The 71,690-nt window shown below is 42.4% G+C and overlaps 3 protein-coding genes and 1 long non-coding RNA gene across 6 annotated transcripts; 2 read left to right on the top strand and 2 right to left on the bottom strand.

The window, feature by feature from the left end:
- Window positions 1–14,441: 14,441 nt before the first annotated feature.
- Window positions 14,442–18,836, top strand: LOC136753955 (E3 ubiquitin-protein ligase RBBP6-like). Its single transcript, XM_066710334.1, has 8 exons — window positions 14,442–14,537; window positions 15,775–15,819; window positions 16,382–16,470; window positions 16,585–16,675; window positions 16,945–17,084; window positions 17,379–17,551; window positions 17,781–17,899; window positions 18,318–18,836. The coding sequence occupies exons 1-8, from the start codon at window positions 14,442–14,444 to the stop codon at window positions 18,834–18,836; spliced, it is 1,272 nt and encodes a 423-aa protein (XP_066566431.1).
- A 2,894-nt stretch (window positions 18,837–21,730) lies between these two features.
- Window positions 21,731–63,768, bottom strand: wwtr1 (WW domain containing transcription regulator 1). Of its 3 annotated transcripts, none has more exons than XM_066709563.1 (6): window positions 62,836–63,768; window positions 37,652–37,782; window positions 28,249–28,502; window positions 25,455–25,645; window positions 25,072–25,184; window positions 21,731–24,752 (listed from the first exon to the last, which is right to left on the bottom strand). In XM_066709563.1, the coding sequence occupies exons 1-6, from the start codon at window positions 63,240–63,242 to the stop codon at window positions 24,571–24,573; spliced, it is 1,278 nt and encodes a 425-aa protein (XP_066565660.1). In that variant the 5' UTR covers window positions 63,243–63,768; the 3' UTR covers window positions 21,731–24,570. The 3 variants fall into 3 exon arrangements, with proteins under 3 accessions (XP_066565660.1, XP_066565662.1, XP_066565661.1); XM_066709565.1 differs by having other exon boundaries at window positions 25,509–25,645; XM_066709564.1 differs by having other exon boundaries at window positions 25,455–25,642.
- Window positions 63,769–63,995: 227 nt separating this feature from the next.
- Window positions 63,996–66,738, top strand: LOC136753449 (uncharacterized). Its single transcript, XR_010817430.1, has 3 exons — window positions 63,996–65,458; window positions 65,543–65,717; window positions 65,954–66,738. It is a non-coding gene; the product is annotated as an uncharacterized LOC136753449 (long non-coding RNA).
- Window positions 66,739–67,309: 571 nt separating this feature from the next.
- commd2 (COMM domain containing 2) lies at window positions 67,310–71,392 on the bottom strand. Its single transcript, XM_066709562.1, has 5 exons — window positions 71,213–71,392; window positions 70,685–70,762; window positions 70,495–70,577; window positions 70,056–70,229; window positions 67,310–68,580 (listed from the first exon to the last, which is right to left on the bottom strand). The coding sequence occupies exons 1-5, from the start codon at window positions 71,277–71,279 to the stop codon at window positions 68,383–68,385; spliced, it is 600 nt and encodes a 199-aa protein (XP_066565659.1). The 5' UTR covers window positions 71,280–71,392; the 3' UTR covers window positions 67,310–68,382.
- Between the last annotated feature and the right edge of the window lie 298 nt (window positions 71,393–71,690).

Here is a 71,690-nt window from a genome sequence, read left to right as displayed (position 1 = left end):
TGTCTTGCACAGATAATAGCCCTTGCTAAAATCCCCAGAGCCACGGGCATAATTTACATGGGAGACGGTGGGGTCGAGTTCAGTCCACCCCCCCAATAATCTGTGTGACGGTAACTTTTAATTAAGGGGCAGTTTTTGCAGAACTGAGGAAATCTGTGGTACAAGAGTGCAACCTTCTGATAAGCAAGGTCCAGAGGCACATTTTAAATTGTTGAGATCCAACTCTCACTTACAGAGTAAATATATACTGTATGTGTGAATTTGACCGTGTAAAAATCATATAGTGGTCTGGTGGCCTTTCACTTCCTGCTTAACTTGTTCTGAGCGCTGTGACCTCTTCCAGTACAGAGCAATCTCACCATGTTCTTCTCTTCACACATTTTGCCTTCGTAAATGTAGTGCAACATTATCCTTACAAACATTTCACACAGAGCATTGTTATTAAACCTTGCTTTACGCACAGGTCTTACAAGTCCTGTTTTAGGGTGGTTTAAGACACCTTGTGGATAACACATGAAACTGCACACACGTGTGTTTTCTGCTTTTGTTTTGTTTTTGTGCGTCTGTTGACAATTTGAACAGGCCAGAAATGTATTTTCTTTGCTTCATTCTTCTCATATTTTGTATGTGTCATTACATTTTTTTAGTCCCAGATTCTCTGTTGTTTGTGCTCATTAATAAAGGAATGCACTCTTTTGAATTGTGCTATAGACTGTGTAACAACAGATAGGTCCTGGAAGATGGATTTCTTCTTCTGTTAACAAACCTCTCAGTACAGCTCTCCCACAGAGACATCTCTTCCAGGCCCGGTGCTGAGTGCAATACAACTCAGATGGCTGTGAGTCCTGTTGGAGTGACAGCTGGGACCTCTGTGAAGTTGGCACCCCATGTGTTCAGAATATAAATAAAAATATATTCATTCGTTTGTGCTGCATTTGTGCTTGTTTGTTAGGGTATGTGTGCTCAACATCAGAACTCAGATGAGGTTCATGATGTATTGATGTGTTACTCCTGTGCTATTCATATGTTAATTCATGAGGAATCACACCACCTTATCACCTTATCACAGCACCATTTACATGTTGCCACAGACAGAGACAGGAGAGTACAGGTGAGAGGCAGACCGTAGTACAGGAAAGTGAACAGAACTGCTGTGTTACAGTAGGTCGTAACCGCAGAAAAGGGCGCGCACAACCCCTAGAGACACCCCAAGAGCTAGAAATGCCCAACAGGTTAAAACTGCTGGACACCGAGTTGGACAGTGACAGCTCATAGGGTGATGGGATGGCAGTTGAGCACCAGAGCACCATGGTGCTCACTCCCCCCAGAACAGGGAGGTAGTTATAGTAAGAGACTCGATTCTTAGAGGCGAAGATCACACTGTGTTCTAGTGATACGGAGACCCGCATGGTATCTTGCCTGCCTGGTGCTCAGGTTGCAGATCTCCCTAAACTAGTAGACAGGCTACTGGCCAAAGCTAGTACAAATGATCAAGATGTGGCAAATGTTCTAAATGAGTATTTCACAGAGGTTTTTACAAAAGAAAAAAGGGATAACATGCCACAGGTTAACAATCAGTCCAGTCAAACCCTAAGAGAGATCAGGATAAATGAGGAGGAGGTACTGAAGGGACTAGCAGAATAAAAACATACAAATCACCTGGGGCAGATGGTATATTGCCAACAGTACTTAAAGAAATGAGGGAAATTATTTATAGGCCACTAACTCAAATATTCCAAAAGACACTTAGAACAGGGGATGTGCCAACTGACTGGAAGACAGCAAATGTCATACCAATCCACAAGAAAGGGGACAAAACTGAGGCAGGAAATTACAGACCAATCAGTCACACCTGCATCACCTGTAAAATGTTGAAAAAAATGATTAGACAGAAAATAGAGGAGCATCTTAATGAAACCCATATTCTTGGAGATAGTCAACATGGGTTTAGACGAGGCAGATCATGTCTTACTAATTTATTAGAATTTTTTGAACATGCAACGGAAGCTGTAGATCATGTGAAAGCATATGATATGATATACGTAGATTTTCAAAAAGCTTTTGATAAGGTTCCACACCAAAGACTGATCCTCAAATTGGAAGCTGTAGGCATTCAGGGTAATGTAAGTAGATGGATTATGAACTGGTTGATGTAAAGGAAACAGAGGTGTCGATTAGAGGAGTCGCTTCTAACTGGAGTGAGGTTGTTAGTGGAGGTCCACAGGGATCAGTACTACGGCCTGTGCTGTTTCTAATCTATATTAATGATCTGGACTCCGGGATAGTTAGCAAACTTGTCAAATTTGCACATGGTACTAAATTAGGTGGCTCAGCAGATACAGTCTCTGCAGCACAGGCTATTCAAAGGGACTTGGATAATATTCAGTTGTGGGCCGACACCTGGCAGATGAAATTCAATGTGGACAAGTGCAAGGTATTACATGCAGGTAACAACAATGTCCACTATAATTGCACTATGGGAGGAATAGAACTAGATGAATTAATGCATGAGAAAGACCTAGGAGTCTACGTGGACTCCTCACTTTCTCCATCCAAACAATGTGGGGAAGCAATAAAAAAGGCAAACAAAATGTTAGGGTATATTGTCAAAAGTGTAGAATTGAGAACAAGGGCAGTGATGTTCAGACTGTACAATGCACTAGTTAGAGCTCATCTGGATACTGTGGACAGTTCTGGGCTCCACACTTCAAGAAAGATATCGCTGCTCTAGAGGCAGTTCAGAAGAGAGCAACCAGACTTATTCCAGGTCTGAAGGGAATGTCCTACTGAGAGACTGAGGAACTGAACCTTTTCACCCTGGAACGGAGGAGACAACGTGCAGGGGCGTGTTTGTCCATTTTGGGGCCCCAATCAAAGCTCAGTTTAGGGGCCCCTCCACCTCTACCTGTCATGACACAAGCTTTTAATCACAAACAATAAGGTTACAGACAAAAGATTGTCATCAACAAGTAAATACTTAAGCTATGTTAAAATCAAATAGCGCTATAATAAATCATAAATAACAGATGAAGTACGTATTAGCTACATAAATAAAACCTGATCACTTACCGTCAAGTTTGATATAGATCGAATGCTTCTAAATGTCCTACAATTCCAAAACAGCCTTTAATTAAATCCTACAGTTATAGCCACGGCAGTTGTAGTCTTTTCAACTGTTTAATCTCACCCCTTTTTATCGATAACTCTGGCTACATAGTGGTACCTAATCAGGATTCCTATAGAAACTACAGAACTACAGGCATCACTCTGTTGGCTTGTTTCCATGGAGTGTGTTCACGTTGTGCAGACTTTAGTAATTCTGCAAGGAATCAGACCATTTCGTCAATGCTCAGACTGTCGTCTGATTCGTGTGACTTCAGAGCTATGAGTACACACACACCTATTAGCATAACAATACTAAATACTGAAACAAAAATTGCCCGCAATGATAAAAAATGAATGAAAAAATGCCCTAATATATTTTCTGGTATAATAGGCTATGAGGATTCTAAATTAAAATGAAACTTCATTCTCACAGCCCTACTCAATGATTGGCAACAGGGAGATTTGAACGCGGGTCTCCTGCACCACAGTGCCAAGACCTCACCACAGCACCAAGCAGAGAACCATCTATACTGCTACATTAAAAATAAAAGGTGGTATTAAAAATACACAATTTGTATCTGAAAAAATAAGTAATTTCTTGCAAGTTATACTTCAGTTTGTGATATAACTCTGGTACAAGGCATCAGGGGGCCCCCTAGCCCCTTGGGACCCCACGCAATTGCGTGGTTTGCGTGTTGGGAAACCAAGCCACTGACTATGTGGGGACTTGATCTAGGTCTTCAAAATCATGAAAGGCATCGACCACATCAATTCAGAGGATCCAGATCAGCAGGGACGCACGCACCTTGGCGACACAAATGGAAATTGAGCTTCAAGGCATTCAAGACAGAAATGGATCACTTGAATCACTCAGTTATTAATGGACACCACGCGAGCATGATGGGTCGAATGGCCTCCTCTCGTTTGTAAACTTTCTTATGTTCTTATGTTCTTATTATAAAGTGTGATTGAATTGTCTTAATTTAACTGTTAGACTAGTGTAATGCAAGTTATTTGTATATATAAATAAGACTGAAGTCTATTATTGACAAATTATGAAGTGTTACCAACAATTCTGATGGTTTAGAATAGTTTAATATTGTTTTATTCAACTGGCACACGGACAGAACTGTGGGGGGTGCAGCAAAGTTTCTAAGGGCAGTGAGTGGCCTGTTGAGCAGTATGGTAAATGTAATCCTGATTTTACACATTTTTAAAGATTGCTTGTTATTTTCTTAAATTATTGAATATTACCAGCTATAGTAATATGATTACACCCACTAGAAAATATTCATATTTATATATTTTGAGTTTTTTAGACTAATGCCTCGGTTCCACTTAAGCGCCTGTGCTGTGCCGTGCCATGCCGTGCCGGACGCGTCCAGGGTTGGCAGATGCTACTCATTTCCACCCAACTCCAAACATTTCCTCCAATTTTCATAATACCCTTATTAGAGAGGAATTGCATACACAGTATTGCCGTACTAGTGTATATGGTCTTAAATATTAACTTGATAGAATACTGCAAATTTTAACTAATGTAACTGCAATAAAAGTCTGTCTTACTGATTAATGGTTCTGTCCCAGGAAGTGTAACAGTCTTGGCTGCTGACCAGGTGCATTTAATAGTCTATTATGCCATCTTGAGGAGGTGTGCATTTCAGTATCAATTTAAATTGACATGCAACGTGAAAGGTCGAGAAGTCATGATGCTTAAAGCCAAGGGTGGATTGCACATACATTGTATTTTAAAGTATGTGCATTTATCCTGTTTTAATTATATTTTGAAATTAGAAGACTGATTCAACAGGTGTTTATTTCCTTTTCATAATGCAGCCACTTGCTGAGAAAAATGTGAACCAGTAACATTTATGAAGAAAAGCAAACCTTGAATATAACTAGTTCACTTGTTTAAACATTTGAAAAACTATAGTGAGGGGGAAGAAAACACACTCATATTAAAATCCCACATAGATCTTGTGGAATGATTGGAGGGATGCTATGGATACAAAAAACGGTGAAATAGTGATTATTATTTGGGTGTGTTTTCACTGAACTGAGGAATTAACATGGACATGCAGGCTGATATTGTGATGATTTGTGTCAGCCTATACACTCCTTTAATAGTAGAGTGAATACATATACAGTGAGGGAAAAAAGTATTTGATCCCCTGCTGATTTTGTACGTTTGCCCACTGACAAAGAAATGATCAGTCTATAATTTTAATGGTAGGTGTATTTTAACAGTGAGAGACAGAATATCAGCAAAAAAATCCAGAAAAACGCATTTCAAAAAGTTATTAATTGATTTGCATGTTAATGAGGGAAATAAGTATTTGATCCCCTATCAATCAGCAAGATTTCTGGCTCCCAGGTGTCTTTTATACAGGTAACGAGCTGAGATTAGGAGCACTCTCTTAAAGGGAGTGCTCCTAATCTCGGCTCGTTACCTGTATAAAAGACACCTTCAATCAGATTCCAAACTCCCCACCATGGCCAAGACCAAAGAGCTGTCCAAGGATGTCAGTGACAAGATTGTAGACCTACACAAGGCTGGAATGGGCTACAAGGTCCCCCTGCTCAAGAAAGCACATGTCCAGGCCCGTCTGAAGTTTGCCAACATCTGAATGATTCAGAGGAGAACTGGGTGAAAGTGTTGTGGTCAGATGAGACCAAAATCAAGCTCTTTGGCATCATCTGAACTCGCTCTGTTTGGAGGAGGAGGAATGACCCCAAGAACACCATCCCCACCGTCAAACAGGGAGGTGGAAACATTATGCTTTGGGGGTGTTTTTCTGCTAAGGGGACAGGACAACTGCACCGCATCAAAGGGACAATGGACGGGGCCATGTACAATCAAATCTTGGGTGAGAACCGCCTTCCCTCAGCCAGGGCATTGAAAATGGGTCGTGGGTGGGTATTCCAGCATGACAATGACCCAAAACACACAGCCAAGGCAACAAAGGAGTGGCTCAAGAAGAAGCACATTAAGGTCCTGGAGTGGCCTAGCCAGTCTCCAGACCTTAATCCCATAGAAAATCTGTGGAAGGAGCTGAAGGTTCGAGTTGCCAAACGTCAGCCTCGAAACCTTAATGACTTGGAGAGGATCTGCAAAGAGGAGTGGGACAAAATCCCTCCTGAGATGTGTGCAAACCTGGTGGCCAACTACAAGAAACGTCTGACCTCTTTGATTGCCAGCAAGGGTTTTGCCATCAAGTACTAAGTCGAAGGGGTCAAATACTTATTTCCCTCATTAACATACAAATCAATTTATAACTTCTTTTAAATGCATATTTCTGGATTTTTTTGTTGTTTGTTTTGTCTCTCACTGTTAAAATATACCTAGCATTTAAATTATAGACTGATCATTTCTTTGTCAGTGGCCAAACGTACAAAATCAGCAGGGCATCGAATACTTTTTTCCCCCACTGTACATATATATATAAATTAAATGTGTATTCGCCCCAAAATGTATAATTTTTAATTAATGGTGATTACTATTAATATAGATATAGTGTCAGAATTATTTGGTGAAGCAAGAGACACATTCTGCAAGTAGCACCTACTGTAGTGATACAGTAAAGTTGTGTTTATTTGTGGATGTTGGCAAATACTATTTGTTATGGTTAATATCTGACTTATACTGTGTTTTATAATGCAAACTCTGGAATTGTTTTATTTTGCTGTTTAGTGTAAATACAACAAAGCGTAACTGTCGAAATACACACAAATGCGATGCAGCAACTTGCGCACACACAACTGAAGAGAGCGCAGCCACTGTTGCCAGGTCCTCTCCCTGATTTCCCCCAAACTGCTCCTAAAAATCCCCTAAATCAGATCATTTCCCACACGTTTCGGGTGGGGGTGGGGGTGGGGGTGCTGATGAAGTGAGGGTCGGGGAGGGGACTGGGTTGGGGGTACTGGTGGAGTGAACTCTTAATGAGAGCACGGAGGGCAATTTACAATGAGGAACATAATCCTCCGTTTCTTACTCTTGCCCCCTGTTTCATATCCTTCTCCCACCATGCGGATTGTCCTGCACACCATTCACAAAACCCCACCCTGAAACACCGGCCAGCTGTCATACAATATTAACACCATCGGCTGCTACGATCCCATTATTATCCTTCAGTTTATTTGAACTAGTCAGGCGCTGCACCGGTCCTGTGCTCATATACTCGGATATGAACTGTAAGCCGTCATTGTCTCTGTAGGTGATTTGAGTCCATGCTGCTAATAACCCTGTAATTTCTTGGCACTGGAGATGCAATCTTGCGACGCAGTGTCTGTGCTGTGCTGTGTCTGTAGTGCGGCGCATGTCGCTGCTGAAAGCGCACTGTTTGCTCAGCGGCTGGCGGCGCTCACGCACGTCTGGCAGCAGACAGTTAACCGGCACAAAACGGTGGAAACGGGGCATAAGTGCGTTTGCATGAGGAGGAAAAATAAGATAGCATGCTAATATTGATTGATTGATCTGACTGAAGCCTTCTTTCAATAATCACATTTAAAATAAATGACGATTAGTAAAACTAAATTGTCAGATTTGTATTTCATGAGATACATTCAGTTTGTGTATTTTAGGATGCGCACAACCGACACTGATTGCTTGCCTGAACATTTTATTTTTAGAGCCTGGAAGTCTAGTTTAATATTGAGAACATCTTGGGGCAACAGTCATCATATGGATTGTGCTGCTTTATAGAATATATATATATATATATATATATATATATAATATATATCAGGATGCAACGATACAGATAGCAGTATCGGGTATCGGGCGATACTGTGCTCATGTACTGGTACTCGTACTCATAGAAATGTTCCGATACCACTCACTGATACCACTTCACGGCCGGAGCGCGTCTTTTCCTCACGCACTTCTTCAGCAATATGCAGATTCAGTTACACATTACACACCGTCTGTCTCTTTTAATTAGATTGAATATTCCTTGATGTCTAAATGATCTCGTTGCAAAGCCACGTCTCTGGATCAATGCCTTGATCAGTCAGCTGTTTGATCATGATGCTAACTTTTGTATTAGTGTAGGCACTGTTGAGCTGAAAAGCGCGTTTTCTGCATTGATACGCAGCTGTAAGACGGAGCATTTCAAAGCGCTTTCGTTTTATGCTATTTTTAGAACTGGTTATTTAAGTTTAAATTGTGGTTATATTGTACAAGTCTGCTTAGATATGTGCATACTGATTTATACACCAGTTTACACAGTTAATTTGATTTGATTTGATTTTGTTCTTGTTTATAGCCTTTATCGCAGGTGAGGTAGCTCGTCTCTGTCCTCTGATGGGACAGATGTGTGTCGCTGCAGGACAGACAGGCTGGCTGGTGTGGCGTTTAGACGGCTGTGTCTTCAGCATCGATACAGGACTGAGGAGCCCCTCTCTTCAGCCAGCTGCCCGGGCACACGGAGTAAAGACACTGCCGGACTAATGAACGCACAGCCCTGTGAACAGCGTTTCTGCATTGATGTACGCAGCTGCAAGAGACAGGCGGATCCATTTCACAGCACTTCACGTTGTATAAAGTAAACAGTAAAATAGGTATTTCATATTTCGATGTAATAAAATATGTATAAACGGTTTTATGTTGTAATATATAACTCGTCAATAATTGTGCTATAGCCCTATTTTAACCCCCCCTGCTCCCCGTCTCTCTCTCTCTCGAATAGTTAATATAATAATTATAATAATAATAATAATAATAATAATAATAATAATAATAATAATATTACTCCCTCCTCCCAGTCTCTCTCCCGACTAATTGTTATTATCGTTATTATTTCATAATAAATATTTACAAAATACCATTAACTAAGAAGTAAAAATAAATGCAGCATGTACAACAACCAAAACAACAATCAAAACTTTAATTGAGTGACCACAAACTACAAATATTGCCCTGGTGTCCTGCACATGATGTGTTCATGCTGGTTCATATGTGAGCTCACAGCGGATCATACTGAGATGACTGTATTGATCAACAGAACCCGCCTCTCACCTTTCCAAAAAGGCCCAGTCCTTAGAGACGCACTAATGTATGATGAGTATTTCAGTCGCTCTGTTACAGTAGGCTTTGTGCTGTACTGCTATTCAGCGAGTTACATATTTCATTGAAATGTGGAGACAGTGCCAGTGTGGAGGCTGTGTTCGTTTACACAGAAAGTATTATGTTCATTTTTGGATGTCAGAAATAGCCTGCTAGAAAACATTTTATTTAATACTCAGATAGTACTAATATTGTATGTTGTTTAAACCAGAGTGCATCTCACAAATAAAAAGTTTCTTCAAATGCATTGCACTTTGATGGTAATTGTATTTTTTCATGGGATAAATACTGCCTTATTAAGTACTTGCTATCGGTATTCGGTATCGACAATACCCAAATGTAAGTACTCGTACTCGGTATGAAAAAAGTGGTATCGGTGCATCCCTTATATATATATATATACCGATCAGCCATAACATTATGAGCACTGACAGGTGAAGTGAATAACACTGATCATCTCGTTATCATGGCACCTGTCAGTGGGTGGAATATATTAGGCAGCAAGTGAACATTTTGTCCTCAAAGTTGATGAGTTAGAAGCAGGAAAACTGGGCGTAAGGATCTGAGCGACTTTGACAAGGGCCACATTGTGCTGGCTAGACGACTAGGTCAGAGCATCTCCAAAACTGCAGCTCTTGTGGGGTGTTCCCGGACTGCAGTGGTCAGTACCTATCAAAAGTGGTCCAAGGAAGGAAAAGCGGTGAACCGGCCACAGGGTCAGGGGCGGCCAAGGCTCACTGATGCATGTGGGGAGTGAAGGCTGGCCCGTGTGGTCCGATCCAACAGACGAGCTACTGTAGCTCAAATTGCTGAAAAAGCGAATGCTGGTTCCAGGGGATAAAATGTACTTCTCTGGCCACTAGCCACTGTGTCTGGTAGAAGGAAAAACTTACCAGCCACTTGGTATTTTTACCAGCCAAAGGCAAACATCACCAAAAATGCAGGAGCGTGCGTAAATGTGGTGAACATGTTAAAACGTGGCATTTATTCAGGTAATTAATCACCATAACAAAAGCTAATCGCACACCCGTATACACTAGATAGGTGTGTATGAGGGGAAAGGATCTGGACAGAGAAAACATGCTCCCACACAGTTTATACTTGCAAGTGTTATAAGGTATTTGGTGGGTCCCCTCTCCACCTGCTGTCCTGCTCAGTCGCCCATGGCTCTCTGCCGAATGACCATTTCCCTGGGCTTAAATCCTAAATAGAGAAGTGGGGGGCAGGAAAAAGCGACCAATGAGAAAGCGTGCAGGTTAGTCCACGTGAGAATGTGCTAAGGCAGCTTGCGCTTGGCAACAAAAGCAATTAATTAATTAAACCAGTAATCACCCAAATACCAAATTAAACAAAAATAAAAACAATAAGGAAGTAAAAAAAGAACATACTTCAATAATAAACACAGTGCGCAAACAATCATTAAGTGAAAAAAATGATAATAAGTAAATCAATAATAAGTGATCAATTAATGCTAATGGCCAGTCACGCCCCACCCGTGACACTAATACTTTTAGCCTAGAGAGCTTAACCCGTGTCGGCTACATGTACATCATTGCTCTTCATACTCCTCTTCCTCTTCAGTGCTACTCCCTTCTCTGCATGTCATTACATGGATTTCATTGGATTGGCTAGATATTCATAGAGTCGCGCTCTGTGTGTGTGGTTGGGTAAAAATATATAATTTCTAGGAATGAAGACAGACAGAAACGTCCTTTCCATTGGTCAATACCGCACGCCAGCAAAGACGCATGTTTTCCGGTCACAAGAGGGAAATACAAAATGTATAAGACCTATCTATCTAGCTCATTTATACAGTCTATGGACTAAAAGATTGACTTTTCCTGTCCAAACCACCCTCACACTGCGCTCTGCGCTCGGAAACACTACTGTGCGCTCCAGTTCAGCCAATACAGAATAAAGAGCAATAGCGGCTGTGTGTGTGTTCAAGTGTTTGTTGCTCCTCTTTCCTTCTCTGTCATATAATAATTCTGGAACACTTTGATCCAGGTAATTCAAAAGACAGTAATTATGAGGATGAAAAGTAATTAAGTCATTATTTCTCCACATCCTTAAGCACCTTACTTCTGCTTCATTGCTCTCCATGAAATATGTCCTCCTGGACCGAAGACTGTCCAGATGCCATATATTTTCAAGAAACATGACATTTGCCAAATCAACTAACATACCAACACTACAACGTCAACAAATTAATTCGTATTTTGAAACATACCGACAAATACTCTCTCAGAAACTAGAAGTTGAGCTCCACTACACTTGTTGGTAAAACTGACAGATTTACCCGCCACTGGCTAAATCTACCCGCATTTTATTGACTGGCTGGTTCTGATAGAAAGGTGTCAGAACACACAGTGCATCGCAGTTTGTTGCGTATGGGGCTGCGCAGCCGCAGACCAGTCAGGGTGCCCATGCTGACCCCTGTCCACTGCCGAAAGCGCCTACAATGGGCATGTGAGCATCACAACTGGACCACGGAGCAATGGAAGAAGGTGGCCTGGTCTGATGAATCACGAGATCAAGGTGTTGACTTGACCTCCAAATTCCCCAGATCTCAATCCAATCGAGCATCTGTGGGATGTGCTGGACAAACAAGTCCGATCCATGGAGGCCCCACCTCGCAACTTACAGGACTTAAAGGATCTGCTGCTAACGTCTTGGTGCCAGATACCACAGCACACCTTCAGAGGTCTAGTGGAGTCCATGCCTCGACGGGTCAGGGCTGTTTTGGCGGTAAAAGGGGGACCTACACAATATTTAGCAGGTGGTCAAAATGTTACGGCTGATCGGTATATGTTAAAATGTTAAAAACCTACCCAAACACACACACACACACACACACACACACACACACTGACATTTTCTTTAATTTCATATGTTTAATAAAGCTCTTCTAATGCACATTGTATGGTGTGGTCTCAATTTTTGCTTTTCCCTCTTATTGTTACAACTTACCGCAGCATGTGTTAAATGACCCCAGTAGTGGGGAAGGTTGTAACAAGACATCAATTCATGAAGTCTGTCATATTATTGCAGAAGTTTGAATCACTGCTATTTGAAGTAGACAGATGTGGGTACTTTGTGTCAAAATTTGAGAGATCTAACACAAAATCTCAGCAAGTTATTGGTGCTGAGACAAAATGTGTTACAATCATCCCCAGTCTCCCCTCCTATGTAATCTATGCTGTACAAATTGATTGCTCTGAGAGGGTGGGTCAAATTTAGATTGAATCTGACTAAGTCTAGTCCTCAGGTGCCAAATATGACATAACCCCGATTATCTGTTCATTTTTGTTAGTTGCAAAATAAGCAGATTCACAGAACTGGCTTCTCTAATACAGCCTAATAAACGTATATAGTGAGCAGAAGTTACAGATCTGGAGTAGTTGCAATACAATGGAGCAAAACGGTTAACAATAAAAACAACTAGATCAAATGTAATATAACTAAGCGTTCAATTATACTTAGTTCTACTAAAGTCTTGATAATTTCCCAGTTTGCATAGACTTGTGTTAGTTTAAACAACATACGGCCTGCGCTGAGGGGTCATTTGCGAAAAACAAAATCAAAGTTAGGAAAGTTAGAAAACTACAGTAATGGAGACGCGCGTGTAGTCCCGGTGCTGTCCACTAGGCGGCACAATAGTGTTGCTGCTGCAGCAGCCCGGCCGCGTCTCGATCAATAAGCGCATCCCGCCAGGCCGGAGCTGCAGCTGCGATTGCGCCGCCATTGCGCGCCGGCATCAACTTGAAGATTTCCTCAAAGAGCCTGTGCAGCAGCAGCGTTGTGCACAATGAAGCTCAACTTCAGTCAAGAGACTGCGCTCTCGGACAGGACACACACATCTGAACATGAACATCGATTTTATATGTGATCAGTCGTTTCAATGATATTGGAAAACCCTAATCACCGGTGACTCTGTGTAACACGGTGATGCCAGTTTTGTGCCCTGAGGTTTCCAGCTGCTGTGAACCCAACGCCAATGTGACAAATGAGACAGAAGTGTTGTTGGAGAAACTGCGATGAATACAGCCGCCTGGTGCATTGCCAGCGCTGCCAGGACAAGGTAAAGCAATCCCGGGCTAAAACACTAACTACAAATGGATGCCGCCGCACACCATGTTATAGATGTGTGATTCATGTATTTAGCTCCACTTATTTTACTTGATTACGTTTGTGTGCAGGTTATGCAGGAAAAACACTGCATTTGTTTTGTCAGTTAGAATCGGTGAGCTACAGATAGACTGCGACTGTACATTTCACTGGCACTTTAATACTGCAATAAAAACCAGCAATGCAAATCCCATTTCTTATTTTATTAAAGCTTAAGTGCCTCAGCATATATTTTCTGGAACAGCTCGACACGTAAGAGTTAATAAAATAAGTATATAGGGAGTGGGTTTCTCTTTTCTCTGGGCTGGGGTCTTGTAATAAAAAATAAAATGATAGTTTGTGTGATTAATATGAACGTTATCGACATGGTATTAATTGAGAGAAAAGCAAGCCAAAGTGGTCACTGCTGTCATTTTATTAGGATTCAAAATGTTCTGGCCGCCTGAAGTGTATTTGGTCCAATGCGGCCGAGACCTCAGTGAGTTTGACAGCCCTGGTTTAAAGGATGCGAAGTGCGGCTGCAGTGAAGGACTGTGGAGGATCCGGCTGCGTGTGGTAAGAATACTATGCTTTTGATACATGTTTGTATCTAAAATGAAATACAACCATCTTCATCTGAAAATGATTTCTAACAGAAATGTGTTCATTTATTTGTTAATAAGCCTGACCCGGACAACGTGGGTGGTCAATAGTTCCAATAGTTCCAGAATTCTGTTCTGTTGTGACGTCAGTGATTAGAACCGGCGCATAGAATGCAGCGACACGCTGCCATTTTGTGGGTTTGAGAGTTTGGAGACGGTTGGTGATTTGGAGAGAGAGAGACTTATTTGTGCGAGTGATCTATATACATATATAGGCGTTCGTTTGTCTTTATTGACTTTCGGAGGGTGAAGGAGAGTTTTACTGCCACACAGAGTCGCTACTCTTGAAGGCGTCTGTGTTTGGCAGAGAGGAGGGAGGCCGTTAGGCCTCAGTGGCCCGGGGAGGCCGAGCAGAGCCCAAGCCCGGACACCGGCCTGTAGCAAATACATCTGCTTGATTGTACATTTGCTTGGTTCTGTTTCATTATTGGACACGCATAGTGCACCCTGATTTCAAGATGCACTGTGTTCATTACAAATTCTCTTCCAAACTGACCTATGACATGGTCAAGTTTGAAGGCCTGCACATCACGCTGAGCGATTTAAAGCGCCAGATCATGGTTCGCGAAAAGCTCAAGACAAAGCGTTGTGGCCTGCAGGTCAGCAATGCTCAGACTGAAGAAGGTGAGGCTTTATCATCGTGTACTGGATTGTCTGTCTGCTGTTTCCTGGCTCCTGCTTACACTAAGAATGATCATTTCACACTTGATTCAGTTACCGACCACCCTGGTCCTTTTCAGCTCGTCTGTCCTGGGCATCCATATTGTTTGTCCAGTCTCGTCCAAAAAGCGATATTCCTCTCAATACATAATGTTTCCTAAAGGAACCACTCAGGACTTGACAGTCATCTAGGTTTAAACACCGGTTAGTGTTTGAGTGAAATTGAACAGTTGCAACTAAACTATTTGTGATTCGATAAACCACTCTCAAATGAAGATATTGTAATTATCACACGTGATGTTTCTTTGTGAATCTATGCTGTAGAACGGCATATCTGCACATTAACAAATACTAAGCGTCTCCTTTCATTTCTGTTCTCAGAGTACACTGATGATGGGGCCCTTATTCCCAGAAACTCATCAGTCATTGTCAGGCGAGTTCCCGTTTGGGGAGTCAAGGCCACTAGGAACACCTGTGTCCTGTAAGTGTGATTCTCTTTCCAAGGCTGTATGATCTTCTCCATTTGCATTGATGTCAGGCATTTCTCTTATTCAATCTTACCAAGTTTCCTGATTATTATTTATTTCTTAGCAGACACCTTTACCCAGGACAACTCTGATTTGTCAAAGTGCTTTACAAACAGTCCTGTCCTGCTCTCGCCCCAGGGTTTAAATCAGTCTGGAAAACAGCATTCATAAGATCCTCACAATGCACTTTTAGTACATTTTTAGACCCTGGTGTGATTTAGCTGTAGCTGGCTCTGGTAAGAAGTTAATGTTTTTTTCTTTTTAATTTGCTTCCCAGTGATCACTCCAAACCTTCAAGTGGACCATCAAGACCAGTACGTAAAAAACACTCACCGTTTGGAATGAACTATAGTTTAGTAACTATAAGTATGCACGTATGATGCACTTTATACAGTGTCTGTGTGTGTATATATAGACAGATGGATAGATTAGCCTCTGAAAGTGGAGGAAATATAGTCAATCTGTTACTGAGGTGGGAGGCATATTGGAAATTGGCTTTATAGATGATTTTTGTCCATTAATATGAAAATGCATACATAATAATACATTTGAGTTAATTGCCAATTCATTTAAGGATTATTATTACACAGGGTTTTTAAATGTTTCTTATCAAAGCATTTAACCTGAATGTCTTTTTAATTTTCCACAGTCTGATGATTCTCAAACCTCTGTCACTCTGGCCCAGCTTTGCAAGGTAGGCCTATATGATCTTTTTAGTGTGTTTATTTTGTTTGTTATTCTTGATTTATGTAGACTCGTTTATTATGGTGTTACTAAAGATCAATTTTCAAATACAAAAAGAGTTCCTGGTAATTTGTCATTTCAAAGACTTGTCAGTCATTAATTTGATCAGACTTGTCCAGCGGAGGTTCTCAAGAGCTGGTTTTACTTAAAAATAGATTGAATCACAATTGGATGTAGTCTCCCAGGACAGACCGCATTGTGAGGAATTCCAGCGCTCTCATAAACTCGGTTCCTGTTTGAACTATTATATACAGCTCTGCATGACCAGGGTTGGGCAGCTCTGATTAGTAGTTATGAATTATACAATATTCCGACCAACATGGTGGCTTGACCTGTATTCTGTCGTGTAATGAGCTCAAATTGACACTTCCATGACAAGCTTTTCTTTTGACATAGGGACATTTTACCACCTATCATATAGCAGGCTCTCAAATACCTTCTACCTGTACACAAATGTATTAAAATAATTAGAGTCTCATCCTAACTGAAAACAATTATTGCCCATTGTACAGACTGTCGATCTGACTGAAGCAAACGCGTCAGAGGAAGACAAGATCAGTGCCATGATGTTTCAGTCTACGCACCAGTACGATCCTATCTAGTAAGTGTTTCTCCGCATCTTGAAGCAGTTTTGTTTTCGTTTTTTCAATTATCAAAGCATTTTAATTGTGTCTCGAAGTAGTGAACTCATTGTAAACCTTGTGTGTTTGACTAGTTACGTGAAGGAGGGAACACCCCCCCCCAACTACACGTGCTTCCGCTGTGGAGTAAAGGGACACTACATCAAAAACTGCCCGACCATCGAGGTAGGTAGAAATAGTGGACTGCATTTGTGAATCTGTTGCTAAAAAATGGGTCTCCGTATGGATAGGATAGGCTTGTCCAGTGAATACAATCAGCTCCTCGATCACAGTGTCCAGGGAGTGTCGGATTTCTCTCTCGCTCTGTAGCGCAGTACGCTATGGCAGATGTTCTCAAAAACACACCTTGCAGATGCGTGGGGCACTGCTGTGTCTCTCTGGTTGTTTTCCAGTCGACACTTTGTCAGGGGTGTTTATTTTTGGTGCATTTCCAGGACCCAGACTTCAAGCCTCTCCCCAGGATAAGGAAGTGCGCTGGCATTCCCCGCAGCTTCCTGGTGGAGGTGGCGGACTCCAGCGTGAAGGGAGCCATGCTCACCAGCACGGGCTCGTACGCCATTCCCTCCATTGCCATGTAAGTGCAGTTCAAGAGCCCCAAGTCTCCTTCAGCTGCCTGAGCACATTTTGTTACATATTTTAAGAGATATGTTGGTCTTGAGGAAACCAAGCTTTTATAAGAACTTACTGTTTAATCCACAAACTTGTCTTTTGTCATGGAAGATGAAACAGTTAGGATTCCCCATCTTGTGGCTTTCCAGCATTATAATTGGTTAATTAATTAGTTAAACGGAATCAGTTCAAGCTGTGTTAATTGAATCCACAATCAGACTGAAGCATCTTGGTTTTCCTTGTCTGCTGGTCTTCTCAGGGAGGCGTATGCCAATGGAAAGAAGGAGAAGCACCCCTTCCTTGTGCAGGAGCAGTCGTCGCCGCCCACGGAGGGGGACCCGGTGCCGGCAGAGCTGCTGTGCCTGCTCTGTGAAGAGCTGCTGGTGGACGCCGTGGTCATCCCCTGCTGTGGGACCAATTACTGCGACGAGTGTAAGTGCAGCTGGGGGAGCAACGCCAGGGCAGCAGAGTCATCCACACAGTGCTCGGTGTCTTTGAGGATTTCTGTCTCCTGTGATTCCCAAGAACCGAAGAAAACGAAATGTTTGCAGATGTATTTGAAGCTGATAATACTCAGCAGCAGGAGTGCCATAGCTGATTGACAGTGATCGTACTGTGTATCGTTTCTGTTTGTAATACTGGAAACTCGTCTCCTGTACAGGCATCAGGACATGTCTACTAGACTCGGACGAGCACGAGTGTCCGACCTGCCACAAGCTCGGAGTTTCACCCGATTCCCTGGAAGCGAACCAGTTCCTTCGCAAGGTAGGACTCTTCTTGGTATCCTGTACTGCGTGGGCAATTATAGTTGGGTTGTTATTCACTCCTGTTTTCGACAAGAAACTGTGTGTTATCCCTCCTTAAATCCAGCACCTCCAACCTACTGGAGAAACATTGAAAAGGCAGCATGTTTCAGGGCTGAATATTGCCAAACATTCCCAGAGAATGGCAGAATTATGGCTTTTCAAATAGTTTACACACTCGAGGTGTATAAACTGTCCTTCAACAGGAACAAGCCATTTTCATTGTTACTAGTTTTTTCTTTATAAAAGTTTATGTTGTTGTTCGATCAAGTATATCAAAGTCTCATGTGAGGCTCAGGTTTAGGAATGGAAAATCACTGTGGTTTGGTTACTGGGTGCCTCTCACCCATGTTTTCATCGCTGAATTAGGAATTGAACGCCTGCTGTCCTTTCAGATTGTCACTAACGGGCCTGCGGTGATGCCGACGCAGCCAGGGCCGGAGGTGCAGCGCCCGGCCAGCCCGCCTGCCTCCGGGCAGCAGGACCCCCAGGTGGCCGATGTCGCCCGGGGACGCAACCGCAGCGCCCGCTCCAGATCGCGCTCCCGTGGCGAGCGCCGGTCCCGCTCCAGGTCCCCTCGGGGTCACAGGGGCCACGACAGCAGCAGAACACCAGCTCCGCCCCCACAGTCTGAAGGAGGCCGGAAATACATGGGTCGATACACAGAGCCCCTCGCCTGGGATGCCAAGGCGTTTAACGGCCGTCCTGTGGAGCAGAGAGACCCTATCGAGAGGGATCGGTACAGGCGGGAGAGGGAGCGGTTCGACAAAGACTTTAGGAACCACAACACCCCTCGAGGCAACAGAGAGCCCTTCACCGCAAAACGGTTCGCACCAACCAGGCCTTGGGACAGCTCACCGTACGGCCGTGGGTGGAGAGAGGGATACCGCCCATCTTTTATTCCCCCCAATTAATAAATTCCTTCAGAGTTGGAAACATCTACTGCATTGTTGTGGATTCTTACAAGACGAAACTTGTACAAGTGGTAAAGATGTCTGACGGTGTACCTAGTTACTGACGAGTCACAGATGCACAAAAGATCAGCATGTTTTGCACATCGTGTTTGTTCTCCAAGGACAGTTTAATTCCTCCGAACTGAAAGTAACATTAGCCAATGAGGTTATTCTTCTTCTTCTTATTCTTATTATTTTTATTTCTTGGCAGATGCCCTTATCCAGGGTGACTTACAACATAAGTGCAATAGAAAGTGCAAGAATACAGTTTAGTACAAGGCATCAAACATTACATATTCAAATTTACATTATGCAAAGCAATTCAAAGTGAAAAACATTGAACAATTTCCAATTTACACAGGTAAGTACAGAAAGTGAGGTCATACATCCTGGAAAGTAAAAGCTAAGTGCTGTCAAGATGTTAGGTCACAGTCAAGGGCTACGGGAAAGGGAGCAAGGGGGAAATCAATCAATAATACAAGTATTAGTAACGCAAGAAGCATGATAAAATGCTGTGAAGTGCTATCTAACAGGGATTAAAAGGACTAATATTACAAGTACTGTTGGAAAAGATGTGTCTTGAGTAAGCGCCGGAAGGAGGTCAAGGACTCTGCAGTTTTGACTTCAATGGGAAGGTCGTTCCACCATTTAGCGGCCAGGGATGAGAAGGAGTGGCTCTGGAGGAAGGGGAGTGGAGAGGAGGCAGAGATAGTCTTCTAGCTAATCCACACTCTGTGAATTACGCATCACTGGAACAGGGCATTGTGAAATGTACAAACGCGCTAATAATGTACCTAGGTATCCTGTCAAATTCAATACATTTGTCTTGCACAGATAATAGCCCTTGCTAAAATCCCCAGAGCCACGGGCATAATTTACATGGGAGACGGTGGGGTCGAGTTCAGTCCACCCCCCCAATAATCTGTGTGACGGTAACTTTTAATTAAGGGGCAGTTTTTGCAGAACTGAGGAAATCTGTGGTACAAGAGTGCAACCTTCTGATAAGCAAGGTCCAGAGGCACATTTTAAATTGTTGAGATCCAACTCTCACTTACAGAGTAAATATATACTGTATGTGTGAATTTGACCGTGTAAAAATCATATAGTGGTCTGGTGGCCTTTCCCTTCCTGCTTAACTTGTTCTGAGCGCTGTGACCTCTTCCAGTACAGAGCAATCTCACCATGTTCTTCTCTTCACACATTTTGCCTCCAACATAGTTCTGTTTTTTCTTAGGTGGGGGGAGTTCAGAACAACAACCAAAAAAAGGCTTTTGCCATCCGTGGTCAGCCTGCTTTCATCTTAGACAGCCTGGCTTCAATGGAAGACTCCCCTTCACTGTGACAGCTCCAGTTCTGTAGAGACCTGCTAAAGACCTGTACCCCCCAGAGACCAAAAAAAACATCCATCTTACTGCTCAGATCTCAGTGCTCAGAGACAGGGGGCGGGTAGAACAGTTCACAGCAGTTGCTGTTTTTCACTCAACCCTGATCACCAGGAAAACAGACTAGGACAGAATCAGGCCTGTCACCGGGGTAAACTCGGGAGGAATGAGTGACAGAACTGCACGGGCTGAAGTCACTTCCCTTTTCCTAAGGTTCTCCCCGGCATTCATGACCAAGCAGCCTCTGTTGTTCTAAGTCATTTGCGATTGTTTTATCCCCTCAAAAGGAGGAGAAAAAGAAACACAACAGAATGGCGGTTTGTTCCAAATTGATGAAAACAACAACAGCAGCAGCACCATTATTCAGCTTTTTGTACAGTGGAAAAAAACAGGCAGAAAGAATGATTAATGATGGAGTCAGCAAGGGCCTGTGAATGATCCAAACAGCTGCATTTCATTCCGGATTAGGGTTTTCCAAGCAGTTCATCTACACTGCCTGAGTGTGTTAGAGAACTGCCCTGAACCTTTTGCAATAATAAAGTCGTCTTATTTACGAGGTGTGGGGAAGGACTGCAGCTGCCAATGCTCTATGCTTTGCGTTTAATAAGATGCCATTTTAATGCATCTTCTAATGTAACTCAGAGGACGGACTGCAGAAACCCGTCACAGCCAACACTTCCCCACCCCGGTCTGGAGATCTGTAAAGCGTCAGGTTTTTGGCGCACCACATCACCTATCTGTTAAAGCAATGTTAGATGTTTTTTTCCAATTGAAAAAAAACACACAAACATTTTGATCACACACACGCTGATGTGTGGGGGCTGCGGCACTTGGCTGGCATTAAAAGGCGACGCAGTGACCTACAGTATTCTTGCGTTTGCACGGATCACGAAAACAAACTTTTAGTTTCTCATCCAGCTCCATGAAAGCGAGCAAAAACATCTGCTGTATCTGGCTCCCGAAGCAGACATTTTAGTTTTTCACAACAGTGCAACTGTGTATAAAGGGCCGATTCCTCCCCCACCCAACCAACATAAATAAATAGAAAGTGGACCACTGAATCTGCTTACTGTCGATGGCAAGTGTAGAACAAGATGAACTTTCTTCAAGAGTTACACTGTGCATTAAGATGGTCCGTTTTACAGCGGCTGGACTCCGTGGCACAGTTGAATTTAGATTTTGATGGCTTGGATGTGGTTTTTCTTACAATTACAAAAAAAATAAAAAAATAGGTTGATGGGTATATTTATGCCCATAGCTCTCCAGTCTATGCGAGAACAAGAGGTTGTGTGTTAATAAAATGTGGGTCGATGTCATGTAACTGCCCTCCGATTCACAGTAATAAAATGAAAATGATCCACTTTCTCCCTTGAAGTTGTGAAGACTTGAAGTCCCATGAGAACCGGCAGAGCAGTCAATTGGTAGAAGAGGAAGAGAAAGAATCATAGGAAAAAGGCAACTACTGTACAAGGATGCTGAAAAGTTTTTTATTAGATTGTTTTTCTTTAAAACAAAGTTACAAGAGCATTATTTTATTCATTTGTATTTTCAGATTTTTTTCATTTTCATTTTCTTGGAGTCTACATTCTTATAAGTGGACTCCATCCTGCCAAGAGATCCAACACAAGCCTTTTAGTGATTTTGCAGAATTCACCAGCATGCCGACACCATTCACATAACCCGAACCCGGACCCGGCCACTGCCAGGCACACACGGAGGACTTCCCATTGAACTGCACTTCTGAATTCCTGTCTGCTATCCTATAACCTACACATTTGTGTTCTGGGGCACAGCATTTTTACATCAGCCTCTCTATAATACACATAGGTAGCTGGCCATAAGCGTCCCACCCATTATAAAGAGACTTTGGAGATTTTATTTTAAAATCAACAACAAAAAATAATTGGTGAACACCATACTTTCCACGGTCATGTGTTCTGCTTCTATTCTTTTCTTTCACTTAATGGAATAAAAGTGGAAAGCAACAAGTACAACCACAACGACAACGAAACCACCACCAAGAACAGCAACTTCAACTACAGACTTCATCTACTGATTCAACGTTTTTACTGGTGAAAATGCAAACTTGTTTTCTCTACAGGCTTTTTTAAAATCTTTTTTTAATAATAATTTGGATCACTGTCACCTCAGAGCCCCCCCCGCCTGCTTTCCTGCACCTGAACTGATCCGAGTCCAAGCAGTTCTGATACCCGACTGGAAGCTGGAGACACTGCCATTGTTTAGACTGTCTCCTCTCACACATGGAAAGCTGGCAGACTGATCCCTCTATCATATAAAACAGTTCACAGGAAGGAAGTCTATTCTTCAGTATAACAAAGCCTCCCCCCCCTCCCCCCGCAAGTAAAATAAAAACTTTTGAACATTGGCTTTAGGACGTCATGAGCAGTTTTCAGAGTTTTTATTTTTGTTCATTTTCCTAGTTTGCTTGCTTTTCTAAAATCCCTTAATCTTGTTGCCTTCTCAGTCCTAAATATCTACGGAATAACAGAACACAGTATAGTCATGATAAATAGTAGGATTATAAACCACCTAAACTAGGAATATCAAGTGAGTAAATTTACATGCAATAATAATTACAAATAAAATAAAAAATAAAAACTATGGAAAAAACATATTGCAAATGGACATGCAGAACAAAAATATGAACTTCTCGACCCATGTTCTTCCACTTGAATATCTTGATAATGTTCTGTACATTTTAGGCAGAAAACCCAAGTGATACAAAAGTCTATTGTTTATTCCCTGCAGTACAAATATTCTGGAAGCGTTGCCCTTTGGATTTTAAATGTTTACCCCACTTTGCAAGTATATAAGGATTAGAAGATCGGTTAAAAAAACAAAAAAAAAACAATTGATTATAATACAAGAGGAAATGATTAGCTTAACAGTTAATATTTACAAAGTGGGAGCTTTTTGTGTCACTAAAAGTTATCCTCTGAAACACATTAATTTCATATCGGGAAACCTTTAATTCCATAGTCAACTTGTAGTGCTTCAAGGTATCAAATTCATAAAAAAAACAAAAAACAAAAAAAAAAAACATAGCTCTTGATAAATATTAAAATGCAAACTATTAAAACTCTAAAATGGCACCAGATTTTATAAGAACTGATCTGGACTATTTTACAGTATATAAAAAAAGAATACTGTAGTGTTATATAAAAAAGGGACATATTACAACACAGAAATGTGCTAGTAATTAGTTTTCTAAAAGCTACCTAGGAAAGGATGCATGTGTACAAACATACATCAGTTCAAATAAATGCTAGAATACAATTTGTTCAAATGCCAACAAAACATCATAAAAAAAAAAAACCTGTATACACACAGTTTAAATGGTAATAATACAAAAACACATTTTAAAGCTTTAATCATGATGCACATCATACAAAAAAATGTATTTGGTATTTGGAGATTTTTGTAAAAATGTAATTGCTGCGAGGGCTCATGCGGTTTCTTGGGTGAAGACACAGTCGAGGGAGAATTTTCCATCCTGGAGTTTTCCCAGACACATCCAGGGAATCCTCTGGTCGCCTGGCATCGGCACACCTGCCAGAACTGTACGTTACCAGCGGGCACCGTATATGTCCACTGGATGGCACTAAAGCCTCCCCTTTTTAGCATTGTGGAAATTGCATCACACAAAGCAAAGAAAAAAACAGGCAGCACACTGAGGGATGCACATGGTTCAAAGGCCCCTATGAGTCTCTCTCTCTCTCTCTCTCTCTCCCTCACTCTCTCTTCACAACAGCAAAATGCTCTCTCTCACATCACTACAGCGACTCTGCGGCTCTCACTCTCAGGCAGTTTAAAATCGGCATAAAGCTTGTAGAAAGACAGCAGGAGTTAAAAAACTTAAAAACAATGTCACTAATTTAATTTAAATTTGCGATTTGTTGGGCAAGTGCTAAGTGCATACTTTGCTCCTGTTTTTTTCTTCAGTTTTTTGTAGCAATTCATCCAACCAGGCTTTAACTTTGGTTAAGGCGTCATGCGTTGCAGAGGGCGGGAGGGGTACAATAATAAAATAAACGGATTAAATAGTGACACGTATTCAACCTTGGGCAGGTTAATGGAAGGAAAGATCCTTAGGGAATCGTGTTTGAGGGGCGGCAGACAAATAGTCACTGAAAGGGAAGATGATGGAAAGAAGAAAGCACACGTCTGCTTGTGAGGACAGCGGCTGGGTAGCGGTGGCATGACCCTGTCCATGGCAGCCCAGAAGAAGTGGGCGCAGTCTCTCTCTTTCTCTCTCTCTCTCTCTCTCTCCACCTCTCTCTTCCTGCATCCCCCTAGAGCCAGGTGAGGAAGGGCTCGCTCTTGTTGAGCACGGACTCCACGTCGTTGAGGATGGGAATGAGGTCGGCACCCTCCAGTGTGCCCAAGTCCACGCTGGTGCCTGGCAGGGAGTCCAGGAAGTCAGGGAAGCGACTCTGTGGGTTGATGGCCATCGAGTTCTGGGCCATGGCTTCTCCTGCAAGCAAGAGGCTGTTAGCGGCCATTGCATATGGGGAACACACTAATCTGCTTATGAGTATTCAAACATGGCCATATGGCCAACAAGAAATAAAGAACTTATTTATCAATAGTATGTCATGTTGATATGAAGGTAAAAATCAAGTACTTATGCTTTAGATTTTATTTAAGGTGAAAATATTGCGGTAAATCCAGGGGACATGGGGGGGCATAACTGACATTGTTAAATCTGCAATGTGCACATCCAGTGCGGGGCACCCTGCAGTGTTTGGGGGTTATTATGGGAATGCTGCAGACACGAGAAGCGACCCCTTTACCTGTGTCCATCTCGTCGACGTTGCTGAGGAAGTCCTCGGGGGTTGTGGGCATGCTGCAGCAGCCCAGCCCCAGGCCGCTGTCAGTGCTCTGCTCTCTGGAGTGGTAGGGCCCACTAGAGGAAGCAGGGGGAAAAAGTCAATACCATAGCAACTGACACTCACAACACAGCCTCACTACATCAAAGCTAGGGGTCTGCACGTGCTTTCCAACACAGGAATCAAGCTACAACCACAACGTCAAACACCCGATCTTAAAAGTGTCTGAGCTTTACCACCACATGATCTGAAGTGAGGGAGGGTTCTAGTTTGGGCCTTGTTCTGGGCAGAGGCTGCTTGTCTAAATTTTATGGATCTAGTTTGTGAAAATAAAGGCGCTGTCTTGCCTTGCCATGGGTTGAGAAGAGTGTCCACAGTTACTGAGAATAGAAGGTGCTTGCCTGTTGAGGAAGGGGTCGGAGGTACTGGCTGGCAGGGTCCTCATGTCCTGATTCATGTTTGGCGCGGGGTTGGTGGCCATCGGCACTGGAGCCATGCTGTCCGACTCCATGGGAAGCTGTCTGCATAGAGCCACCTCCTGAAGCAGAGCAAGCAGCGTTATCATTGGCAAACGAACAGCAACTGCTGCCACAGCAACAAGATCATTAGATCATCAGATCAAACAAACAAAGAAACTGAAAAGCTGAAAGGTGGATTATTGAGGAGGAATACAGATTGTTGCATGTATGCTTTTTGGTTTTTTTGTCTAATGTTAAAAAGACAATATCACGTGTTCTCCCAAATATTATAATCAGATTTGATGTGACGAATTTTAATTTCTGAACTTGAATTCAAGCTCTGCAGAGGTCACTGCACTTCAGTAATGTTTTCCCATCTGTACTCTAGTGACCAGTCTGACATCATATAGTTCAGATAAATATGAACTCTGAATCCACGACTTTAGAGAGGCTCCACAAATACAGGCTCTTTTCCTGCCAGTTATGATTTATTTCTATGTTATTAAATGTTCAGTTCAGAGCTCCTCAATGCAATACTGTACATCCTGATCTATAATCACACACAAGAAACACTCAAATCTGTGTGGTTGGATTTTTGTGGCAGGAAAACAGAAGCAGCAGGGGAGAAAATACTTTTTGATACATAAAGATGAGGACACTATTCATGTCAGGCCTCCCCCCCAACACAAGATCATGAACTCATTTTTAAAGTGCAACTATTAGTTATGCTCAAAAAAATTTCTTTCCATGAGCGTTATTGGTAAAGGAATCCAGAGACTGTGGAGACTAACAGAGCGAGGAATGTGCCAAACAGGGGAGCTATTATTCCCACGTAACACTAACACAGGTTCTCCTGACAAGGGAGGAGTGATCGATAACATCACGTAAACAGCCCTGTTTTAAATGGAACATTATTGCTCTCAGTGGTACGGATTAGAACCAATCTTCACTTTCAAAAATATATACTGAGAAAGAAAGGGTCATCTAAATGGGTCCTGGTTATAGTTTTAAACCACAGGAACACAGGTTAGGCTATATTTCTCTGCTTCACATGGCCAATATCAGTCACTATGGATGGTGATTTTGTACTGAATTAACCAAACGGAACAGAAGTTTTTCATTTTGCTCTGCAGATAGAACCAACAACGACAACAAACATACATTCTGTTAAGGTGAACAAACTTCATCTGATCGTGTTTTTCACGCATTTCAGATGAAGAAAAGAGGGAGAAAAAAAAAAAAGGGGGGTGGTGTTGAATTTCTAAACCTGTTCTTTTCATGTGACAAAGGAGTGGGTTTTGAGGGGGAAAAAAGCTGCTTGATATTCCTGTCTTTCAGCGCAGGGTGTGGCAGTGTAGCGCAGCAGCTGCTGAGCAGGGAGGCGGTTGGGCCAGAAACTGCTGAGGATCTGAGTTGACGTTCTTGTCAGACACCCAGCCCCACTCCACCAAGACTCTCCCGCTCCACAAGAGCAATGGCAGAAGAGAAACTTCCCTTTACTTGCCTAAATAGCAAACAAACATAGGATAGGTGTAGAATTGAACCCATTAAGTACCGACAGCTTTCAAAGTCTAAGACCAAGAGCTCTTTTGGGATTTTTCCACAGTTTGTGGGGGAGAACTGGGCAGTGGGCCCAAACTGTGGGATGTGGGACTCGACGTCTCGAACGGAGTATTCCAGCCGAGATAAATACGTCCCCGATTAGGTAACGGCACTGCACTGCAGCCTGCTTGGTAAACATTGTGGTCTCAGTTTGTTTTTTTAACAAGCCTCTGTTTGACCCTACTGAAGATCTGGACGAGAGTCTCCAGTGATGTAAACAGCAGTGTGATGAAAGGACCCTCAGTAGAAGAAAAACAGTTTGACTGGGGGGCGGCTCCACTGACTGCACTTGCATGTATCGCGTTTTCTTCGCCCTGACTATCCTTTCAAGAGGATGCAAGACTAACGGCATCAGACCTCATTGGTAAAGACATCCCCCCCCCTCAAGAATAAAGAAGGCTACCAGCAGATGGCATCCCCCTTCCAGTTCGAAAACTTAAAAGTAACAAAATAACACTTCAAACGCGTTCCAAGGCAACCCGATTAAAGGAGGGTGCTGTTGAAGACCTCGAGGCCTTATTCACCATCGTATAGAAATCAGTGTGAGGGAGAATCAGCTTTCCAGTAAATAGGCAGTAAAAGAAAATCCTTTGAAGAGCTTCCTTTTGTGCAGCTCCTTGGACGGCACCTGGGTTCACTTGAATACAGAAGGGGCTGACTGCATTTTTGGAATGGAAAGAGTTTATCTTTTTCGTGGAGTAGAGTCCTTCTCACATTTACTGCTTTAGAAAGTTCAGCCGTACGAAAACCAAACCAAATTAAAAAAAAAAGACTCAAGCAAGGAAGACTGGAAACAGGGAAGGAAGCAGGGCACGGAGTAGCATTTTTTTGGGGCTTGTTTTGAAAGTTTTCCCCCTAAATGTGGTGCCACCTCACAGCACCAACTGTGCAAAACTACAAACTGATAGGGGCTGCAGATTCAGTATTATACTCCTTAATGTACTAAAAGAGATGATCTGTAATATTTATACTGTAATACTTATTAACTGCTACCTGTCAGAATTAAGTGTCCAAAAGTGTGTTCTTATTTTCTTTTAAGGTTTTTGTTTATTTATATTTTGCATCTGACTGAGATAGCTACCTGTCTCATAAGCTCCTCCTGTCTCATCCGGATGCGTTCCCTCTCCAGCTGGATCCTCTGCAGCCTCATCTTCTGCTGTTGCTGCTGCTGGGTGGTCAGGGGGTTGGGCAGGTTCATCAGCCCAGGCTGGGTACTCTGCTGCTGGAGGCTCTGCTGGGAAACTGGGGGGTTGGAGATCATCTGTGGGGCTTGGGCTTGCTGCTGTTGTGGATGCTGGGGGTGCTGTGGGTGCTGCTGGTGGTGGTGTGCCATCACTGGGGAGAGAGAGAGTGACAGGAAAATGGGTTGAGATCAGTAGATCACTTATGGAAAAACCCAGAGGCGAATTCCACTTCAAGTGTAGGCTGAGAGTTTGATTGCACTGCCTTACATAAGAGGCTCAGACTAGGCCCAAATCCAGGTCAAAGTTTGAGACACATAGCACAAAACTGGAGGCAAACTCTTCTCACAAGGTGTTCATATGTACACCAACTTCACAAAAGTTCAACCAACAGTTTTTCTTCTCAGGGAAAACAACTCATTTCATACCTTAAAAGCTACAAGAAAGCATAGATGCATAAAATGGTCATTGTAGATCTTGGGCAAAGGGTAAAGATATTAATCAACCTGCAGTCCAGACAGCCCAGTGGATCTGTTTAGTGTCAGATGATGCAAGAGTCTCTGCAGACAGCCCTATTATTGCCCAACACAGATTTGCTCTCTCACTCCAAGACACAGACAGCACAGAGTCCAGCCAGCAGTCCGTCTACTGCCAGCTCTTAAAAAGCCTGCTTGGAAAATTATCAGTTGTGTGACTGGTCTCTGCTGCTGCACCATAACACTTATTCAGAGATGAGCATGTTCTTACAGGTGAACTGTCATCAAAAGGTTATGTTGAAAGAGCAAAATGCAAAGAGGAACAACAACAACAACAACAACAACAACAACAACAAAGGCCCTGTCTTGAAAGACAAAACAGTTGGTCTGGTTGCACTTATTGCTGTTCAAACAGAAAGGCCTCAGGCTTCAGGCTTGCTTTAAAAATCCACCAGCCTCAATAGGGAAACAAAGTTTGGTAACCATTGCCATTTTACAGTGGGGGGGATGCTTTGAAGGAAATAAAAGTACAGTAAAGTACTACAGATCAGACAGGTTCTTTTGAGATGCTGCAACAGAGATTGCTCTTTGCCAAGAGTATAATTAATATTGTGCAAGTGGTGAAGAGGGGGAAAAAAAAAGAAAACGATAGATACCAAAACAAAAAGCTTTTAAACATTGGTGTCTAAGTTTCAGTAGAGGATTGTAAGATTTACTGTGGATGAGTAGGTTTGTGTCAACACTGTAACAGGGAAACAGCAATCAACATAAACCAAACATATGACGCATTCTCTTTCCACTGGCTTACAGGAAATGTTTTGACCAAGAATAGTGGGCAGTCCTGACTGATAACACGCCTGCCGTGGCCTCTGGATATTCAGACACCACTAAGGATGGGTAGACCGCACTGCTCAGACTGTTCAAGCTGTAATGTTAAAAAGTATTTAAATTTCCTGTTTTTCACCTCCCTGTAACTTAAAGAGTATTCCTTCTCCCTTCACTGTCTTCTACCAGCACAAAACATCCAGTGTGCTAGAATGACAGCAGTTCTCGAGAATCATTTTAAAAGAGCCGAGTAGTCCGGGTCTTCATCCCTGGATAACTTCCATGGGACCCAAGGTAGACTAAGGCCTGGAGTTTGTGTAAGTGTGAGGGAAATTAATCACACGGGGAAAAAAAAAAAAAAAGTATTCCAGTCAAGCTATATATAAAAGAACAAAGGGAGTCTGTGTCTGTGGACATGTTGTGTAGCTACAGCGGGGGTGGGGGTGGGGGGGGGCTGCATATGTAAACTTCAGCCTTAATATTCTGGCACCGATTTGCATGATTTAAATTTTATTTTAAAGGTTTTAGGAAAAGTATTTAAGAATGGTTGGGTTTTGCTTTTTAAAGCACACTTTTGGATGTTTCTAACAATGAAAGAGAGACGAATGTCAAATGGCACGCATGTTGCAGATTTACTTTGTTTATGATTTAATTTCCCCCTCAACTTGACATTTCTACACTGTGTGAAACTTTCTATATTAATTTTTGTAATGCTGTTCTCACACTAAGGACTTTGTTCACAATGTGTCCCTACAGCTCCCTTTTGTCAAGAGGGAAAAAGTTAACCTCGACATAGAAAAAATAAATAAAAAAAAATGTAAATGCTGAAAAAGAAAAACCTCAAGATATAAAGAATGTGCTAGTAAACTGAGGCAACTGATTTTGTTCTCATGTCAATGTTACACTGGCTGCCACATCAGAAAACAGGGATGTGCCAAAGACCAGCAGTGATTGACTGCACTGAGGGGAAGCATCAGATTTCTTGACTTGAGGTGAAGTTACCATCCCCATATTAACCACAAGGAGGCGTTAGGTCTTGTGTCAACTATGGCAGCACTACCTGAATGAGCTCCCAGGAGCAGGAGATCGTGCATCAGAAAACACTCCTCATTCGGCTCCCTGAGGCCCCAGGGTTAACATATTCTGTACATTAAAAAGGAAAAGTGTTTAATAGCAGTCTTGGTTATAAGCTGCATGGGGGTCGGGGGGATTGGGAAGTGCCACTACCTGAGAAACATAGGGAAATATCCAGCATCTCGTTTTCCTAATTGTCGCAAATATAATTGAAAATTGTTTACTATAAATGAATTAGGTAGACAAATATTTATAAGAAATGTTCATGTGAAAAATTGGTGTAAAAGTATGTGGAAGACAACCTTATTAGTTTTCACACTTGTGCAGATGAGTCCATAATAAAATCTTAAAAGAAAAAAAATAAAAATAAACTCCAACAGGAAAAGCCCAGTTTGTCTTGACGTTCTGCGCGTCGGTTTGAGGGCAAGGAGAGAATGGCCTTCCTATTTAAACATGCAGTCAAGACATTTCTCAAGCGTTTCAGACTCATCGAAGACAGAGTCTAAGGTGTAAAGCAAACTGTGACGGTGGCTGGCAGAGCTCGGGGAGCACAGGTGTAAATTGTTCCTGACAGATGTACAGCCCCACTTGTTCCAAGTTATTATTTCAGGGAAGGAAAAGAGAAGAAAAAAAGTGCAAGAGAAACCAGCTGTGGAAGACTTTAGTTTCAACTTTTTGCTGGGGCAGCTTGAAGCTCAATTCATCTCCCCTGGCTAGCACAGGGTGTCACAGAGCCCGTCCTGATGGAAAACACATGTTTCACAGAGCAAAGGAAAAAAAAACAAAAAAAAGGAAAAGGAGCCTGCCATTATTGCTTTTCTGACTCAGTCACGACATCTCGTACAGAAAGGACCCGGCTCTAGCCCTGCCAACAAAGAGCTTCTTGTTTCGTTTATTTCCCAGAAACAGCGTCAGCTATCCAAGAGGGTCAGCAAAAAAAAAAAAAAAGCACGAGAGAGAGAGAGAGAGATGACTTGTGTTTGAGCTAAGAGAAAGTTTTTCCAGGGCAGAAATCTGTAATGCATTAAGCCTGCAGTATCCCCTTCCAAACAGTACTTTTTCACACGGATCGGCCAAAATCAGCCTTGCAGTGCTCTCTCTGAGCGCTCTCTGATTTAAGGGCAGGCTCTGACACACTAATTATTTACATGCATGGGCCCTTTCAAAGGAGCCGCCGTTGCCTGCCGCTGTCTGAACTTTCTGCGGAATATGGAAAAAGTTTATCTTGGCGACAGTTCACGGACTGCTGGAGCTATTTCAGCAGGGGAGAAAAAGTGGGGGGCTTTTATTTACTAATCAGCAAGTCATAAACTGTAAAAGTTTATTATAAAATTAAGGGATTTAACAAAAATAATTTGTGCCACAAGAAAAAAAAACAGACGACAAAAACACAGGTTGTTATTGCTCTGTTCTGCACAGCTGCTTTTGTTTTGACCTTTTTGAGGAACGTAGCGCTGCCGTGGGCTGTGATAACCTTGGTGTGGGTCTGTCATCCATTAACATGGAGAGGAGGACAGTGCTTCCCAAACAAACTCTGGTTAACATCTCCAAGCTGCATCCCTGTACTTTTTATCACCACGTGACCCTGTCAGGGCTCAGGACTCAAAGGTGGAGAAAGGAGTGCCGTGGAGCTGGGTCAGAGCCTGGCGATTCACTGCACTGTTTATTAGTGCAAAGTGTCGAGATGTCAAATTTCATGTTTTTGCTAGCATGCCACTGTTTTTCCTTTCTTTGTATACACTTAGGGGGAAAGGATCTGCTGGGTGTGTAGTTTATACCACAGAATACTCATCTGTCAGGGGTGGAGGAACACCACACACTTTACTCAGAGCATTGGATGCCTATACAAGGGGTGCCACCAGTGGCATGATAGGACGCGATACTTATTTCCCCTGCTTCGTCGATAGAGAGGGGGGCAGGACTTGACTACTTGGACACATTAGCGAACTAGAAAATCATTTTTTTTTTTTTTTTTTTACTACCAGTGCAAATAAAAGAACATTTGATCATATAATTGAATGAAAAATGTACAAACTGACATCTTTCATCACTGTAACCATTATGAATGTCTAGTGTAAGTAGTGAAAGCCCAATCCTTGCTGACTCAGCCAAGCGTTGAGTAGATCGTTATTAAAGGCCTGCCCCCAGGGGCAGATCTCCTCCCAGGATCAGGGAGGTGTGATTACAACAGGAACACAAACTACAGTCCCTGAGGGCCAGGGGGTGGGGGATATGCTGGGTTTTATTATTATTTATTTATTGGCAGACGCCTTTATCCAGGGTGACTTATAGGTTCCAACTTACAGGAAAGTGCTTCATTTCGTAAATCCCTGCTACTATACATCTTTTCAATTTGCTGCGCATTAGAAGATGTTATCTTTCTTTCTGTTATTTAACATCTTTACTGCTGCATTTTAAACCTCTGCTTCATCCTCCTCCATAGCTCAATCCATGTGGTGATTTTTCTCAACCCTGAGCATTTTTCACTATTATTTTGAAGTTTTTCCCCAAGACGTGTTGCATTTGGTCATTTGAGAGACCTTGCTTGACTGAAAGCACAATATCCATGAAACAATTCACTGGGCTGATAGGAAGCGTTTTGATGTATCATGTAAATAAATGGGGAAAACAATCAGGTGGCAATTAAGAAACCAAGAACTTGGTCGAGTTGGAACAAAATACAGGCGCCGCAGCCCTCTGTGAACAGAGCTTGGGAGTTTCGGTGTTAAGACAGGGGTGGCAGGCTGCACTGCAGTTGGATCCGGGTCTGGTTTTGCCCACCGCAGGCTCCTGTGTGAGTTACACATACAGAGCAGGAAAGACAAAACTCTGAGAGCTACTTGAATACCTCGTGCCTGTCTGTGCAAACAGAGGTAACAAGCATTAAATTATCATCAGCACTTGGAGTTACTTGGAGTTACTTGGAGTAGCGGGGTCTGTAGCTCGCAAACCTGAATTGGCTGCAGAGTCTCGCTGTAGTGCTGCTGACAGGGGTTAGTATCAGAGTGGGGGGGTGGGGTGGAGAGGAGGTGGAGGCGTGGGGTTGCGGGGGGGTCTGCTGCATCACTGTGTTGGGCAGCACCAGCCAGGAGATCCAGAGGTACTTACTGAGATGCATGTTCACTCGTGGGTCGAGCCAGGACGTGCTCTGGGTTTTGTGGTCAATGAAGTAAGTTTCTCCCTGAGAGGTCACTGCTTGTTCCCAGCCTTCAGGCAAGTGTCCTGTTCAAGCAGGAATATCAGAAGACCTGTCAGCAACAGCCAGGAGCTCTTTTTGGGGGTATAATTAAGAAACCAAAAGGAGAGCAAAAGCCCTCTCTCCCTCTCTCTCCACTTCATTCCTCGTCATTTTCCAGGTTTGACACTGGAGCCCACTGAACTGGCTTGCGTCCGAGCACACACCGGTCTGAGAGTGTGGATACATCACAAAACAACCCTTTCAAGGGTCTTGTTCGTGTGGGGTTTTCGTAACATCTATTTTAGATTAAAAAAAGGGACCGGGGCTCTGGCTGGCCTCAAAACTCTTTAGAAACTTTAGTTAGCCCTTCACACCCAGAGAGAGTGGGTTAGCCAACAAAACCACATTGCATGCGAGATGAGCAGAAAGACGCATGGCAGGGCTGGGGCTCAAACTCAATCCCGAGTGCTCCAGCCGATAACATGATTTAGAGAAGACTTGTCTAAGGAAATGCAAAAAGCTGTCAAGTCCCCACTGGGGCAGTGTGACACTATAGCTGAGCGTCTGGCACCCATACTGCAGTTTTAAGTCTCCCAGGACAGCCTAGCAGGGCACAGAAACCTCAGTACTAGCATTCACATGCAAGCTATTCCACAGGGAGAAACGAGCATTCATCACTGGGAATCTACAATGGAGCAGTCAGTTAAGATCTTGAAAGTGCACAAACTACGTAGGCATTTTACCCGAAAACTTCAGATACAACAACAAGGTGTTTACACAATCATCATGTTTATACGAGAAAGCTTGAAGGAAATTCCTATAATTAAATGAAAAACTACAGCCACAGCAAAATCGAATAAAAGTATTACCTCCATCTGTAAAAAAACATGCAACAATTGTTGGCAACTGATCAGTGCAAAATCAGCTTTACCTGAACTCCAGACATTTCGGATACTACAAGCACAGGGATTCACCACAGCACAGGCTGCAAAAGGATGCCTGGCAGCCAGGTGGCACCCGACTCTTCACAGAGCAATGCTGTTTTGCCTGGCATGTCAAATCAGACCTAGTGACTTGAGAAATGTAATTAAGAAATAAATAAAATAGGAATGAGAAGAGCCATCACAGCAGCAGAGGGGAGGACTGGCCGAATTCCCCACCGGACAGCTCTGGGATTCGTTCCAGCATTGTTCCTCTGTGCTGGGAGGGGGAGGGGAGGGGTGAGGGGTGGCGCTGCAGTGTTGACACTGTGGTCCTGATAGAGAGCTATATTAGAGGTCCTGTGAAGACGAATTGCACAGGCTCAGTGTGTGGCTGCTGCGCCCTGTGGTGCTCAGCCAATTAAAAAATTCCCCCTCGACAGCCCATGCCTCCTGTATTGTTGCCGTGTGGGGAGGGGGTGAGGGGTAGATTGGAGCAGACTTGAGTTACAAAATATTGTTTTTTCTTGCTTCCACGCCTTCTTTTTTAGAACTATATAACCTCTTCGGGTCTGATGTCTCCATGTGTGCGTGTGTGATGCTTTAACTCTAAAGTGGAAACATCTGTCCTTCATCTAGCAGTGAATCGACAAAGGTTGAGAATGATGGTGATATACAGGGATGGTTAGAAATATTAATATACTTAGTCTAGAGTTCACCATTAGCATTTTATTTCTGTTTTCATCCTTCAGGCTCAAACTACTGTACTGCAGGTAAAAGCAGGGAAACACTAAGCATAAGCGGTTAAACTAATCATATTCAGTGTGACAGTAAAGTAAAGGAATACAGAAAGTTCACTTCATATATTTAAACAGCACTGACAAACCCAGTTATTCTTTATCCTTGTACACGTATTAATAAAAAAAATCTCTACTTGACAGCTAAAAATAAAAAACATTTTGGGCATTCCCATTCAAGGTTGCAGAGAGGAAAACCAAAACAATAAAATAAAAACTTTAAAATTAGATGTTAAAGTTTACCTTTGGGAGATATCTAGTGAAGGGGTCCCAGGATGTTAATGAAGGCAGGACTGTGGGGTAAACACAACCCCCCAGCCAAGCATTTGCACACTTCTAGTAGGGTGGTTTACATGCCTTTTATTTCAGGATGACCGCTTCCATTCAGAGAACCTGTACCAGTAAATGAAGCTGTAGCACACATCCAGGAATCCCCATGCACTCTGCTAATAAACTACTATTTCTGTGCCAGCGGGCCGCCACAGTGTTGTGACGGCCTGTTACTCATCCACCGCCTCACAAAATAAAGCCAAGAACACTCCAGAGGAAAAACAGTATCGTTCTGAATCAGCAGCACTGTCAAAGCCCAGATTTTGTAACTTTTGCCCTTATTTTTTTCCCCCCGTTTCCAGGCATCTGTCTGGTCTTGGTTGTTTTTGTAGGTGCTCCTGGAAAGCTGTATTTGCCCCGTAGCAACAAAACCAAGCTACAAAAAGCTTCTTAAGATTTCTTGGCAAATTGCACCAGACACCTTTTTCCATTTCATCACAAAATGAACACACATTTGGTACTAATTTACTGTACTGACTAACAAAGACGAGAAAGTTTTAACATATGCCACAAGGCTGTTTCTTTAAGCTTGCCTTCAGTGGTGAAGCAATAAAACTGGGTGACTTGCCGCCAGTCAGTGCAGCAGGTCAGAACTTGTGAAAGTGGTTTTGTTGTTGTTGTTCTTGCTACTGAAAATAAAATGTGATCCCTCAATCCAACTCATAGGATTCTGTCATCTTTACTAAGTTAAGTGCTTTTAACAGAGGCTCTATTTTGAATTAGAAATCTAGTTCATCAAATGCAGAATGTAGACATCCCAACAATGTTTTTTTTTTTTTTTTTTTTTTTTTTTTTTTTTTTTTTTTACAGGAGGGTAAAGCTGCACCACAGTGCAAAAGCCAAGCTAGGAAACTTAGCAAGCCCAGCCTAATTGAAAGCATACATTTTGGTTAAATTCAAGTCAGTTTGTGAGATTCCCATTGTAGTGACAATACAACATTAATGATACTCGGTTGGCTGGTCTCACAGACCACGATTAGCACTAGCCTAGGATTACTCTACCTAAAATAACATTAAATAGTCCAGGACTAGTACTAATTTGAATTTAGGAAACCAGCTTTGAGTTTATCATGTCAAACCACATTTAAAAACACAAAACAAGCCAAAACAGAGATACCCAAACTCAAGGCTATGAGAAGGGATCTTGCATTTGTTTTAAAACAATGTAAGTACATAGGATAAAATGACTTCAATATGAACCCACAACTGATGAATGCAGTCTGAGGAGACTAGTAGATGAGTTTGTACTGCCAGATTCATTCCCAGACTAACACTGACTTGCCTATGTGTAGAGCAATCATGGGTACCAAACTCTGCCCAGTCAAGCTGCTTCCCAGATGGAAAAGCACAAGTGACTGTTGCACTGTTGTGCTCACACTGACGTGCAGTGCTGTCTGTCACCATGGGCTGCTTTTGAAGAATTCACATGCATTTTAAATTAAAAGCATGTCTGGGACGAATAAAAAACAAAAACAATCTATACTTTGCATATTGGTGGAGCAAAACACAATACACACATGCAAACAAACACCGCACGCACAGACACATAGACCCGCACATACAATCACATCAACACACGCACATGCAAACAGACCCAGACAGGCACAAACAAACACACAACCACAGACACAAAAAAACACAACCACAGACACGCACACAGGGTTGGGGGGGTAGCAAGTCTGCTCATCCCCTACAGTGCTCACCAAGGTTGGGCTGAGACAAGGCCACTGAGCGCACTGGGGTGGAGGTGGTCGGGGTGTGGAGGCTCATCTGATTCATTGCCGTCGTCATGGTCTTCCTGGGGTCCTGCCACGTGGTTACCTTCTCCACATGACTGCAAACACAGGGGACAGAGGCAGAGGATCACATCAACAACAGAGCTGGGCTTAGGGTTAGGGCTGATAAAAGGAAACAAACTATGATTGCAGGGTCAATTTTCCACCAAGACAATATAATTAAATGAATACATTCTACAAAAAAGGCAAAATTCTTTCATTTGTCTTTGTCTTAAAACCGCTGAGCTGGTTTTAAAATGCTGTGCCCTAGAAACAGGACAGGCAAGTATGAAAACCAGTCACAGCAACTAGGAGGCACAGAAATGTTTGCCACAAGTCAGATTTTACCGTTCGGTTGGCACCCTAATTAGCTACAGGGCGGACCGTCTGTCAGATGATACTGAAATCTCAGTGGATAGCAACCTGGAGCGCTCTATACAGTTGCAAGACTTATCCGCCTTTTCCTTCACGGAGTGAAAACCTAATACAATTCCGTCCTTATATTCTGATTTGGATCTATGGTTTCAATCTCACAGTTTAAGGCTTCACTGTACCGTCTCCTCTGTCGAACAACACTAGCAAGAACAATCCAGATTTCAGTAAATTGAACTTGAGTTAAGACAAGGTGTTATGAAAACCATTGGTCTGTAGGAATTGGCAGCATCAAAATGTACACCACCACTATATTAAGAAAGTTCAGCCAACAAGAGTCTTGACAGTAGTATGTAGGCTGAATTGCTGTTTAACAAACTCTAAAAATATATATCATTGATAGTTACTTTCAGTACATCAGCATATTGGAGAAAAAACTAAAACACAAAAACCTATTTTTACAGCTCATCATAGTCCATGTTGAGAATACAAAATGTAAGTTACTATCCCAGAGATTAGTGCAAAATGTACCGTACTCCAAATTAAAACTTATTTTATTATGTTGCCATTCACCCTTCAGCACAATGCATTGTCTACACTGCTGGTTGGAATTTGATTTGTCTATCCTTGCACCCCTTTTGATTGTTCATAATTTCACAACCTTGTAGAATGCTTTCTTCCTTATTTATGTTGTATTCTCTTTGAAAGGCAGGCCATAATTTATGTGGGGGGGATGGAAGGAAAAAAGAGAAGAGCAAGCCAAAATATATTTTTGAACACATGTTCAAAGTGCTCTGTGTGTGTGTGTGTGTGTGTGTGTGAGTGTGTGTGTGTAAAATAGTGAGAAAATGTCCAGTATTGCTTGCTGGGTTATACCTAACACGCCCTACAGAAAAAACAATGGTTCTGACACCAGTCTCAAATGAAGTGCAAGAATGCTATTGACTGCAACTGTCCACCATGCTTTACTGCTGCTATGCAATGAACCACTACTGGGATTCAAATTAGTAATCTAAGTCAATTGAGACAAAATAAAACAAATTACAAAAAACACAATCCTTTAACTAAAAACCAGCTGTTCTACCCTCTCCCTGCATTTCCCCTGTCGTGTCTGTCTTCAAATACTCCCGGTCTGTCTTGCTCCCATCACACCCCCCCACACCTCTCTGAGCTCTCTCTTCATTCCTCCTGCCATCAGCTGTCTCGACGCTACACGAAATTCTGGCTGCTCTGCTTTTTTATCTCTGACCTGCACCATCCAGCGCATGTCGTCTTTTGTTAGCTCATACAGCCAGCATTTGGAAGAACAGGAAGGCCTCATTTTTCAAGTGTCAGAAATGACTAAGCTAATTTTGTAAGCCATATCTTTATTTTGATTGGTCTAAGTTGGCACCATTATTTACAATTATGATCATCTCCTTATGGGAGATAAGGTGTACATAATGTTCCAACAAATGTCCTTAAGTGAACTGTGCAACAGTTTTCCTTTTACGATTATCTAGGTTTCACAAGTTTAACATTCAGCTTCCTGCTAACCATCATAAAACTTGACACAGCTTGAATGAATGGCCTCATTAGAGAGCACACCCTTTTCAAGTAAGGATAGAGACAGAGAAAAGCCAGTGATAGAGATCTTTAAATGCATACATATTTTATAAAGTGTCATTTTATTATTTCCTGTACAATAGGTTCATGCGATAGATTTTATTTCAAATCTGACAAATGCCTCCTAGACCCCTGATAAAAATCCGTAAGCCAAATTTTGACACTTACACGATGTCGTAGAGCGCATCAGTAGTGTACGGTGTTACCACGTATTCGCGACAGCTGTCACATCCGCCACGCCATGCTCACGTGGGTGACCCGTTCTTTCCCCATCAACCCTGATTACGAAAATCTTTCTGCATGCAGGGTCTCCGGCCTAACAGACCCTGTCTGGTCTCCAAACTGTAAGCCTATGCAAGGCATTTTGTTTTTTGTCCCTGTCACACTGGTTCTAGCAGGGACAGGTTACCCAGACTGCACAGCGTTTGTGTTTTTTCAGGGTGTGATACTGACTGTATGAGAGGACCCCATGCTCTTTCAGACCCACACACTGGCTCAGATCTCTCTAAATCATTCACAGCCACTTGGGTTCACAGTGCAGCCTGATTAAATGCCACAGTCGGGGGGAGAGGAAACCTTTCATTTTGCAGCATTAAGTTTTTCTAGAGGAAGAATTTTAATACTAATCCTTTTAAACCACGTCCCAAAGAGACAGAGAAAGGTATTATGTTACATTGTGTTCACAAGCCACAAGCCATAAATCTCAGAAGTTACCAGTATACATAAACCCCACTGTTTTAGGTTCTCTTCTGCTTAACACCATAAGTTTAAAAATATACTTGCTAGTACTAGATTAGGTCAATCTAACTGCCCAGGACCAATCTATACTGTCAATCTATACCTTATGAAATCACAAACATAAATGATTATTATTTATTTCTTAGCAGACACCCTTGTCCAGGATTACTTATATATGGTGGCGTTACTTATGAATGATGATGTTTGAGTTCAGATGGCAGGGCTTGCTGGTGTTTATCCTCCACTCTTTACAAGGACACTACATCTGCACACCATCGCCTTTTCAAACATGATAGAGGAATGCTTCCCCCCACCACCCTCAAGTGCTTATCCATTGTTAAACCTCATCGTCTAGTGATGCCAACTGCCCTGCACCTCCCCTGATTCCCATGGGAGGTAAATTACCTGAGGGGGCACCTGACCTGCTGTTTCCACCAAATCTAGCGCCCCCTTAATAAAACAGGAAGAGTTCGATTTCCTGGTGGGGCAGGAAGGAATGCCAGAGTGTGTGAGAGCGAGTGAGACTAGAATCAACAACAGTAAGGGATTGTTTGTCGACATTGCTTACGATATTGGATTATTTAATTGATACCTGAAGTGTTAGTCTTTATTACTAGTAATTGTGTACCGAGGGAACTGGTGTGTGCGTTTAGTTTAGGCACAAATGGAGGTTTTGATTCGTTAATTGTTTCCTTCACCTGTGCACTGTGCATATCATCTGCTGAACCTTTTTCCCCATCACTCAGGCTTCCCTGTGCTCAGTAGCTGACTCTGAGCCCCTGTGCACGAACATCGGCCGGGTGCTGCCGGGCTGTATGGGCCCGTTTATATACAAATGCACTTGAAAGGAAAAAGCAGTGCAATGCAAGCAACAAAGCAGTGACTCACCCTCCACAAAGCCCTGCCCACACAGCGTGACTCACTCAGGCCTATTCACAAAGAACTGAGAAGATTAGCCACTTCCTGCTGCACTGTACACTGCCAGTTCAATGCCAGGAAACCTGTTTGTTTCTTATTTATTGTTAATAAAGCTCTACTATCACACGACGACAATTTTGTCCCAGTCAAAGTGAGAGCTGAAAAAAGGCCTTAATTCGCGAAAAACAAGTCTCCAGATTATTTCAGAAGTTGTTCACTTAAAAGAATGTATGTAGATTTGTTAAGTGCCAGCAATTGCTGCTTATTTATTTATTTTGGCACACCATGGCATTGAAAACAAAAACCAAGTTATTTTCAAAAGGAGCAAAAGCCGTAAGTGGGTTTCAAAGTGCCTTACAGTCTTAAGCAGTCCTAAACATTTAACCTGTACTGTAACATTAACAAAAATAGCAGGGAGGGAACATTTTTGCTACAGGGGAACATTTTAACGCTGGACATTAATTCAGTAGACCGCGAGGCAAAAGCCCACTAACACAACAGATTTACATCCTCAACCACCCGATCGTCTAGCATGACCTTGCTCTCACTCCGAGGTTTCTAAGATTGGCGTGTCCTGCAGTGCCCGTCAGGCCGTGCTGAGGGTCAGAGTCAGGCCACTTTGCCTGGGGCTATGCGGGATTCAGGGACCTGTGGACAGAAGCTGTCCTGAGGCCTCAGTCTGCTCTCATGACCTCCAACAGGGCGTGTATTTTAGGGGTAGGAAGCTGACTAACCTTGCTTATTGAAAGTGTCTGTTAAATGAGTAAATAAATAAGATGGACTATTTAACTGTAATACATAACCACTTAATGGTATATTATACGAATAATATTTGTAAATAGACCAATGTACATCTATACACATATACACAAGCACCCCATTTATTAAACTATTTTATTGATTTGTTTTTTGTTTTAAGTGCGCCGAAGTTCACACCTGAAAAGGCCAGCTCTACAGCAACCTTGTAAATTATTAGCTTGGACGTCAGGACTTTAGCACTGCTGTTCCAAAACCAGCAGAGAACGTGGGCTGGCTCCCACCCCCAGGCAAAATCGGATGCCCGCCAGCCATTCTCCATGAAATTGAGTGTGGAAATCAAACCTTTGTTCAACAGACCAAATAAATAAATAAATAAAATAAAATAATAATGGTAGAAAGAAAACCAACAAAATCAACTTCATACCACAAAAGCAAATGAGCACGTGCACAGCACCCTCCCTTGTCCATTAGCACATGGGATTGGCTTTGCGTGGCTCTGTTTTGGCCCATTTCGCCACATTGTTTACAGAGGAAACGGGCAGGAACATTGTATGGGAGCCAGGAGGCTGGAACAACACTCCCCCCTCACGGGGCCCTTTCATATCCCTGCCAGATGCATGCTGCCTCAGCTGAGCACTTCCTGTTGGAACATGGCAAAGGAAAACAACACTCAAACCTCCAGTGGGCTGTCTCACCGTGCAGCTGGTGTCCCCTGGAAACTGGAAACTTTCAAGGGGATCTGCTGTCTGTTTAGTGAACTACAAACTACTGCAAAGAACACTAACAAGCTACACAATACTATGAAGAACACTAATTACCTACACTACTAAATACACTATTAAACTACACTACATCATCAAACACTAGAAAATACACTAACAAACACTAGAAGTACCCGACCGCCACCCCCCTTTCACCTGCTCCCCCTATTTCTCAACCCTTCCTCAATGGGGGAATTTCAGTTAAGATAATGTATTCTGTCGTTTTCTTACAAAATGTGAACGGTGCTTCGAAACAACTTATTGAATTCGTTCACGTCCTGTAATGGAAATATGTTTAAAGTGTGCCATTTTCTGTGATTATATAATCTACACCAACAACACCAACAACGTTGAACGGTCTGCATTTTAAAGTTGGAAGGTTATATAGTTTAAGCTTGCATAAAATAATATTGGTGGTTCTTGGGTTTCTGTGAGGAGCTCAGTGTCGTCTGTTGTCATTCCAAGAGGGAAGACTTATTCAAAGCATGTGGAATAGAATGCTAAAAATAACGTGCCAAGTGAAGATGCTGAGACTGGGAATAATCAGCAGCTGTCACAGATTTTTAGCAGCTTCCACTTTGCCCGGGTCGCTCTGTCAGCTTGCCCACGGCACAGGACTTGCTTGGGCAGTACTGTCAGGGTCACGGACCCGCCTCTCCCCAGTAAAAAACTAAACTAAAAACATGCTGGTCTCACTTCACTTACTAACCTACTTTAACATGGATCCTGCTTTTAGATGGATATATATATAGGTTGCAAAAACTTTGCTAAAACTCCTAGGATTAAAAAAAAACATTAAAGTAGTCCATATGGATTTGGAGGTGGAATGACCATTATAATCAGTCCAAAACTCAAAGTAAAGGAATTGATCTTATCACAGCACAGTATGCTTATACTAAAACAAATAGCCTACACGTGCAATGTAGAAATGCACAATGTAAATTCAGCAAGGAACGAAAAAAAAATGCTAGCACCTAGATGCTTAAATCATGAAAGAACAACCTTTTATTGCAAAAAGTAATTAGTGCCAGTGCTGTCTAGAATAGAACCTTAAAAAAAAAAAAAAAAAAAAAAAAATTAAATGAAAAGCCAACCTATTAAAATCCATTAAAAAAAGCAACATAATTAAAGGGATCTTTGTGATTAAAACTTACATACTGTTTTCCGGGGGATTTATAAACTGCTCTAAAATGTCTACAAGGAGTTAAAGGACTTTACCGCTTAGAGTGGAACCATACTGACGCCTCGCCACATAGTCTCACGGCGTTCACAAGGTTTTTTATGTTTGTTTTTTAAATTATATGATAAGATCCTAGAGACACCTTCAAGGTAAAAGAAAAAAAATTCTGAAAAAATTGGGTGGAGCTGTTGGGCTCATCAAGTCATCTGTCATCGTGGCAAAATCACAAAGACAAATAGTTAAGTTGTCTCCCTTTAAAACGACAACAACCACCTCTTCCAAACAGACACTCTGAGGCGAACGCATAGCCCGAGTTTAACCACAACTGTGTGGTAATAAAAAAAACGTGTATATATTCTAGTAAGCAAACACTTCTCTTGGTGTCGATGAATTGACTTTGCAATGTTTGTCAAGGGTATACCTACAGTCTGATCCCAGACTTGTTCTGAAGTGACCCAGTAAAGCAATTTCAATGAAACCCAGGTTAATCTGAATGAGGAAAAAAAAAACACTTCTACTTAGTTCAGGGAGTACGCAGTGCATACACACAATGAAACGCACTTGCCAACCTGCTTAAATAAAAAAAATATATAAAATAAAAAAAATGAAAAAATCAAGACAATAGATTAAAATATGAATTTATTCTGATTTCACTTAACCCAGCAGAAACATGTTCTAGAGCAGACCAATCCTGCTGTTCTGGTCACAGTGAGCGTGTTTGTATCTGTTGAGAATAAACTGTTTCTTTGTGTTGCTTTCTAAAACTCCTGAAGAATGAGCAGTTTACTCTGTGTCCCCCTACAGGCAAACTTGATCTCCTTGGCATACAGCAATGCAACAGAATTGTCTGTGTACAATGTATTAGGCGTTTTAGATTTTTAATTATCGATTTAAAAAAAGGCTGAATAAAGCATGACGATCTCCAACTGGAATCTATTGCCATGACCAGAAAAGCCACCTTCTGATTCTCAAGTAAAGCAGAAGCCATCTTCAAACGAAGTAAAAACTAGGAATAGAAATGGGGGGACGAAAGCATTTTCTCCAGGGGATATGTCTACATGTAGAGCACCAAAAAAAGAGTAGTCTTAAAACTCATCCCATAAGCAAGGCATTTCCTGTCAGGATTTAGGGGTTTGCTGGTTCAAAAACAAGTACATTTGTAAACTAACCAGATTAAGAAATTTACACCACAAAGTTGGCTTGGTTACATTTCAGACCAGCACATGTACTTGTTAATTAAAAACAGGCGTGAGAGGATATACGTTTCCACTTCCTTTAAAATTCTGGTTTCAGGAGGATTTGCCATTTCATTTTTCTGTATATGGGCATCTGTCCACACATCACCAAGGGGAAAATTCCCCCACAGACAGGTAAGTTCAGAAATGACAAGGAAATACTAACACCCAACCCAAACACCCAACCCAAAGAGAGAGAGCTCAGATTTAGCATTCAGATTGTTGTGAGGTACACACTTGGAAACACCAGCTGGAGATTTTGGAAGCAGATGCATTAAATTGAATTACAAAATGGAAGGGAGGGGCGCGCAGGAAAAGGAATGTGGTCTATTAATAGTGTGTTTCATTAACCATCGCTGCACTGTGAACGAGCATAGGACAATGCCAGGAACCAGGTCCCTGAGGGAGATGACTGGCCCCCAGTTTGACTCCAGGGATGGCTTTGAATCTGTTCTAGTCCTGCCTTTAACTGTACCCGCCTAAATCTCTGCAAAAGTGAAGGCTCAACAATAAAAAGGTCCACACGACTACAACAGGAGCCACTCTGCCAGAGACCAGCCAATAGTGTGCTTCATATTTATATAACCATCTGGACGTGATTTCTGGTCTCACACACCTTGAATTAATTCAGACTAAAGCTCCCCAATAAACTCATTATAAAAGAGGCCACGATCACCACAGCCCGTATTAAGGCATTTATTCTTAGCATGGTACAATCCTGAAATGCCTGCGAGGCTGTGAGGATGAACCAGTTTCCCTCAGGCCCACTTTTACAGCTGTTGCAAAGCACTATGGGTGGCTCCTCTTGTTACTGTTGAAACAACTGGTGGGAACAGTTCACCCAACCCTGAGCACCAGCTGTCCAGGGAGCATGCTAACTATAGCCACGGGCCTGAGCTGCTGGTATCAGTAATTCAGGGAGGGCTTAGGAGCGCTGCCTCACAGCATGGCGATGGGCAAATGGACAAAGCCTCTTCCATGACGGAGAGGAGTATCAGATTGTGGTGAGCCTCTCTCTGCCACCTCAGTGTAGACATCCAGACCTACACAGTTGTCCAGATCAGGTCACAGTTTCACACTACAATGCATGATCTTGGAATAGTATTTTTAAATTATTTTATTTAAAAACTGACATTTTCACAGAATCACCCATAAGAAAGTATTTCTTAGGCTGACAGATTTGTTATCGATCTTCAAAACACAGTGTACCAAATGCAAGTTCCAAGAGTGACGGGCAAGAAAACTAAAACTTAAACCAACAAGCCAACACAGAAAGACACCCTTGTACTTGACACAGATATAAAGCACACTTATTAAATGCTTCCCCCCAAACAAGAAAATACAAATACTAATAAATGACAGTTAGAGTGATGGTTTTGATCCCAAAACCATACTCTCAAAACCAAAGCAGAACATTTTTTCCATGTTCAGTATTTTTGTTTTAGTGTGTGCCCATTGGTGACTCTAAAACAATTTCAACTGGATTTGACTAATGTGTTTTCACAGGGCTGTCCTGAACTAAAAAAAAAAAAAAAAGAAAACTAAAAGCCACACATTTTGCTTTGACCTTGCAGCCTTCCCTGGCTAGCTGTGCCTCTGCCATGAAGCAGGGCCTTGTCTGGAGATTTGTCGACAGTTTAAAGCTCAACATGACAACTTACAGAATTACCGCAAAAAATTACAAGGTTAATTTTCCTGTATCAGGTTTAATTCTTACAATCCTTCCTGACGTGGTAAAATGCAGAGGACGGAGCAGAAACAAATGTGTAATTCAGCCATATTTAATAACATAATGTGTGCATTCTGGCTCTGGGCCCAGTATGCTAAACAGCCCTGACCTGAGACTAGTGGCAAACAAAAAGAAAATTGTCAGATTAAAAATCAATATGCATGAATATTTCAGAACAGGGCTTTGCAGACAACAAAACCCCCCACACACTTTGTTCTTGCATTTTGAATGTGGATTACTGCATATTATTAAACCAGCTTAACTTTGCATTTGTATTAACTACTGTATAGTACAAAGACATTTATTGGGTACACAAAAGTTTAGAGACTCAGACTACCTCTTGATTACCAGGATGACTGAATTTCACTTGAAAGCCAAGCCTATAAGGAGGCAGCTTTCAGGACTACTGCATCATCTGTGGATATGCATTTTTTGAATGTTTTATGAGATTTTTCACATCCATTAAACTGCATTACAAAAGCTTATATGATGCTAGGAGTAAATGTATAATTAAGAGCTTGGGCTAGTCTTTAAACACGTGCCAAGAAGGAGCAATAAAAATACACTAATAAAATATCCTAATAGGGTTAATAATGAGCTTTAGGTGGTTGCGTATGGGAACCAGCAAACAAAACTAGGTAGCCAAAATAATCCCCGCAGAGCCAGCTCACTATAGCATTCTCTTGATGGTGTAAGCGCCACAACAGCTCTCCGTTATTGTAAACGCTTTAAAAAAAATATATTTTTTTTAAATCACAGATCTATGGGATGATCAATTGATTGTTGCCCTCTCAATGTGTAATGAAATACATGTATTCTAAGGAAATAGGGATAGGAAGACTGAAGGGGAGAGTGAAGGAAAAAGAGAGGGATTAGAGAGGGAAAGAGGGAGCTCCCAGTGAGTGGTACCCACTGGGATAAAGCAGAGTCTGGTACAAACAGCAAATGGCCATTCTCACAACCTCAGCTTCCAGGTCAATACATTGATTAGCTCACAAAAAAAACAGAAAAAGAACACAAATATAGTAACCGTTCCTGTGCCGTACCTCAGTGACCCTGGGGAACGGCATTCCTACAGAGCGGCAGCGGCAGCAGCAGAGCAGGAGGGGAGGGGCCATGACATGTTCTGTGCAGCCATGGCAACTAAGCATTAGCTGTCAATGGACAACATTCCTGGTTTAAAGTTTCCTCTTGGAAAATATTTGATAAGATACATTAACAAACATCCACCATATATGTAGATAAGCATGTCTAATGTTTAAGCTTTATTTTAAACAAATTCAGTAACAGGTAAAAGTAAAAACGGATGTTTTGCGCATACATATCTCTTAGTTCCAGCTAAAATACTAATTTAATAATAATTCAAACAAATCATGTAACAAAGGCCTAAATAACCCAATTCAATATATACGTCCCCTTCTCCTCTCCTCCCTTCTCGACCAGAAATGTTTCCCAGCTCGTCTCGGATGAAGGCCCCGTCAGGATGTCCTGCCAGACAGCCACTGTTTGCAGGAGACTTGGAAAAATGGTTCCCTTGCCACAGCAAATATACAGAGACCTGGACAGATCTTTCCGTGCCCAGGCAGAGCTTTTCCAAGATAAAGACACTGTCTTTACTGGCTGCAAGCTGACCTCTGCCCTGGAGAGGAATCCCCGCAGCAGCCACAGGTTCCCCACATCAGACTCACCTCCCTTTCAAAAGCCATTCTCTGCCAATGAAGTTTCCATTTAATTTAGTCTCTTGCTTGCTTTCTTCGTTCTCCTTTTTGCACACATGTTCATTCTATTAAGGTTTTATTTGACAGGTTTTGTCTAGCATTCCTTGCATCAGCAAGTCATCAACTGCACAGGTGTGCAGATGTGTCAGTAATTTGGATGTGTGTGTTTCGTTTTCCTTTGGGAAAGTTATATGGTTATGTGACTGAAGGACTGGGTGTCTCAATGACTGCCCCCTTAAACCCGGCAAAAAGTAATAAACACTGTATAGAGAGATCTGAATTGCTCATTTAAAACCAATATCCTTTACCAATGATGGCAAAAATGCATTTACAAAACATTGTTGTTTTCCTAAATCTTAGTTTGGGGGCTAGAATCATTCCAATAAATTATATCCTAAATAGTTGTCCTTGCAGTTTATATGGAGGCCATTTTCAGTGCACAACATGAGAATAAGCAACAGTGGCAACCAAAAATCACTTCTTGTTGCACTCTCTTCCTTGGGATTAACATTCCTTTCGAAACAATGAGATATTTGATTGGTCCTCCACATATCAGTATCAGATTTTTTTTTTTTTTTAAATGCTCTTTGAAATGAAAAAACAGCCAATACAGACAAACCACCCCCACCACCCCATATGCCCTACTTCACTCTACTCTCATCTTTCCATGTTGATATGGGTTGCACCTGTGTGACAAAGCTGATCAGGAATGGCAGGAGAACTTCCCATTTCAATCCTAACACCCAAAACAACCGGGCACAAACTGTGAGGCGCACACTCGCTGAAAAATAATAGTAAATCACTCGATTGAAATTAACTGTACGTCATGGCACAAAGAGGTCTTTGTTAATAATCCTTCAGCAGACATTGAAATGCAGTCAGGCTCCATATAGAAGCTGGTCTCTTATTCACAGCGGATTTATGATGAATATTTTGGCATGTACAGTGAATAAGGGACCTACTGCTATAGAGTTACCAGAGTTTCCCCCCCCCCCCCATTCTTTGTATCTGAATTCCATTTTTTACATTTTATAGCCTTCCTTGACACAAAGGCAAGCATGTACAGGCTGTTTTATTAACACTAATCTTCTATGTTATTAAATCTCTTTTGTAGTCCGTAATAGCCATTATTCTTTCCTCTTAACTTTTATGGGGGCGGGTTTTTATTTTTTTTGTACCTGCTTGTCTTTGAATTAAACAATCTGATATTTTTTGGTGTGTGTGGTGGGGGAGGGGGGTACAGGGTGAGAAGAAATAATACTGATAATGTCATTATGTGCTTTCAGCTTTCAATTTTGAAACTAGCCATATCTCCCATTGCGAAAAGTATCAGAACAGTTGTATTCAGCAAGGGGCAAGGCAGGCCTGCAACAAGGACTAATAATCTACAGAAAGCTGTAGACAACATTCCTTTATGCTGCTCAACAATTGCTCAACAGGCCTGACACAGTGAGGTGCAGCAATGGAAAAAAAAAAAAAAATACTGGAAGAATGTAGAAAAACACAAACCCTCTCCCTGTATCCAAAAATCTTAGTTTTCGGTTAACTCTGGCTTCATCAAAGAGATTGAGATCGATAATCAATGTTTTATGATCGGCCCAAGTGCAGGATTGTGATAAAGAAAAACAACAACTTCCACTTACACATATAAAAATAAAAATAAAATACAGAGCAAAGAAAACTACTGTAGTTTTAAGGTTTCTGGGAGGGGGAGCTCAAATGTTCAGTGAAGTTGGTTGGGCATGATTAGAGGAGACACTTTACCTGGCCATAATTATCTCATAAGTGTTTTTTTGTTTCGTTTTTTCAAATTCAATTCACAAGTTGTGTGCGTCTGCAACCGTTAATGAAAGGGATGCATTGTCTGCAACAACAGCAGAGATTTTTCCGTTTCTTGCTTGTTCTTTTTTCTCAGTTCGTCCTGTTCCAAGGAGCATGGTGTAATGTTACAGGTCTAATAATAAACACAAAGCTGCAGACTGGATACACGCTGGAACCTCAGGGCAAGTAGTGTCATGGAGTGAGGACTATTCTTCAGGTTCTTCCATCAACCCTGCACCACCCACCCCTTCCATTTTTCATGAACCTTGCTGGGATCATCTGAAAACTCCTTTAATTTAGGAATAATAGCACCTATACTGAAATGATCAACCTCTATAGACCTGACTGTGAGGAGAGTCATTAGTCAAAGCCCTCCAACTGGCTTGGTACTGTTTCCCTGACATTCAAGATGCCACTTGCATTTTGTGGTGTAAATCTAGTGTGAGATCAAATTTTCACCCTCACTGAATCTCTACCATGAGAGGAAGATCCTATTATACATCAACCCCCACCCCCTCCTCCTCCACCAAACAGACACACAGGACAATCCATTCCTCCATAATTATAATAATTCGGTAGTGGTTTGAGCTGAATCTGTTTATTTTTATTATTAAAGAAGATGTGCATTTTTACAGTGTTTTTTTTGTTTTAGTTTTTTTTAACAATTGTGCCAGTAACTGTCTCCATTTCCAAAGAGATGCATTTCATAATACCCCGTCACTGCCAGAATCATTTTAAACAGTTTAACAACAACAATAATAACAATACTTATAATCCCACACAGCCAGAGCACATGGGAGAGGATCATGCGTGGCTCAGTGAATGAGATGTCACCTATAGTTGCAGATGTTTGCCTCCTATTTTGGTTCCTTGTCATCCCTAAATGACTGCCAAAAACCACACATGCAATGATTTAGACCAGTGAATGAAATGCCAACTGTATAGAAAAGCAGTTGGGTTTGATAAATCCTTTCTCTAGTGGCGAACAATACGCCCACATAGCTACTGCTCACATTCCAGTGGGATGAATAGAGAGAGAGAGAGAGAGAGAGAGAGCGTGCCCATGACGGGAGGGTACAGTCAGTTGCACACACCTCACGGTACTCTAGCCAGCCCCCTGCCCCTACAGCCCAGCCCACCCCACCCCACCCCGGAGAGCGCACCACGCTGTGCAGATACAAGTGTTAAAGAAGAACACGTTTTCCAGAATGACAGTCGTGTTGCTCAGCCTTAAAACTGTGGCAAGTTTTTTTTAGTTTCAAAGCACACAAACAGGATCCAAAAGCCGCTGGGTGTGAGGTGACCATAAAAATCCATGCAGAGCTTGATAGCAACACACTGTGCTTAAAATCCATGGGCCTGAAGCAACAGGAGGTGATGTCTGCATAGGTATGAAGAATTGTAAATCCTACTATAAAAATAGTCAAACACAAATAAATAAATGGTTGACAAATGTGTCAGGCTAATCAGCCTGGCACATTTATGGTTGTTAGATAATTGAACGAGTTGATTTACGGTCATTGTGATAACATTTGATATGATATTAACATTTAAATTGCTAGATTGCTGACATTTTAAAGCATGGTTTCTTATAGCAGCATCCATCTAAAATATGTAAAATTGGGATTGCAAACAAAAGCGTTTAGACATGTGTTCACACCAAAAACATCAGTTTCTTTCATTTTCAGTTCTGAATCACTGGCAAACAATCAGCAGCTCTTGGAGAATGTGAAAAGCCAGAGAATTATTGTTATGGATCATTAGGTTAATTTTGTCTACAACACAGCTGTCAAGGCCTGTAAAGTTACAAAACAATCCTCTGTGTTTTAAAGCAAGGGTATTTAACTGAAGATTTCTTCAGTGTTATCTTAGCAGGATGACAAACTCCTGGCAGCGCAGACATCTGTATAATGTCACTCTGGTGAATGAGAGACAGTGATTCTGGCAGGGAATAATACGACAGCAGTTATAAAGTCTGTAATGATCAGCACAAGGAAACCACTGAATTGTCCTTAAGGTTCGATTCCCCAACCTCCCACGTCATACTTAAAACAGGTCTGCCTTCTCAAGACAGAGCACTTAATGAGCACTTAATCTCGTCAAGATCCTAAATTCCACTTTCCAAAAGGGGATATACAGCGGGGGATCCTTGTAACACAGATTAAAGGATTAAATAATTTTGAAATGAGTAGCTATATAATAATAGTAATAATAATAGACATTAAATTATTAAAAATATATTTAAACAAACCTATGGGAAAACTAACCACACAAAAGCCTTGTAGTTGTCACTTTTGACGTCAAATACAAACACGTTCAGCTTTAAAGGCGATCATGCGATCACAGCGTCTGTTGAGTGACACTACAGTACAGGATATCAGAACAGTGAAGCTTTGGAAGGGGGGAGATTATTTGTTTTTAAGCAAAGTAAGTCATAGCTTCTTCCTGTTATTTTATTTTTTGTTGTTATTCCCTTTGAAGTCTGTGAGTCATGATTATTGTTTCTTCTATACAAAAACCCATAAGCCAGCCACAGAGACCCTTCCAGCCAGTATTCCTGTATCAGAGGAAATTACCAGTTCTCCATATCCTCTAAGACCCATCTCTTTCAACTGATGGGGGGGGGGGACTGGGAGAATAAATGGAAAATGTGGTTTTAACACATAAAGCATGCATCAGCAGCACCATATGAAAACTTTGGCACAGGACTTCCATTTACTGCTGTAAAACTGAGAAATACACTGACAAGAACAAAAGTCTTGTCATTCAAGACCCAGCCAAGACAAACACAGACTGCAGATCCCTGTACAGTGACATAGGATTGATCTGGCAAGTGCCTATAATGTTAATATTTCAATGTACAAGTTGATGTACATTTTAACCGGCACACGAAGACATTACACACATATAATGTATTGTTTGTATGAATCTCTGCTCTGTGAGGAGTAAATTAAATTATATCTTTGCAAGAACGTGTAGGCTAAACTATATCTTGAAAAGGGATAAGCCCAGATTTAAAAAATAAAAAAAAGAACCCAAGATGTATTCCCTCTGCCCCGCATGGATCTTGGTGCCTTGATTTTGACTGTCCACACTACTGAAAGGTTACAGCTGTCTTCCTGTACGGCTGTCTGGTCAAGGTCAGAGTCTGCAAGTGTAGGAGCCGATACCCCAGATGTCCGCCAGCAATCTACTGCTTTATTTAAACTGCATTCAGTACCTCATCATGAAGCACAACTTGAGTGTAGGAGAAATAAAATCTACAAAAAAACAATAATAATTTTAAATGGTATGGGAGAGGTCTTCTGCAATTCTTATTCCAAAGCAAATGTTAAAGTTTAAAAAGGTGCAAATCTGGCAAAACCAAGACCACAAAAACATAGGTAGAGGAGAGATATTTATTTTTTATAACTGGAAAATGATCCAAGGTATTCAAGAATTGGGGAAACATGGAACAACTGCTGTATTGGAGCAGAGCGGCTTTGAGAGTTTTATTTGTATGTGTATTTTTTAGGTTAAATTATTGAATGCTTCCCACTTAGTAGCCATTTTGTTTTCAGTGATCTAGCACTGTTAACATTAAGGTACAATAGTAACTGAGGAATGTATCTGACACACAGAAGACAAAGACAGACTTTGCGGTGAACAAAAGACAGAAGAGCACGCCAGGGCTCTAAATTCAGCCATGGATCTGGCAACCATGTTATTGCTTTTAAAAGGTCATCAAAGGTTAGAAGTCAAACAGGGTCTGGCAGTCACTGTCTAGTGGCCAGTGACCATAAATAACAAACTGTTTCTATGTATTGAATATCTCTCTACTAGGAGGCCCAAGCCAGGGGGACCTAGAAAATTAATACATCAGCTGTTGTGTGGGTGACAGCCCCAGTAGCACAGTCCCGCACCACTTAATTTACTTACTGCTGCTCCAGCACAAAACACAGCCCTCTTGAGGCATACAACCCACTTGTGCCTGATCTCTCTGTACACCATCTTGGTTGCTGACCACTATAACTCTGTCCTGGACTAAAGAAAATGTGGAATTCAATCCAAAACAAAAAGGAGGGTTCTCACAGCCACTGCATGGGAAACAGTGCAGAGAGCTCAGGGATGTGTGGAGAAACAAAATAAAGAAAATAGACTGCATGTAAAACCACACAAAAAAACCATGCAAAATGGGGCAGCACAGTGGTGCGGTGGTTAGTGCTGCTGCCTCACAGCTCCAGGGTCCCGGGCTCGAGTCCTGGCTCGGGGGGCCCCCATCTGTGTGGAGCTTGCATGTTCTCCCCATGTCTGTGTGGGTTTTCTCTGGGCACTCCGGTTTCCTCCCACTGTCCAAAGACATGCAGCTAAATTGCCCTGTGCATCTGTGTGTGTTGCCTAGCAATGGACTGCTGTCCTGTCCTGGGTGTATTCCTGACTTGTACTGGCTTCCCTGCGACCCTCACCAGGATAAGTGGTTTCAAAGATGGATGGATGGAAACATGCAAAATGGTGGTTTTGCAGTATTGATAACCAGGATGGTTATCTGCCATCTCCAGAATTGACTGAAGTGCTCTCTGGCATCAGGCTCTGCTGTATAAACTCAGTTAACACTGGGGCTCCAGGGATCACACACACATAATGCAGTCCAGGGATCCATTAGCCCAGGTTCTCTGGCCCATCACTACTACCACCAGGGTGCTGAAAGCTCTGTGCCTCTAAACTTCCCCACAGTTAAATCCAAATGAACCAGAGGTTTTGCCCAAAAAACATGTATAGTAAGGCATATTTCAATAACATTTAGTTCCAATGAAAATCAGGTTTCTTTGCCATTAGCTTAATTTAATTGAACCTAGGATTCAAGGGGCAGGGCAGGAAGAAGACAGGGCAAGTACAATGAGGCCAGGTAGTTTTAAGTAAATCAGAAGACTGTCTCTAGCATCTCCAGAGCATGTGAAGCTGGAGACAGTGTCAAGGGTCTCATTCTAAATGAACCATCAGTCTTTAAAAGTCATGGAAACAGAGCATCAGGACACCACGTCTGAACTATACATCCAAGTACAAACCCAACAAATAGGAGAGAAAACTATGCAGATCTTAAAAGTAAATAAACACAAAACGTATTCCTGACGAGGACATCATCTTGGTCAAGTAGTTATATTTTGGTGGTTTGTAGAAAAAAAAAAAAAAAAAAAAAAAACACAATTACAAGGGACTCTCAATGGAGGAGTACCCAATTTATCGGACTCATGCAGATACAAACAAGCAGGCTGCACTTGGAGGAGGAGAAGGCTCTCCAAAATGTACAGCACATTCAATGTATTCAGTCCAAATGAATAATAAAAAAAAAAAGAGGCTCGAACCAGGCCACAAACCCCATAGCTTTAAATTCAGCCCACATGATATTTCCTTCAAGTTTAATTGCTTCCATACAATTTATATCTGCAAGTCACGCTAGGCCCTAGAGCACTGAACGCAGCCTCGTTACAAAGGAGCTCTTGTCCTGTAATACCCTCAAATCGGGAGAAGGGAGCTCTGTGAAGGAGGTTGAGCCGAGTGAGTGAAACAAACAGGTTTTCATGCTTTTCCAAGTCACACATCGAGCAGGAAGTGATCCAGGGCTGGCCACAGGCTCTTCCTCCAAGAGACTGCGGTGCTTGAAAATGATAAAGAGTTCACATTCAAGTCCAGGCTGAGACCGAGTGGCTAGCCGTCTTGATAAATACATCTGTTATGGCTGGTTCCACTGCTACGTCAGCACCGTGATTGTGCTATTTACAGCAGAGAGCCAAGCCGATTAGGATTTTTTGTCATATGCATTTAAGAGATCATTGTTGGCAAAGACAGATTTCAGTGTAAACTTCAACACTGCAGAGGTTCACCCATGGAGAAAATTCATTCCAAAACAATCTGTTTCTTTGCTTTTCAATTTTTTTTTTGTATAAATAAGTCATATCTTGGGCTTTTTAAAGTACAAACAAATGTACATTTTAAGTGTATAGCTTTGAGCTCCTCATATGGCAGTTTTTAGTTTGCAAAGCACTGGTAGTTCTAGTGGCCCCATATATTAGCTTTATCTTAGAGACTTTTTGGTAAGCTTTGGTTTGGAAGGTAGGCATGGTTCAGGTTGCCACAACTATTCTGTTACTGACATGGGAGGGCTGAAGTGGACACCTGCCAACAGCATAAAAGGCTGCGGGGAGCCGCAGTTCATTTCACAAGGTCAAAGGCGTCGTATCCCACCTGTGTCACTGCATAGCACGTTTCACAAGGCAGGCTTGAAGTCAATTCTCTAAATCTGCGTGACCAAATATGAAAGGTTTCCTCTCTTGGAAAGCCCTGGAAAGCCCAGCTGACTGCACTCTGGGCTCAAGTGACCCTGGAACCAGTCAAAGCCATGCTCGCATTTCCTGCTCTGCTCAGTGTCTGGGGAGCTCCGACCTTGTTGGGTCAAAGACCAAAGCTAAGACGGAAGCTGGCTTTATAGTGATCAGTGCAACTTCAGGCTATAAAATACAATACAAAAAATAGAAAAAATAAAATACTCCAATAATTGCAATACCTAGAGTTGGGAGTCAATTCCCATTGTCTTCTGGGGAATTGAAAGGAAAAAATGTCTGCTATGAAATTGGAACAGGAATTTGCTATGTTGAAATGGATGGGAACTGGGAATAGAACTGAAGGATCTGAACCCAACTCTGCCAAGAATCCCCCCCAGAAACAGCACCATTCCTAGATTTGAAGGAGTATCGCATTGTTTAACATTATCTCTGCTGCTAACACCTAACATTCAATAGATTTTAAAATGTAAGCGGAGAGCAAACATTGCAAACAATGATGTCAGTGTGGTGTATTGATCACGTTTCCTGGTACAGTATGATCCAGAATCAGTTTGCACAGGACTGCAGAGACACAATTGGGAGTTGCTGGATTTTTTATATTCTCTTCTTTACTCCTACATAAAGGCTTTAGAAAATCAGGTGTGTGCAAAGAAACTTTATGTAAACAACGTTCTGTAACTGTAGTCATGAAACATAAATCACACACCTACAGCTGCACAGGTAGTGGAGTGAAAACCAAACTTGCAGGCTCTGCTAGTAAAGTGAAGTAGAGAAAAAAAAAGCTATTGAAACCAAGAGTTCATGACTGGGGGGAGGAGGAGGGGGGTGATGGTTTACATAAGGAAGGGGGGAAATAAAACTGAACCAAACAACTACAAGAGCAGATTTCATTGAATTACTGACCTGTGAAATGGAAAGCAGTGGGTCTCAGACAATGGGAGTAAGAAGACAACGTTCCCGGGGGGGGGGGGGGGTAAAATTCTCAAACACAATGTGACGGTGTTTTACATGATGTTTAAGACTGCATAACTGTAACATGGATGTTTGTGCGCAACAAAAACAAATATCTAGGGAGTGTAGTTTCTGTGGCGTGTCTATGCTGTGCGTTGAGGAGCAGCAGTCTGTGTGGGGAGCTGACCGAGCCGTGTATAGTGCAATGGGCACTGTAGAACAGCGCTGCAGAACATTTCTGGAGGTTTATTACTTGCTTCTATTATCGTGGTGCCGCGCTGCCGTCAGTCCCTACGTGCCTTAACACGCTCTCAAGGGCTCTGCGCACAATGAGCTTTCCTCCAGCTCGCTAAATGCTGAAAGTTGACCTTTTCCTGGGTTTGCATCAATCATTACGTTTTCCAGACCTAAAGGCCAGCAAGAACAATGACACCCACTCCCCCTTTTCTCACTGCGGGGGGAGGAGGGAGACTTCATGAAACACACTATTATTATTTGAGGCTGGATTAAAAAGGGATGCACTGACAATGCCAGGTAGTATTCCCTACCTGCAGACACTGCCAGCCAAGCTGTGGTGTAAAGGGTGTTTGGGCTTCACAGGAAATCAAGTCACAGATGCAGAAAGCCGTCATGACAAGTTAACCCAGGGAATGTTGGTAAGGCAAGCTTCCGCAGATTTCATAAAGATGTGCTGCAACAACCTAAGGCTGGATACAGCAAGGGGACAACACAGTCCCCAGAGCACAAGCATTGTGCGTCTTTACATTGTTTCAACTGGCACAAAGGGGTCAATATAATTTTGAGCACTTATTTTTTTCCTCCATGGTCTTTTCCACTTAACTTTGTTTTTATTTGATTTAAATACTCTGTGGGATAAAAAAAAAGGGAAAAAGGAACTCAAAAAATGTTCCATTTTCCATTCAGCCATTTCCATGCTTTCCTTGCCGACATTTGAAACAGACGATTCCTGAAAAGTCACTGTTGAAAGTGCTATTACAAACGTGTGCTCTCCTGAATAGGGTATTGTTATCGCAAAACAATCAGTAGGAAAAGACAGAAAACCTTCTCCTTTTTATTGTTTTGGGCTCCTAAACCTCAAATTGAATTAGAAAATGTTTCCATGAGGTACCACAGTCAGAATTAGGCAGACACTGAGCAGTGAGAGGCAGGAAAACACTGAAGACAATTTACTTAAAATCAATGCATGCATGATTTGTGTTGAAAGTGAAAATAAGACAGCAGAAAATGAATAAGAAAGGAAATTTACTTGACAACAGAGATTGAAACTGAAATATATTGATTAACAAAGCCTGAGAGGACTTTATTTCCATTATATGTGCAGCCAACGTGAAAGCTGAACCAGAACCTCTGACACACGCGAAAAAGACACTCTGCCTCCAGAAAAGATGCTGCTCAGAGTTTCAACACAGCAGACTCTGGCGTTTCGTGTCAAGGAGATTCCCGAGCTTGTTATTCTTCACCAGTCAAGCAAGCGAGTCAGCAGTTAAGAGGGAGGCAGGAGCCTTTGGAGGCTGTTGGGTGAACTCCCTCAGCTCTCTGAGTCAGCAAAAGGGAATTGGTAGCCACCTGCTAGGAGAAGCCAAGGCTGTAAATACAGATGTACAATATGTATTGTGATCTGGATTGCGAAATGTATTGTATTATGTCTGCTGTTTATACTATAAGCATGCCTTGTGTGATTCTGTGCAGAGAAAATGCACCTAATTATTTTTTGTTTTGGCTGCCATGAATGGTAGCCTTGATCACGTCTTGGGGGACATTAAAAAAAAAAAAAAAAAAAAGGCCTTGTGTGAATCGGTGAGAGCCAAGCGTTTCCCTGCACTGGCAGTCTTACAAAGAAAGGCAAACGGAGAACCACAGACTACCTACTCTCCACACACATTTTGGCCCGACAGGTTTATTCCTTTCAATTTAATTTGTGTAGCTAGGGTTCTGCTCAGCTGCTCACCACACATCTTTATTTTCTGACTGATCATAACTCTCACCAGAAAGCATGGATCTGTTAAGTTATCAAACGTGAAAGAGGTACTGCAGAACTAGGGAGACTCCTTGGCCGATTAAAAAAAAAAAAAAAAAAAAAAACAATTACCCAGACAGTCAGACTTTGTTTTCCTGGATGCTTAATTACAGGGTGGGGTATGCTTTGGTTTAGCTTTGTTTCTTGTGTTGCCAGCCCCGGCACCCTAAACAGGAGCCAACACGTTCAAATGTAATGTATGCGACGAACAAACGCAACCAGAACCTGTGCAGACAGCCCGGAGTCATTCCCATCCTACAAAGGCACAAGCCATAGACTAAGTAGAGCCCAGTCAATACCAGAACAGACCAGGATGCATTTGCATTATATTATAATGATTACATAGCTTTCCAATTAAATGTCATAAGTAATGGTCAAAGTAAGCTTTTTATGAGGTCCCTGTTGTGCCGTGACAAAGCAGCTTTACAGTCAATATTGAGAACCAAGCACATCACAGAACAGTCGCCTCATCTGGGGTTTCTAAATAAATTCTAGAGACTGAAAACCCTGTAACTAACAGCTTATGAATATGAATGTATTTAGATTAATTTTACTTTGGTTAGTTTGTTTAAACCTGATCCCTGGCTGTACCTTCTACTCTGCTCTGCTCTCTACTGTAGTTTTTCCCCTACTGTGCCCTGCAGCAACATGGCTTTTCTAAGGTGCTTTCAGATGCTGCTTGCCACTAAAAGGCTCTTCTGATGAAACAAACAAACTAACAACAACAAAAGCCATCAGTGGTGGTTAGGAGCCCCAGCCAGAATGACTGACTTGGCAGGGATTAAGGAGGAGGGGGCTGGGGCTGGGGCCTGGGGCTGATATTCCCATATTGCTCCACAGTAACCCCTAAATCAGCAGGCAGCCACAGAGGCCACACAGAGACCACTGGGCCTAAACTCTGTTCTCGTGGGTTCTGTGGCTCCCCTGAAATCAGCTGACCACTATAGCACCACTGGTTGAAATCTGAATTTGGTCAGTGAACAGTAAACCAGGAGAGCAGCCCTCAAACTTATGGCCTGGTGTCTGTGGCACTTAGCTACTAAGAAGGAATTCACAATAGAAATTACGGGAAAAAAAAAAAAAAAAAAAAAAAAAAAAAAAAACCTGCTTCCATGAAAATATTAAAACAGAAAAATGTGTCCGTTTCTTTTTTTTCCCCAGTGCGATTTCTTTCAGAGTATTTTTGATATCCTGGATTGTTTTCTTTCTGGACATCCTGGACATTTTTCTTTCGTAAAAGTTGCGGAGGGCAGGCTCAGACAGATATGCCGGGCCGTCCTCAGTCCCAACAGAAACCAGCAATGGCTCTCGGTGTGAAAGGCTGTCAGCTCTGTGTGCTCTTGCCACATTGCAGCATCACCGAAGATCCACACCCAGCTATGCTCCTCGTCTATTTCCTGATGTGCAAGACTACACACACCTTCAGAACATCTGATCTGCCTTCCCTAAACAAACAGTGAAGAGCTTCTTCTCCTGCACCATTCATGTACAGTACATTGTTTGATTATGTGTTAACTGATTATCAATGATCTAATTAATGTGCCTGCAGCTCAGTGGGGGAGACCGTATGAGGATTTTGCAAGTTGCAATGATTAGGGAAAGAAAAAATCATCACTTTTCATCCCTGCATTAAAAACGTCCTCAGGGAAAAGTGTGACTATGTGTTAATTTGAATCCAGCCAGAACAACCACCAAACCGAACATAACATACATGGATATTAACTTAAAACTTGATTTATACTTTAAATAAATACTGTATACATGGGTTTTAGAGTTGTTGATCACATGATATAGCCTACCAAAACTGATCTGAATCACTGAGGGGTTGGAATAATAGGAATTAAGACAGGATACAGATGTGCCACAATGAAAGCTCACAAGTAACCAAGCCAAAACACTCAATAATTGCACTCACTATAGCATTCAGATGCACTGAAGCAAAACCAAGCAACCCAAAGGTGATAAAGATATTTTATAAAACCTGTGAGTCTATGGGTGATTGTATTGTACACTTCTAACTACTGTATATTTAACTATTCAGTTGAATTCAGAGCTTCTCTTAAGTTTGCTCATGGCTGCTTTTCTGCTTTCATCTATTTTTATCCCCAGGGCATTAACTGTTAGAAGTATTTACTAACCTTTCCTACGCAGGAGCATTTATGACAGATTGTCTTGAGAGAGACAAAGTCCAATCAGAGAATAGGGGCTTGCGAGTGATTCTTGCATTAAGAGGAAAACAGGACGAGTTTGGCTTGTCGGAGGTTAACAAAGACACAATAACAAAGTACTCCATCAAACTGTTAATTCGCAGCAGGCAGGGGTCGACCATTGTGCAAACTTTTCGGAGAGTTTTTAGATGGCTTCAAATCCAGGCATGGGTTTAACCATCTATCAGTCTGGGATCCTAAAGGTCACTCACCTGAAAAGACTATTTGAAAGCCAATGTGCGTATTTATGATTTATTTATGCGTGAGATTAAGTGCTATGTTGGTGTGATTAAGATGCACAAAACAACAAAAAAGTAATTTTACAGTGCTACCAGTGGGGGGTTACCAGGAATTAAATGGTCAATTTAAGCTAGTAAATAAAGAAAAAGTCGGACTCCACTATCTCCACCTATTGCATTATTATTCCATTGCATGGCAGACATACACAAAAATGCACATTTAAAACATCACCTAAAGATTATGATCAAGCTAACTTAAGTTTGAAGGGCTAAACTTGCTTTTCTAGCTGTTTATACGATAAGGCTGCAGTTTGCATAGTTGCGCGTCGTTACTGTATGGGAATGCGTGGGCCAGTCACTCCTAGCACTGGCATATTCAAATACCTTTACATTCATATTTACACTCACAGCTCATTTTAAAACTTTATAGCCCATCTCAGGGAACTAGTTTCGTACGTCTATGGGTATTTCAAGTGGAAAAAAAAAATACAAAAACTTTTTAAAAGTGTCAGCTCACTTACTTTAAGAAGTACCTCTGACCGGTGGAGGTGAAGGACATCTCCCACCCCGGCGGCAGGGGCAGCTCGTCGGCCACATCGAAGGACTGCTGCCGGAGGTGAGCGTGGTGCGCCGGGCTGGGGGTCGCGCCGGCCCCCGTCCCCAGCTGCAGCGAGGCCGGGGAGGAATGCGAGCGGACGTGCTGAACTGTCAGTCGGGGCGGGTGGCTCCCGGAGTCGGTGCTGGACTGCCGGGAGTGCGAGCCCGAGTCCGGCTCCTTGAAGAAAGACTCGGGAAGGAGCTTCTTCCTCCAGGAGCTGGGCTTGGGGTTCATCACCGAGTTGAACAGAGCCTCCAGGTCCGTGTCCAGGTCCTGGGCGACGTGGATCACCGGCTGCCTGGGTAAAGGCTGAAGCGGGTTGTTACTCATCTTCTCAGGAAAAGTAAGTTGCAAGGACTCGAAAGGGGGATCAGCGAGTCCTCAGCCTTCAGAAGTTCAGTCGTGGACGTTTTCGGTTTGGTTTACTCGGTTATATCCTTCACATAAGTTATAGCCTAGTCCTAAACAGTAGCACTTATTGTTTATGTCAGACACTTCAACTGGTGTCCCCCTAACCGGGAAAAAGTTTTTAAACGAGCGCCTGCCCCTCCTGACACTGCCCCGACCGCCGTCCCGACTGAACTTTGTCAACCCAACTTTTCTCCGGGGTCTGAGTCAGCACCGCCTCATGAATTATTCATGAGGGCCGCGGAGGCGCAACTGGGTTCCCAAAGAGCCGGTTTGCGCCGAGCATCCACGCCGGCCAAACTGCGCAAGAAACGGCACGACTTCCACACGGGTCGGGCCAAGGCCTGGGCAAAACATCAAACTTCACTCGTCAACACGAAAAAGTTGTGTGTGTGTGTGTGTGTGTGTGTGTGTTTTAAAGTCTCTCTCCATAAATCACAGCTGTCAACTCACGGCGCATTGACACCAGCAGACTGCGTGCGAGTTGGTCTGCGAAAGCGCTGGTTGTGAACTTGTGAACTGCGGGCAGCTCAGGATGTGTAAAATATATATCTGTGTATAATTACACACTTCACAGAGAATTGAGTGTTGGTCGTTTTCAATCTTTGCAAAGTGCTGGCTAATTTGACCATATATAGACACGGGATTTGCAGGCCGCGCCCCCGCTTGTCTTGCAGGCGAACTGGGTTTCATAACAGCTGCATCTTCCAATTCCACTGCGAGGTGTTGCTCGGATTGGGCTCATCCTTGTGTTTTGCTAATTCATGATCATATTTCCATTGAAAAGTGTGCCAGGGACACACATGTTCATTATAATCCAGTCAGTTTGTCTTAGAATTGCATGACAATATCTTATTTGTATCTAGTATGTTCGACACCCAGTAGAAGTAGAGATGGGTAAGATCAGAATTCACCAGCAAAAGTGAAAAAAGAGAAGGAAAAAAAAAACATGCTGATCCATGGATAGAAAGACAATGAAAGTCCTTCATCTTTATCAACGCACTTTAAACAAACCACAAGCACACATCTACTGAGTCGATTAGGTCAAATAATATTATCAGTAGTCTGAAGAGAAATACATTAGTGTCAAATTAATATAAGCAAATGTGCCTACTAAAACCTCTTCAGTATTCAAGTTAAAAAATTACAGATTAACCCAGTGGCTGTTTAGGCAGTCCTTGGGTGGTAACTACTGCTTAAATTAGGGAGGGGGTGGCCAGAGTCTCAGCAGGTCAAAGGTCACACTCTCAGTGACACAGGAGTGAGTCAGACCCTGGGATGTGTGTAACATTAACTGCGGAGAGGCAGTGTAACTCCGCAGACCACACTGTCTCACTCACTTTAACAGGTGTCCCCGGCTATTACAGGGGTCACTAGGGACACAGAGCCCACATTTTGTCACTTCAAAGCGGGCAGCCTGGTAGCAGCCAGCCCAGCGCCACCCAAGTTCTCACTTCAGGATCTGCATTGCTGCTCGTCTGCTGGGGCGGGACCAGTTCACACAGCACCTTCTGTGTCTGGTCAGCAGGGCGTACCAGAGATGACTGCAAGTGGAAAAGGCACAGAAATGTCTGCTGGGTTCACGACTTTGAATGTTTTTGTTGATAAAATGTGATTTGCGAAAAACAATTCCCCTTTTTATCATCATGGTCGTTCATGGCTCTATGAAGATCCTTTTCATTTGACAATAGGGGACGCCTTATATATAAATGTCTTTAAATTGCTCTTTGCCATGCTTGTCAGAAATGTAGAGCATCTGAGTCACAGACTTCATTGAGCATATAGGAAAAGAGACGTTAATGAAAATTGAAATGGACTTCAAACGTGAGAGCAGCTGTGTGCAGTAATCTCAGTGCGGGACTGTCGCGTGCAGCTTGGTAAGCTGAGCTCCTTCATAATCAAAACCAAAAACCAAACAATGCAACAACAGGCTATCATATGGGGTTTGGGATTGGCGTGGAGTGGCTCCTCACTTGAGGGTCTCTCTTATGTCTCATGTCTCGGAGGGAATGGTGTGAATTCTCCATGAAAGAAAATATATTCACAATTATTGAAAGACATCTGTTAAGGAATCTGAATCTCCTTAAATCAGGAACACTGCTAGAAAAAGAAAAAGAACAGTTCCATCCTCCTCAAAGGTAAGCAGATTGTGATTAATTTTGTTTGAAAATGTGTTTTTCATTGAGTTACAAAAGAAGACTAATTGTAATTTACATCGGCAGTTTACATCATTCTCCGTTAGATGACCATCCCTACAAAAATCACTACGATGGGCGTATTTGGCCGTCAGTCCTGCTGTCCAGAATCCAGTGAATTCCATTACTGTCGTGGAGTGGACACATCAAACACATCTAACGAACATGAGAACTGGAATCTCCCCCGGTCTGGAGTCTGGAGGTACACTCAGTGCTCTCACATTGTCAGTGGTCTCATTTCTCACGGTAATATCTTTGACCTCTGTAGACACATGGTTCCCCAAAAGAGGTCAAACCTGTGAGGGGAGTTCACTTGCCATAGAGACCATCTGTGGGAAAGAACAGTTTGCTTTGGCATAAATGGAACCAAGTGCTTTAATTTGAATGTGTTGAAAGGTAAAAACCTCTTACACGGCAACTTTTCTGCGTTGTCTTTAGACTGACCCAGAGGACACAGCTATCCCAGCCTACCAGCCTCCCAGTAGCACACTCAGGAAATTCCCAGCACAGACCGGGTGGCTGGGAGAGCTGCTGAGGCAGGCAGGGAGTCCTACAAGGAGAGGCACGGTCAGCAGATTCTCCTGGTACTTCAGGAATCACCTACTGAATGTCCCACAGCAGCAGAGAACCAGAACGCACCACACTCAAGACTGCGATGGGCAATCAGGCATCTGTGGGAACCAGATCTAGATAGCTCTCTTGCTTTCCTTTTCTTTGTTGCCTGTAGTTGCTTTCCATTTATTTATTTTACCGGGAAGTTTACTTGTTTATAGGCAGGGGCAGGTTCTGGCTCAGCACACAAACAATGCAAAAGTACAGTCATCTCAATAGAGCGTGTGGGGTTCGTAGCTGCTGTATTCGGTGTCTCTGAATGGTGTAGTCACATCTCACAGCCATGTTGTGTGGCACCAATATCAGCACCAGCTCCACTGATGACACCTCCCACAAACTCTCCAGCCCAGACCGGCCCTTGGACCCAGCCCTTCTGCTCCTCCCTCCCTCCCCTGCCCTGCAAATGCTGCCTACCCCCAGCATGGCAATGCTCCTGTGTGCGTTACACTCCAGTGGCTGCGTGTTCACCATCGCTTCCTGCATTATGTAACCCCCGGCACTGCACTCTTAAACTTTTGGACTTTGTTTTACACGCCAACTATCCAAGATTGTTTTTTTATTGTATTTGTAATGCATCTTATTGTAATATAATAAACTTTCCTGTAAATCAAGACTTGGTTAAGAAAAAAAAATAATTAAAATGAAGATGTGCTAGGTCTCCACAAATGCTCATCAAATGTCCCCATGTTAACATCAATCCATTTGAAAACTCTAGCTGCCCCTTCTCACAGCATTAGAAGACCATCCTTTGAAACTAACCTGGGGCTCTTTAACATTGTCATTGAAAGTAGAAGGAGCAGCCCCCTACTGATGATTATTTACTGTAGGAATATACCTCACAATGAGAGCACCTGAGACAGGGTGACAATAATGAAGGTGTAGAAACTCTGCCCTCTGGTGCTCATTGTGTGGAATCACATCTGCTCTGCACATTCCTAGAACTAGAGCTCGGAAAGCCAGGGGACAGTACCCAGAGATCAGTGAGGCAACAGACACCAGAAACAAACAGACCTGATCATTTGTGTTGTCATTGTATTTGAAGAATCTAGCCTTGGCTTTTTGTACAAATGTGTTCTCATCTAGGTTAAGCCCAAGTCCAACTAGCAATTGTTTAGACCAACATCAGAGAGGGAAAAATGAAGAGAGGAAGACACACAGAATAAGAAATCTGGACACCACTGATGGTTGGAAGTTATTTTCACTTTATATAAATAGAAAAATTAACAGTACAGTCAAGTCATTCATTTTTTCCCACCAAAAACAAACCAAAGACAAGCTCAGGTTACTAGGATATCTTACATTTTCTCCTCACTCCTCTGTGTAAGGCGAATAAAAGGCTTGAAAAAGCCGATGGAGAGAGAAGAATAGATCTACGTGGCAAACTTCAGCTGTCCTTCTCCCTCTCTCATGGTCATTCTGAGAAAAACATCCTCCAGCAAGGTCACTCCTTCGTCAGACCAGGAAACCAAAACCGTAACCGTTTTACAACTCCCGTACATTCACACAGAACGCACGTATCGCAAAGATGTATTAAAGAAGGGATTGTTACTAGAGATGAATGTAAGAAACATTAAGTCTGTGCCATCAGCTGTAGTAGGGACCATGTAGCCTGCTGACTGCAGACTGACAACCTGCACCTCGAACATAGTAACCAGAGACATCACTTTCTGGCCTCACATATCAGTCCTGCACATCAGTGGCACTAGAGATTTTTATTCGCTCCCAAACAGGAAACATTACCAAGACGGTGGGGCCGATTCCCCCGCATCATCACTCTTCTCCAAACCATCAAAAAGAGTCCGCCTCCTGGTCCGATTTAACTGGCTCCTGGCAGCGAAAGGAAATGTGCACCATACATTTGGACAAATTGGTCCTGTGGAAAGTAAGCACTAAATAGTCTCTACTTCCTCTGGTCGTTTCAATGTGTCACACAGATGAAAGGGTGTTAGAACACTGATTTAAAGATCAGGGGAAAGCAGATGGGTCGCTACTGTGAGATATATGTACAATACACAGTCTATAAGAGAATAAGTATTTTTATAATTTGCCATGGCCTAACTTTAAGTCCAACTTGATGGCAAATACCATATTTAGGTGGCATGAAACATTGCTATGCAAGCCAATACTTTTAACCTTGTCAAGCTGAACTTTGACATCAGTATTTTTTTTTTTTATGAATCCTGATTATTAACAAAACATAAAAAACAGAAGAAAAGCAAGACCGCCAGATGAGATGCAGCGGGAGCCCTGGCGTCCTATTTGATGTTGCGTACGATCCTTCGGCAGTGTGTGGTCTTCATCTCCCCCAGCGCCTGCTCCAGCTCCTGGATGAGGTGCAGCAGGGTGGCGGGGTCTGTCTGCAGCACGCGGGCACTCCTCTCCCCCCGGGCATCCAGGTGCAGCTTGAAGGTCACCGCCGGCTTCACCTGCTGCCTCAGAGCACGGCTGGCCAGCTGACACGCGCACAGAGACACACAAGCATGAGAGAGGCCGACCCTAAAGCTTTACACGCAACCACACTTCACATGTTTCCCACGGTCACTGCCCAGCTGACAGACAAGACTGTCATCCTGCCCTGCATTATAACTAACGCATCCATTTATTGAAAGGTCTAAGCAGTGTAACTACTCTGAGTAATTCCTTTTTTCTTTTAGTAAATAGTCAGAAATGACAACACAGATAAACAGCTCATATAAAAAAAAGGTTTTAGATTACCGTGGATTAAAACTTTAAGAACTGAAACCGTGCCCTTTGTCAAATCCTCTCCAAAACTGAAATATTATAAATGCAATTCTCTGAACCACCTATCAAATTGTCTTGTCTTGGAGACAAATTCAGTCTATGTTCTGCAAGATAAAGCATAAACAAGACAAACAGAAACTAAACCTCAGGACTGAATCACACTCAAAATGAATTTGTGTTCTGAGCTCTATGGAGTTTCTCCCTGAAATTATGCATAGGCAGGGCGGTCTGGTACTTACTTTCTAACAATGTGAAGCAAAACATTTTATACCCCCCTCCTCCCCCTCATTTACACCCCCCCCTCTGCATTGTGAAATGGGGGGGTGGGGGGATACTTGGTCTGAGCAGGAATATAAAATCTCAGAAAATATTATGAATTATGACATACTCTCGAACCAGACAGTCTACTGATCAAAACAAGACCATCCACGTTTTGGCAGAAGAAACACACACCCGTAGAGAGCTCAACATGTCAAAATGGAACACTGTTTACAGTGTACTAATACAAAACCATTTTACATAATCGGATCTGAACTTCTCTGTGTTTTATAGAACATCAAATAATATATACTGGATTAATCGTTAGGTTTTTCTGAACAAAACTTGCCTATTTGCAAAGAAATCCGATTGAAACTGAGTGATCTGTGAACGTCTGAATGAGACTGGAAAAACTGGAAAGATGGGGGTGTTCTAAAACTTTTGACCGGTAGTGTATGTTGATGATGTCAGGAAATATTATTTTATTGTTTATTGACTCCAGATCGGTAGCATCCTTTGGTTTATAAACATGACTAATATGTCCATTAATAACTAATCGGATTATACACCGCTTGGTTAGGTGTAATTTAGTTCAAATGACACCATTTTAGCTGTACTCAAATTCGATCATTTCCTGATAACCAGTTGTTTGGCTACAGACTGCATTGCCTACAGAGACACCAGTAAGGATAACACATGAATACAAGTTCATGAAAAGAGGTTGAGAAAACCCAGTGCCCTCATAATAACTGAGCTCTTCTTTCATTTATTTATTTATTAACGAGAGTCTGGAAGTCTAATAATTAGATATCTTAAACTGTTTTCAGATCCTAGCAATTTGAGACCCAGGGAGTGAGATTCCAGCATGTCCAAACTGTCTCCTTCTGCCTCTCCTTCCCCCTCCATCTCCCTCCACCCCGGGGCATACCTGCACGTCCAGTCTCCACTCCAGGTTGTGGTACTGTGGCAGCGAAGGGGCCAGCTCCTGCAGGATGTCTCTGATCTCCTTCCTGTTGTCCAGGTAGAGCTGCAGCAGCAGGGCATTGAGCTCCTCCGGGAAGCCCAGCACCAGCACGGAGTCCTGGAAGTCCACCTCGGAGATCTGCAACACAGGGCCCCCATGGCAAGAACTGTGTCATGGTGTTGTCACAGTGCAGCTGTAAACTAGTGGCTTATTATTTTGTGATCCAGCCTGGCAGTATATATTTAGCTGGAAGCATGTTGTGTGTGGTGGTTTTAAGCTATGAGAAAACACAGTGTGAAGGCATCCTCAGTCTTGCAGGGTGTGCAGCACAGGGACACATTGCTCCTCCAGTGTGTTGTGTAAACCTGTCCACTCTCTGACCATAAGGGACCAGCTGACCTACCATCAATCTAGAGCTCTCCGTCAGCAGGTACATGAGCCCGAGGACTCCATGCTGGACACTCTCAACAGGCACATTCAGCTTCCCTGCGGGAGACACACAGACAAGTAAAACAGCTTTCGTAATCGAAATCTAAAGACATAGTAACACTGCCACTGTAATGGCAGTTTTATAATGGTTACTTTTTACTTACTTGCTGCTCCTTCGTAGATTTTGTGGTTTGACCCTTTCTTTAAAAACTCCACAGCAATTCGTCCAAATTCTCCCACAACTGTAAAGCATGAAGATGATGATATTAATATTATTATTAATAATAATAATAATAATAGGAAAGCATGATTAACTTTCCAGTATCCATGTCGTCCCATTTAAAGCTCTAACAGCAAAGGAAGATGACGATTTCTGAGAACCTTCTTATTTAACGATTTATTGTTTTATTTTCCCTCCAGCACTGTTTTGTGTCAATGCACAGAAGCACAGTATTTCCTCTACATGAGGCCACCTGAAGCAATACATTACATTTTTCATAGTAGAAAAAAAAGCAGAACTACACTACAGTTTACAGACAGGAGGATTAACCCATGCACACGAAGTTTTAAAACACATGCAAACGACAGTTATGCATAATTATCTAAAGATTAAAATGCTTTACTTAAATGTGTTCTATGTTATGTATTTTCCTTAATATAACACGAACAGAAAGTTAAAGATATTATTTTACCGGCAGAATCCACCTCTGGCAGGAACCCCAAGTGTTCCTTATGTTCGTCTGACAGAACTAATAGCATCTTGTTTCATTGGCTAAAAACCCCACTATCCGAAAATCTTTCTGGCAAAAGCAATCCTTCACATGTCACTTCACTGGCGCACATCATGTGACCGTGTCGTGTGTTTCCCTCAGCTTCCGCCTGTAACCGGAAATACGAAACCTTACTTCCGGCGAGACGGGCTGACGTCACACGCAAGGCAGCGCTGAACGCAGACTGCGGGGCATAGCTGCAGTCTAGCCCATCTGTAAACTAACAGAATGGAAAAAACATAATTCCATTTAAATGTTATATTACCTAACAACACAGGATTGCAGTTGTTTTAGATAGGATTATTGCTTATCTTGGCCTGTTAAACCATCTCTTTTTATATGAATTAGCATTCATTGAGCGGGCAATTATGCTGCAAATATGAATACATAATGAACAATT

This window comes from Amia ocellicauda, chromosome 7 (genome assembly GCF_036373705.1).
Source record: "Amia ocellicauda isolate fAmiCal2 chromosome 7, fAmiCal2.hap1, whole genome shotgun sequence".
Classification (NCBI taxonomy): Eukaryota; Metazoa; Chordata; class Actinopteri; order Amiiformes; family Amiidae; genus Amia; species Amia ocellicauda.
This window is presented reverse-complemented; position numbering and strand designations above follow the sequence as displayed.

Excerpts from the sequence above, each read along its gene's own strand:
- LOC136753955 (XM_066710334.1), top strand. The coding sequence starts at position 14,442 with ATGGTCAAGTTTGAAGGCCTGCACATCACGCTGAGCGATTTAAAGCGC. Across the intron at positions 15,820-16,381 it reads CTCTGGCCCAGCTTTGCAAG|ACTGTCGATCTGACTGAAGC; the intron begins GTAGGCCTATAT and ends CCCATTGTACAG. Across the intron at positions 17,552-17,780 it reads GACCAATTACTGCGACGAGT|GCATCAGGACATGTCTACTA; the intron begins GTAAGTGCAGCT and ends TCTCCTGTACAG.
- wwtr1 (XM_066709563.1), bottom strand. The coding sequence starts at position 63,242 with ATGAGTAACAACCCGCTTCAGCCTTTACCCAGGCAGCCGGTGATCCAC. Across the intron at positions 25,185-25,454 it reads TCTTCTCAACCCATGGCAAG|TGGGCCCTACCACTCCAGAG; the intron begins GCAAGACAGCGC and ends TGCTTCCTCTAG. Across the intron at positions 24,753-25,071 it reads CGTCGACGAGATGGACACAG|GAGAAGCCATGGCCCAGAAC; the intron begins GTAAAGGGGTCG and ends TCTTGCTTGCAG.
- commd2 (XM_066709562.1), bottom strand. The coding sequence starts at position 71,279 with ATGCTATTAGTTCTGTCAGACGAACATAAGGAACACTTGGGGTTCCTG. Across the intron at positions 70,230-70,494 it reads CGGAGAGCTCTAGATTGATG|ATCTCCGAGGTGGACTTCCA; the intron begins GTAGGTCAGCTG and ends CCTGTGTTGCAG. Across the intron at positions 68,581-70,055 it reads AGTGGAGACTGGACGTGCAG|CTGGCCAGCCGTGCTCTGAG; the intron begins GTATGCCCCGGG and ends TGCGCGTGTCAG.